General features: G+C 41.6%; 1 protein-coding gene across 4 annotated transcripts; it reads right to left on the bottom strand.

The window, feature by feature from the left end:
• Positions 1–25,442: 25,442 nt before the first annotated feature.
• LOC141110780 (uncharacterized) lies at positions 25,443–46,358 on the bottom strand. 4 transcript variants are annotated; one of them, XM_073602387.1, is made up of 5 exons: positions 46,263–46,326; positions 45,100–45,141; positions 43,354–43,415; positions 34,539–34,686; positions 25,443–26,047 (listed from the first exon to the last, which is right to left on the bottom strand). In XM_073602387.1, the coding sequence occupies exons 3-5, from the start codon at positions 43,394–43,396 to the stop codon at positions 25,522–25,524; spliced, it is 717 nt and encodes a 238-aa protein (XP_073458488.1). In that variant the 5' UTR covers positions 43,397–43,415; positions 45,100–45,141; positions 46,263–46,326; the 3' UTR covers positions 25,443–25,521. The 4 variants fall into 4 exon arrangements, with proteins under 4 accessions (XP_073458488.1, XP_073458489.1, XP_073458487.1 ...); XM_073602388.1 differs by having other exon boundaries at positions 46,258–46,280; XM_073602386.1 differs by lacking the exon at positions 45,100–45,141 and having other exon boundaries at positions 46,263–46,358.
• Between the last annotated feature and the right edge of the window lie 25,731 nt (positions 46,359–72,089).

Here is a 72,089-nt window from a genome sequence, read left to right as displayed (position 1 = left end):
CCATCAATAAAAAGTGCATATAGTGCCAAATATATATACAATTGTGCATAAAAATATATATTAAAAGTGACTGCAAACATAAAAAAGCATGCAATACTTCATATATCGTGCAGCATGCAAAACATCAAAGAAACGCAAACTGCGTTTAAATGGCCTTGATACAAAGTTTTTATATAAGTGTCCCAAAAATGCAACTAAAAAGTGTTTCCGTGTCCATAAATCTCCATAGATGTCCAGGTAATCCAATGTGCCGAATTCCAGTGCTTACAAAATAATTATGTGCCACAGTGCCCCCCCACAGTGGTTGCGCTCACCTTAGAGCGTGTGACACAGCTTTTACCTTGTGTCAAAACACGCTATGTAGCCACCCCCTGGGCTATGTGCGAACGCTAAATCGATCTCCACTCTGGGTCAGTTAGGCTCCATAGACATTAATCATAAAAACAAGAAGAGACTATATAGTGTAATTCCACTTTAAAAACGTTTATTCCAACGAGACAACTTTCCCACAAAGGGGTACTCACATATCATGGGTGCTGTTGTACACCAAACAATAAAAAAGCTCCAAAGGGTATATTGTGTGGTCTGCTGCGGGGTATGTGCTTCTCCCGGCTCAGCTGTTCGCTATTCCGCTGTACGCTGCTCACTCCGTCCTGGCCCCTCCCCTACGCGTGTTCGACACAGGGAGTCACGTGTCTTCATCAGGGGGATATAATTGGACGGGCGCTCTATCTCTTAAATACTCTCCCGGCGGCCATTTTCCCTAAGATCTCAGACTACTAGTCAGCAGGCTACATTACTCTATCTAATATGTGACGCTAGAAACAGCTCAAACGAAGGACATGGTATCTAATAGACCATCCACCGCAAATAGGATTTTAACCTAGCTCAATCCAGGACGGAGCTTGGGAAAGTAGCATACCGCACAGCATCCCAATAATGCAAATAAATACAAAAAAATACATATATAATATATATAATAGATGGTCACTTCGAAATATCATAATCTTAACCCACTAAAATCGTATGTTTATTGAATATATGTTAAAAAAATATTTTTATCTTAAAACCATATACCAGGGAACATTTTATTATCTGATTAAAAAAAAACTATATATATAGATATATACTTATATTGGGGGAAGACTCTCAAAATAGTGATCATCATAAGATAAAAAATATTAAATCGAAAAAATATATGTATAAAAAATATATGTGTAAAAAATGAAGAAATATATAAAAATCTATATATGAGAAAAATAAAAAAATATATAAAAATATATAAAATATATATATGCGAAAGAAGTTTAAACCCCCAATAATATTAGTAATACATTGCACAGCAAAACAAAATATATATAGATAAAGAAAAAGTATTTTTAAATTTTAATTAAACCCAGGTTTATAGTAACTAGGCAAATATAGACGAAGCAAGTAAGAACCCTTAATGGCCTTGTGGATAATTTGATCCCAAGGGGATATATACGCTAATTCAAAAAAATCAAATATATCAAGTATACAGAGATATTAGCATTATTAAAGATTATTATTAAAAATTACTAAGAAAACATGTGAGATCAAACTCCTTGTTCAATCCACCCGGTGATAAAGAACCAAGTTGGTATATCCACCAGGATTCTCGTTTGCTAATATCTCTTACATAATTTGAACCCCTCCAATTACGTTTGGGTGCTTCCAATCCCCAAAATTTCATACCCTCCGTACTCTGGTTATGCTTTATTTTAAAATGTATTGAGAGGTGGTGTTTATCATATCCCTTTCGTATGTTTCGCACATGCTCCTCCATACGATCTTTTAGGGCCCTGGTGGTACGACCAACATAAATAAGATTACATGGGCATTTAATAGCATATACCACCCCTATTGTTTCGCAGGATATGAAATCTTCTATAACATGCAGTTGGTCCCTTAGGGGGTTATAGAATTCCTTGACTCTCTTGGTATTGAATGGAACCCTGATACAACTGTAGCACCTCCCACAACCGAAAAAACCTTTTAGGTCCCAGAACATTTTTGGTTTCGGTCTGGGTGGTTCCACTACATTGTGTACCAACCTATCCCGCAAAGATGGCGCCCTTTTGTAAACAATTTTGGGTTTATTAGATAAAAGATCTTTCAAATGAGCATCTTGTTTGAGCACACTCCAATATTTTTTTTAAATTTTCTCTACCTCCCTAATTTGTAAACAATAATCCAGCACTATACAGGTTCCATCGAACTCATCATTGTCCGCATCAGCATTTTTGTCCTTCAATAGGTCCTCCCTCTTAAGACCTCTTACCACACCTTTTTCTCTCTCTAAAAACTCTTTATGGTATCCCTTATCTAAAAACATTTCTTCTAGCTTGTTAGACTGAACCTCAAAATCGCTTTCACGGGTGCAGTTTCTGCGCATCCTCACAAATTGGCCTCTAGGGATATTATCAAGCCAGGGCTTGTGATGGCAGCTTGTGGTCGGGATATAGGAGTTCCTATCTGTGGCCTTGAAAAAGGACCTAGTGATCATGCCCTCTGCTGTATTGAGTATCTCCAAATCAAGGAAGTGTATACGGTCTTTATTTATATCCCACGTCAGAGAAATATTGCGATCATTCTCATTCATGGATTCCAACAAAGACATCAATAATTCCATACTCCCTTTCCATAAGATTAGCAGATCATCAATAAATCTCCTATACAGCAATATATCCCTAAACTGCTCAACCCGTACTGTCTCCTCCTCCCACTTTGCCATGTAGAGGTTCGCCACACTTGGGGCGAATTTAGCGCCCATGGCGACTCCTTTCACTTGCAGATAAAACTTCTCATTATACCAAAAGAAATTGTGGTGTAAACAGAAATCTAAACATTTTAAAATAAATCCACTAAGGCCCTTATCGAACCCTTCCTCTTTGTCCAAAGCCCACTCCACGGCCTCCAGGGCCCCATCATGGTCAATATTGGTATATAATGATGATACATCACCAGTAACCATGATTACGTTTCTCTCCTTAACATGTTCTCTCAATAATTGGAGGGTGTGCTTCGTGTCTTTGAGGTAAGCCTGCGTTTTCCTCACCAGGGGTTGTAAGTGGAGATCTATGTATTCCCCCAGTCGGGATGTCAAAGACTCAATTCCACTTATAATAGGCCTTCCAGGGGGGTTCGAGCTGTCCTTGTGAATTTTCGGTAAGTAGTAAATTACAGGAATCCTGCTAACCGTAGGAACCAGATATTTAGCTTCTTGCTTATTCAAGAATTTATTATCTATCCCATGTTTAATGATGAGGTCTAATTCTTTCTTAAAGGTTTTCGAAGGGTCGGCCCTCAATATTTGATATGTGCTGTTGTCACTCAATATCCTGTTCATTTCATCCTTATATTGCTGCAATGACAACACCACAATGCCCCCTCCTTTATCCGCTGGTCGTATTACTATGTCATTTCTCTTCTCTAATAAACTTAAACCTCTTTTAAAATCTCTGTGCTCATATGCCCTTTTAATCGGTAACTGCTCAAGCTCTGTCGTGACTAATTTTTTAAAAAGATCCACATACTTGTTGTTAGCCACATGCGGGTTAAAAACTGAGTTATTCCGCAAATTAGTGAATTTGTTATTTGTAGCCATTTTTTCAACCGGGTTCAAAGCATAATACTTTTTAATATTCAATTTTCTAATGAATTTTTGCACCCCCACGTAGGTTTCAAATTTGTTAAGCCCTTTCTTTGGTGCGAATTTAATTCCCTTATCAAGGGTCAAAATTTCTTCCTTTGAAAGGTCCTTGCCACTCAGATTATAAATCCCCTCACCTAGTCTTCCAGCCTTCTTTTTTTGCTGCTGTATCCTTCGTCCGGCTCTTCCTCCTCTCTTCCTGGGTTTCTTATTTCTCGGTTGTGTCCATCCCTGTCCTTCCCTAAAAAAGGCTCATTCAAATATTGCTGTCCAGCATCCTCCAGCGGCTGATAGCTATTATACACAGGTACTCCATACTGGTCCTGTGTGGGCCTATCATACCTCGTTCTTTGTGGTTTCGGGGAATAATATGGTTCGCCCCTTTGGGGATCATCTCTGTGTTGGGGAGGTGGCCCCTGATATTCATGCTGATCTTGCTGCATCCTTCTCATGGGTTGTTGGTAGGGTGTATGCGGTTGCTTATCATCGTGTCGGTGAGGTGGATGCCTTCCATTGGATGGTCCCCTCTCCTGTTGGTGATTCTGTCGCTCCTGTGGGCGTGTCGCTCTTGTATCTTCGTTTTGGTTAACAGTGGCCCCGGTTTGTGGATTAATCATATTATTGTTTTCCAGCGTGGATTGCCAACGATATACTCGTTTATTCTGGTAATCCTCCAGATCTCGTAAATATTTCTTTCTTTTCCCATTTTTGTTCTCCAAATCTTTCTTTTGCATATTTTTCTGTAGATCTCCCATCAATTTATTATATTCGGAAGTCTCTCTAAAAGGATAAATCTTATCTCTAATTTCCTTAATTTGTTTTTCCAATAATATAAGCTTACGCTGTTTCCTCTTAATCAGAAACTCCATGACCTCTCTCCCTTTACCCTCAAAGAAGGTATACCACTCTTCCACATCCTCCTCTCCTAATAGGCCATCATTAATCGGGACATCCCATCGGAGTTCCCTAGGGATCAGATTATCTTTTAGATATTTATCCATGGTAGATTTATCCCACCAAACATTGCTTTTTTTGTCCATACAGTGACCTAATTTTTTAAATAACTGTGCAATATCATCGTCCTTGGTTTTTTTGTCAGAGAATAGATCCTCCAGATCCACTTCCCTATTCTCAAAAAAAGCAAAAGGATCCATAGGCTACCAACAAGTGTATGACGTGAAGAACAGAGACAAAGAAAAAAATCTTGCGAGCCACAATGTTCCTATGCTTAATAAACCAGCAGCAACAAGTAGTTATATACCACAGGTATATCAAAGAAGAATAACCAGCAGCAAACGCAGTTCAGATAAGGGATACCATAAAGAGTTTTTAGAGAGAGAAAAAGGTGTGGTAAGAGGTCTTAAGAGGGAGGACCTATTGAAGGACAAAAATGCTGATGCGGACAATGATGAGTTCGATGGAACCTGTATAGTGCTGGATTATTGTTTACAAAGTAGGGAGGTAGAGAAAATTTAAAAAAAATATTGGAGTGTGCTCAAACAAGATGCTCATTTGAAAGATCTTTTATCTAATAAACCCAAAATTGTTTACAAAAGGGCGCCATCTTTGCGGGATAGGTTGGTACACAATGTAGTGGAACCACCCAGACCGAAACCAAAAATGTTCTGGGACCTAAAAGGTTTTTTCGGTTGTGGGAGGTGCTACAGTTGTATCAGGGTTCCATTCAATACCAAGAGAGTCAAGGAATTCTATAACCCCCTAAGGGACCAACTGCATGTTATAGAAGATTTCATATCCTGCGAAACAATAGGGGTGGTATATGCTATTAAATGCCCATGTAATCTTATTTATGTTGGTCGTACCACCAGGGCCCTAAAAGATCGTATGGAGGAGCATGTGCGAAACATACGAAAGGGATATGATAAACACCACCTCTCAATACATTTTAAAATAAAGCATAACCAGAGTACGGAGGGTATGAAATTTTGGGGATTGGAAGCACCCAAACGTAATTGGAGGGGTTCAAATTATGTAAGAGATATTAGCAAACGAGAATCCTGGTGGATATACCAACTTGGTTCTTTATCACCGGGTGGATTGAACAAGGAGTTTGATCTCACATGTTTTCTTAGTAATTTTTAATAATAATCTTTAATAATGCTAATATCTCTGTATACTTGATATATTTGATTTTTTTGAATTAGCGTATATATCCCCTTGGGATCAAATTATCCACAAGGCCATTAAGGGTTCTTACTTGCTTCGTCTATATTTGCCTAGTTACTATAAACCTGGGTTTAATTAAAATTTAAAAATACTTTTTCTTTATCTATATATATTTTGTTTTGCTGTGCAATGTATTACTAATATTATTGGGGGTTTAAACTTCTTTCGCATATATATATTTTATATATTTTTATATATTTTTTTATTTTTCTCATATATAGATTTTTATATATTTCTTCATTTTTTACACATATATTTTTTATACATATATTTTTTCGATTTAATATTTTTTATCTTATGATGATCACTATTTTGAGAGTCTTCCCCCAATATAAGTATATATCTATATATATAGTTTTTTTTAATCAGATAATAAAATGTTCCCTGGTATATGGTTTTAAGATAAAAATATTTTTTTAACATATATTCAATAAACATACGATTTTAGTGGGTTAAGATTATGATATTTCGAAGTGACCATCTATTATATATATTATATATGTATTTTTTTGTATTTATTTGCATTATTGGGATGCTGTGCGGTATGCTACTTTCCCAAGCTCCGTCCTGGATTGAGCTAGGTTAAAATCCTATTTGCGGTGGATGGTCTATTAGATACCATGTCCTTCGTTTGAGCTGTTTCTAGCGTCACATATTAGATAGAGTAATGTAGCCTGCTGACTAGTAGTCTGAGATCTTAGGGAAAATGGCCGCCGGGAGAGTATTTAAGAGATAGAGCGCCCGTCCAATTATATCCCCCTGATGAAGACACGTGACTCCCTGTGTCGAACACGCGTAGGGGAGGGGCCAGGACGGAGCGAGCAGCGTACAGCGGAATAGCGAACAGCTGAGCCGGGAGAAGCACATACCCCGCAGCAGACCACACAATATACCCTTTGGAGCTTTTTTATTGTTTGGTGTACAACAGCACCCATGATATGTGAGTACCCCTTTGTGGGAAAGTTGTCTCGTTGGAATAAACGTTTTTAAAGTGGAATTACACTATATAGTCTCTTCTTGTTTTTATGATTAATGTCTATGGAGCCTAACTGACCCAGAGTGGAGATCGATTTAGCGTTCGCACATAGCCCAGGGGGTGGCTACATAGAGTGTTTTGACACAAGGTAAAAGCTGTGTCACACGCTCTAAGGTGAGCGCAACCACTGTGGGGGGGCACTGTGGCACATAATTATTTTGTAAGCACTGGAATTCGGCACATTGGATTACCTGGACATCTATGGAGATTTATGGACACGGAAACACTTTTTAGTTGCATTTTTGGGACACTTATATAAAAACTTTGTATCAAGGCCATTTAAACGCAGTTTGCGTTTCTTTGATGTTTTGCATGCTGCACGATATATGAAGTATTGCATGCTTTTTTATGTTTGCAGTCACTTTTAATATATATTTTTATGCACAATTGTATATATATTTGGCACTATATGCACTTTTTATTGATGGTCCACAGGTTTATACATATGTACATTGCACAGGAGTGATACCATTTTTCCACAGGAGTATTTTGTTATTTTTTAGTTATATTTAAATTACTATTTTTTAGCACAGTTATGCATAATGGATGTGAATAGTGAGATTTTTAAAAATATATTTTTTTAGGATATTTCTCTGTATGACATTTAATCAAGCGCAACGCAATTTCTTTTATATTATGGTTTGTGCACGGTTATGAGTACGTGAACTGCGTTTGCTGCTGGTTATTCTTCTTTGATATACCTGTGGTATATAACTACTTGTTGCTGCTGGTTTATTAAGCATAGGAACATTGTGGCTCGCAAGATTTTTTTCTTTGTCTCTGTTCTTCACGTCATACACTTGTTGGTAGCCTATGGATCCTTTTGCTTTTTTTGAGAATAGGGAAGTGGATCTGGAGGATCTATTCTCTGACAAAAAAACCAAGGACGATGATATTGCACAGTTATTTAAAAAATTAGGTCACTGTATGGACAAAAAAAGCAATGTTTGGTGGGATAAATCTACCATGGATAAATATCTAAAAGATAATCTGATCCCTAGGGAACTCCGATGGGATGTCCCGATTAATGATGGCCTATTAGGAGAGGAGGATGTGGAAGAGTGGTATACCTTCTTTGAGGGTAAAGGGAGAGAGGTCATGGAGTTTCTGATTAAGAGGAAACAGCGTAAGCTTATATTATTGGAAAAACAAATTAAGGAAATTAGAGATAAGATTTATCCTTTTAGAGAGACTTCCGAATATAATAAATTGATGGGAGATCTACAGAAAAATATGCAAAAGAAAGATTTGGAGAACAAAAATGGGAAAAGAAAGAAATATTTACGAGATCTGGAGGATTACCAGAATAAACGAGTATATCGTTGGCAATCCACGCTGGAAAACAATAATATGATTAATCCACAAACCGGGGCCACTGTTAACCAAAACGAAGATACAAGAGCGACACGCCCACAGGAGCGACAGAATCACCAACAGGAGAGGGGACCATCCAATGGAAGGCATCCACCTCACCGACACGATGATAAGCAACCGCATACACCCTACCAACAACCCATGAGAAGGATGCAGCAAGATCAGCATGAATATCAGGGGCCACCTATGAATAGAGGTAATAACCCATATCAAGGCCCCCCCCCCAACCAAGGGAATTGGGGCTATAGGGCACCTTATCATCAAACCTATGGATATAGGACATACCAAGGTGGTAATCAATATGGGAGAGGTTACCAATCCAATTATATACCCAGAGGAGGTGGACAGCAAAGGGAGCAACCCCCTTATGGACCACAACCATATAGAAATCAGGGGTATCAACAAGGGACACCATATAGGGGTGGTCGGCGACAACCCTATGGGGGCCCTCCACCACCCCAATTCCGGAACCAAGGATATCCCCCCCAACACAGAGATGATCCCCAAAGGGGCGAACCATATTATTCCCCGAAACCACAAAGAACGAGGTATGATAGGCCCACACAGGACCAGTATGGAGTACCTGTGTATAATAGCTATCAGCCGCTGGAGGATGCTGGACAGCAATATTTGAATGTGAGCCTTTTTTAGGGAAGGACAGGGATGGACACAACCGAGAAATAAGAAACCCAGGAAGAGAGGAGGAAGAGCCGGACGAAGGATACAGCAGCAAAAAAAGAAGGCTGGAAGACTAGGTGAGGGGATTTATAATCTGAGTGGCAAGGACCTTTCAAAGGAAGAAATTTTGACCCTTGATAAGGGAATTAAATTCGCACCAAAGAAAGGGCTTAACAAATTTGAAACCTACGTGGGGGTGCAAAAATTCATTAGAAAATTGAATATTAAAAAGTATTATGCTTTGAACCCGGTTGAAAAAATGGCTACAAATAACAAATTCACTAATTTGCGGAATAACTCCGTTTTTAACCCGCATGTGGCTAACAACAAGTATGTGGATCTTTTTAAAAAATTAGTCACGACAGAGCTTGAGCAGTTACCGATTAAAAGGGCATATGAGCACAGAGATTTTAAAAGAGGTTTAAGTTTATTAGAGAAGAGAAATGACATAGTAATACGACCAGCGGATAAAGGAGGGGGCATTGTGGTGTTGTCATTGCAGCAATATAAGGATGAAATGAACAGGATATTGAGTGACAACAGCACATATCAAATATTGAGGGCCGACCCTTCGAAAACCTTTAAGAAAGAATTAGACCTCATCATTAAACATGGGATAGATAATAAATTCTTGAATAAGCAAGAAGCTAAATATCTGGTTCCTACGGTTAGCAGGATTCCTGTAATTTACTACTTACCGAAAATTCACAAGGACAGCTCGAACCCCCCTGGAAGGCCTATTATAAGTGGAATTGAGTCTTTGACATCCCGACTGGGGGAATACATAGATCTCCACTTACAACCCCTGGTGAGGAAAACGCAGGCTTACCTCAAAGACACGAAGCACACCCTCCAATTATTGAGAGAACATGTTAAGGAGAGAAACGTAATCATGGTTACTGGTGATGTATCATCATTATATACCAATATTGACCATGATGGGGCCCTGGAGGCCGTGGAGTGGGCTTTGGACAAAGAGGAAGGGTTCGATAAGGGCCTTAGTGGATTTATTTTAAAATGTTTAGATTTCTGTTTACACCACAATTTCTTTTGGTATAATGAGAAGTTTTATCTGCAAGTGAAAGGAGTCGCCATGGGCGCTAAATTCGCCCCAAGTGTGGTGAACCTCTACATGGCAAAGTGGGAGGAGGAGACAGTACGGGTTGAGCAGTTTAGGGATATATTGCTGTATAGGAGATTTATTGATGATCTGCTAATCTTATGGAAAGGGAGTATGGAATTATTGATGTCTTTGTTGGAATCCATGAATGAGAATGATCGCAATATTTCTCTGACGTGGGATATAAATAAAGACCGTATACACTTCCTTGATTTGGAGATACTCAATACAGCAGAGGGCATGATCACTAGGTCCTTTTTCAAGGCCACAGATAGGAACTCCTATATCCCGACCACAAGCTGCCATCACAAGCCCTGGCTTGATAATATCCCTAGAGGCCAATTTGTGAGGATGCGCAGAAACTGCACCCGTGAAAGCGATTTTGAGGTTCAGTCTAACAAGCTAGAAGAAATGTTTTTAGATAAGGGATACCATAAAGAGTTTTTAGAGAGAGAAAAAGGTGTGGTAAGAGGTCTTAAGAGGGAGGACCTATTGAAGGACAAAAATGCTGATGCGGACAATGATGAGTTCGATGGAACCTGTATAGTGCTGGATTATTGTTTACAAAGTAGGGAGGTAGAGAAAATTTTAAAAAAATATTGGAGTGTGCTCAAACAAGATGCTCATTTGAAAGATCTTTTATCTAATAAACCCAAAATTGTTTACAAAAGGGCGCCATCTTTGCGGGATAGGTTGGTACACAATGTAGTGGAACCACCCAGACCGAAACCAAAAATGTTCTGGGACCTAAAAGGTTTTTTCGGTTGTGGGAGGTGCTACAGTTGTATCAGGGTTCCATTCAATACCAAGAGAGTCAAGGAATTCTATAACCCCCTAAGGGACCAACTGCATGTTATAGAAGATTTCATATCCTGCGAAACAATAGGGGTGGTATATGCTATTAAATGCCCATGTAATCTTATTTATGTTGGTCGTACCACCAGGGCCCTAAAAGATCGTATGGAGGAGCATGTGCGAAACATACGAAAGGGATATGATAAACACCACCTCTCAATACATTTTAAAATAAAGCATAACCAGAGTACGGAGGGTATGAAATTTTGGGGATTGGAAGCACCCAAACGTAATTGGAGGGGTTCAAATTATGTAAGAGATATTAGCAAACGAGAATCCTGGTGGATATACCAACTTGGTTCTTTATCACCGGGTGGATTGAACAAGGAGTTTGATCTCACATGTTTTCTTAGTAATTTTTAATAATAATCTTTAATAATGCTAATATCTCTGTATACTTGATATATTTGATTTTTTTGAATTAGCGTATATATCCCCTTGGGATCAAATTATCCACAAGGCCATTAAGGGTTCTTACTTGCTTCGTCTATATTTGCCTAGTTACTATAAACCTGGGTTTAATTAAAATTTAAAAATACTTTTTCTTTATCTATATATATTTTGTTTTGCTGTGCAATGTATTACTAATATTATTGGGGGTTTAAACTTCTTTCGCATATATATATTTTATATATTTTTATATATTTTTTTATTTTTCTCATATATAGATTTTTATATATTTCTTCATTTTTTACACATATATTTTTTATACATATATTTTTTCGATTTAATATTTTTTATCTTATGATGATCACTATTTTGAGAGTCTTCCCCCAATATAAGTATATATCTATATATATAGTTTTTTTTTAATCAGATAATAAAATGTTCCCTGGTATATGGTTTTAAGATAAAAATATTTTTTTAACATATATTCAATAAACATACGATTTTAGTGGGTTAAGATTATGATATTTCGAAGTGACCATCTATTATATATATTATATATGTATTTTTTTGTATTTATTTGCATTATTGGGATGCTGTGCGGTATGCTACTTTCCCAAGCTCCGTCCTGGATTGAGCTAGGTTAAAATCCTATTTGCGGTGGATGGTCTATTAGATACCATGTCCTTCGTTTGAGCTGTTTCTAGCGTCACATATTAGATAGAGTAATGTAGCCTGCTGACTAGTAGTCTGAGATCTTAGGGAAAATGGCCGCCGGGAGAGTATTTAAGAGATAGAGCGCCCGTCCAATTATATCCCCCTGATGAAGACACGTGACTCCCTGTGTCGAACACGCGTAGGGGAGGGGCCAGGACGGAGCGAGCAGCGTACAGCGGAATAGCGAACAGCTGAGCCGGGAGAAGCACATACCCCGCAGCAGACCACACAATATACCCTTTGGAGCTTTTTTATTGTTTGGTGTACAACAGCACCCATGATATGTGAGTACCCCTTTGTGGGAAAGTTGTCTCGTTGGAATAAACGTTTTTAAAGTGGAATTACACTATATAGTCTCTTCTTGTTTTTATGATTAATGTCTATGGAGCCTAACTGACCCAGAGTGGAGATCGATTTAGCGTTCGCACATAGCCCAGGGGGTGGCTACATAGCGTGTTTTGACACAAGGTAAAAGCTGTGTCACACGCTCTAAGGTGAGCGCAACCACTGTGGGGGGGCACTGTGGCACATAATTATTTTGTAAGCACTGGAATTCGGCACATTGGATTACCTGGACATCTATGGAGATTTATGGACACGGAAACACTTTTTAGTTGCATTTTTGGGACACTTATATAAAAACTTTGTATCAAGGCCATTTAAACGCAGTTTGCGTTTCTTTGATGTTTTGCATGCTGCACGATATATGAAGTATTGCATGCTTTTTTATGTTTGCAGTCACTTTTAATATATATTTTTATGCACAATTGTATATATATTTGGCACTATATGCACTTTTTATTGATGGTCCACAGGTTTATACATATGTACATTGCACAGGAGTGATACCATTTTTCCACAGGAGTATTTTGTTATTTTTTAGTTATATTTAAATTACTATTTTTTAGCACAGTTATGCATAATGGATGTGAATAGTGAGATTTTTAAAAATATATTTTTTTAGGATATTTCTCTGTATGACATTTAATCAAGCGCAACGCAATTTCTTTTATAATAGGTAGTGACAGGTACTCTTTTTTGAAAAAATTGGGGTCTATTAGACCCTAGATCTCTCCTCTGCCCTCAAAGCATCTGACCACACCAAGATCGGTGTGATAAAATGCTTCCCCACTTTCCCAATGGCGCTATTTACATCCGGCGAAATCTAAGTCATAAAATGCTCGTAGCTTCCGGTTTCTTAGGCCATGGAGATGTTTGGAGCCACTCTGGTCTCTGATCAGCTCTATGGTCAGCTGGCTGAATCACCGGCTGCATTCTCAGGTTCCCTGTTGAGACAGGAGAGCCAGAGAAAAACACGGAAGACGGTGGGGGGGGGCATTCCCTCCCACGGCTTGTAAAAGCAGTCTAGAGGCTAATTAGCCGCTAGGATTGCTTTTCATGAAAGCCAACCGCTGGCTGAAAAGAATGATACCAAGATGATACCTAAACCTGCAGGCATCATTCTGGTATAACCACTCAAAGTCGTGAATGGCGTACCTGAAGACAAAAAAATGGTTAACAATAAAGCACAGTAAACGGTAAAGTATAAAAAATTGCATACCTGAAAAGCAAACATGATAAAACATAATAACAATAAAACATTGCAACAATTTTTTTTTTATTTTATATATATTTTTTTTTTTTTTTACACTTTTTTTGTAACTAACTTTTATAACTGCAACCGGTTCCAGGTTCGGGTCTCTCAAAATGCGATGGCATCTTGGGAGACCCTGTGAAAGTGTGCCTAGTCTGTGCAATGCTGTACCCTACACTAATACTCAACTAGTGCATGGCAGCGTTCAAAATATTCACCAATGCAAAAACCAGGATTGTCAGGACAGGAGGGACAATAATAGCGGGTGTCACGCCTATATCCGTGCTTGCTGCAGACACAACATCTTTTTTGGGGGGTTCGTTGGGTAGGGGTACTCGGGAGGACATAAAGAAAATGCCTCTCATGCAGCCGACTGCACTTGGTTGGGGATGTGAATGGGGGAAGTACGGGCGCTGCAGAAGTGGTGGGTTCCCAATTAGGATTGGCGAATGCAGCAGGAAGGGCATTATGGGCACGACGGGCCTGTGTTTGTCTTTTTGGTGGCAGCGGGACACTACTTGTGCTTGCCACCTCACCAGCTTGAACTGCACTTATGGGACTCGCCACGTCACCAAGTGTTACTGCAGTGCTGGTTTGACTACGACCGGGGTGTACTAGGCCACTGGTGCTTGCCAGTTCACCAAAACGCTACAAAAAAAACTGTTAGCGATCGCAGGGATCAGGCCTGACTCTGCGAATGCTGCAGTTATGCGTTTAGTGTTTTGTAAGTGACAGTGATCGATCGATACTGCACTTTGGTGGGCTGGGCTGGGCCGGGCGGAGGGGCAAAACGCAGGTGCTAGCAGGTATCTGGGCTGATCCCACTAACACTGCGTTTTTGGGAACCCTAAACTGCTGAGGGTGCTAGTATAGATCTGATCAGATATTGATCCGATCAGATACTATACCACTAAGGGAGGCGTATGCTGCGTGCGTGGGTGTTAGCGGTACTGGCGCTAATCTGACGCTGCCTGGGGCGACGCATATCACCGCCGGGCGATCAGGGGGCTAAACCTTTATTCGGTAATAAACGGCGGGTGCCCTGACACTATAAAAAATAAACGCGCTAACCAGCATCACCCGTAACGGTTATACGGTGATCAGTGGTGAAAGGGTTAACTAGGGGGCCATCAAGGGGTTAAAACATTTATTAGGTAGTATATGGGGGTCCCTGACGCTATAAAACGCTGACGGCGAACCTAAATATTTACGTCCCTAACTAGCGTCACCAGCGACACTAATACAGCGATCAGAAAAATGATCGCTTAGTGACCCTGGTGACGGGGGGTGATCAAGGGGTTAAAACTTTATTAGGGGGGGTTAGGGGGGTATCCTAGACCTACAGGGGGCTAACACTAACTGACCTAACACTGTAACTGTCACAAACTGACACCAATGCAGTAATCAGAAAAAAAAACAAAAACTGCTTGGTGTCAGTTTGTGACGGGGGGGTGATTGGGGGGGGATCGGGGGGCGATCGGGGGGGGGATCGGGGTGTTTTGTGTGCCTGGCATGTTCTACTGTGTGTGTTTGTGTTTTACACTCACATAGATGTCTTCTCTCCTCGGCGCCGGAACGGAAAATACCGAGCCGAGGAGAGATGACATCACTTCCTTTGCTGCTGTTTAGCATACAGCAGCAAAGGAAGATTCTCATTGGCCGGCGGCGATCGCGAGGGGGGGGCCACGAACGGATGGCCTCCCCCTCACCTCCGATCGCCGGGGGACAAAACAGGACCGCCTCGGGCACCGGGGGGGGTCCGATCGGACCCCCCACCCGCGGGAGGCAAATCACGTATATGTACGTGATTTTGCCTGCCCGTGCCGCCTTGCCGACGTACATCGGCGTGAGGCGGTCCTTAAGTGGTTAAAAGACAAAAATATATGGCCCCCTTATCAGATTCCTCACCCCCTCTGATGATAAAATTGTATGGGGGGGAGGGTTTGAGGTGATTTTGGGGGCCAAAAAAAGCCTCCAGCACTCTGCCTGAATTTAAGGACACACATAACATTTGGACACATTTTAGGGGGCGGGGGAGGGTTACAAATGAATTTAAGGACACACATAACATTTGGACACATTTTGGGGGAGGGGGAGGTTTATAAATTAATTTAAGGACACACATAACATTTGGACACATTTTAGGAGGGGGGGGGTTCATAAATGAATTTAAGGACACAGATAACATTTGGACACATTTTAGGGGGTGTTTTGGGGAAAGCAGTACAATGGAGCTGACAATATACATTGTTAAAGGACTAGGCTATAGGCGTATATGGGCCCAGGATAGCATGCTGGGGGGTTAGTGCAGGCAAATATGCATGTAGACCAAAAAAGGAGCATTAAAAGCTTCCAGCATGCATGAGGATAAAGGGGACATTCACAGCACATTCCAATCATGGTTATTAGGGAATGATGAAATAAATACAATGCATTAGCAAACATTAAATACATATAATGTGATGTTAAAGGAGAAAACTTACCTTAATATAGTCTTTCTGCAGGACCTGAATGATGGCAGAACAGGTCCTGGGGGGAGATGCCTGTTGAGAACTTGAGGTCCTGCAGGCTTCTCCCAGTCGCCAAGTACCGCAACGTGGCGACTAGCCTCTGCTCCAGAGTGATGGTTTGCCTCATGCAGGTATCCTGCCTGCTGATATAAGGGGTCAGCAAAGCCAACAGACGGTGAAAAACTGGGTCCGTCATCCTGAGATAATTCCTGAAATCATCAGGATTATTCTCACGGATCTCACGAAGCAAAAAGTGGTATTTGGTGGACTTTTGTCAGACTTCGCTTTGATCGTGTGTAGGCAAGACCGCTTGAATGGAATTCCGTTGGAGTAACCTTCGGAGTTTATTCCGATGGCAAAACCGGTCGTGTGTACAGGGCATTAGGTGTCCGATTTGTCCACCACAATGTCACAGTCCCACTAAAATCACTGATTGCCAGGATAACTAGTAAAAAAAAAACTAAACAAATAAAAATCCCATAAAAATATCCCATATTTTGTAGACACTATAACTTTTGCACAAACCAATCAATATATGCTTATTGGGATTTTTTACCAAAAATATGTAGTAGAATACATTTTGGACTAAATTGATGAAGAAATTCCATTTTTTTAATTTTTTTATTAGGTGTGTTTTATAGCAGAAAGTAAAAAATATTGGGTTTTTTTTTCAAAATTGTCGCTTTTTTTTTGTTTATAGCGCCAAAAATAAGAGGGTATCAAATTCTACCAAAAGAAAGCTCTATTTGTTGGAAAAAAAGAACATCAGTTTTAATTGGGTACAGCGTCGCATGACCACACAATTGACAGTTGAAGTAACGCAGTGCCATCTCATAAAAAATTGCCTGGTCATTAAGGGTATAAAACATTCCCGGGCTGAATGAAGTGGTTAATATAGAATATTAATATTGAAGAATAAAACAATATTTTCTACTTTCTGTTATAAAACATATCAAATTAAAAAAAATCTAATTTCTTCATAAATTTAGGCCAAAATACATTCAGCTACATGTCTTTGGTAAAGATAAAAAACTGTAATGGCAGTGATCAGCAACTGATAGTAAGACTGTGATAGTGTGGTGGGCAATCTGGTGCTTAACCGCATACTAAGCGGCATGGCTTTTGCTCTGGGCGGGCATCATATGACGTTCATCCATTTAAACAGGGCATGCGCGCAATCGTGTGCGCACAGACCTGTACATTCGATGGCAGCGTGTCACAGAGACACCGCTCGCCACCGAGGGGGGTCAACAGCCATTGGGCATGGCTGTTTACCACATGATTGGCCGTGATGAAGTCACTGCCGATCACAGATGGTACCGTCCCACTTTACATAGCGCATGAGCACGATTGCGAGCGCGCTACACATGCACGTCGGTGGCAGCGTGTTCCCGGGAACACTGCTCGTCACCGGCGCTGGTAAACAGCCATTGGCCGGCGGCTGTTTACCACGTGATCTGCTGTGATCCTTTCACAGCCGATCACTAAATATAAACATGCAGCGGAAACTAGATGTTACCGGGTTCTTCTCCTCACACACCGATCGTGTGTGAGAAGGAGAATGCAGTAACACCGCTTACAGTGTACACCAACAGACACTGGTTGCCTCCCCCCCAAAAAAAAGGACCTGTCACCACCCATCAAAGTACCTATCACTGTCCATCTGAGTAGCTGTCACAGTTCATCTGAGTACCCGAGTACCTTTCACAGTCCATCTGAGTACCTGAGTACCTGTCACAGTTCATCTGAGTACCCGAGTACCTGTCACAGTTCATCTGAGTACCCAAGTACCTGGTACAGGTACCCAGGTACTCGGGTACTCAGATGGACTGTGACAGGTACTTGGGTACTCAGATGAACTATGACAGGTACTCAGGTACTCAGATGGACTGTGACAGGTACTTGGGTACTCAGATGAACTATGACAGGTACTCAGGTACTCAGATGGACTGTGACAGGTACTCGGGTACTCAGATGAACTGTGACAGGTACTCGGGTACTCAGATGAACTGTCACAGTCCATATGAGTACCAGAGTACCTGAGTACCTGTCACAGTTCATCTGAGTACCCAAGTACCTTTCACAGTCCATCTGAGTACCTGAGTACCTGTCACAGTTCATCTGAGTACCCGAGTACCTGGTACAGGTACTCAGGTACTCGGATGGACTGTGACAGGTACTTGGGTACTCAGATGATCTATGACAGGTACTCAGGTACTCATATGGACTGTGACAGGTACTCAGGTACTCAGGTACTCAGATGAACTGTCACAGGTACTCGGGTACTCAGATGAACTGTCACAGTCCATATGAGTACCAGAGTACCTGAGTACCTGTAACAGTTCATCTGAGTACCCAAGTACCTTTCACAGTCCATCTGAGTACCCGAGTACCTGTCACAGTTCATCTGAGTACCTGAGTACCTGTCACAGTTCATCTGAGTACCCGAGTACCTGAGTACCTGTCACTCTCCATCTGAGTATCTGCCACAGTTCACCTGCGTACCCGAGTACCTTTAACAGTCCATCTGAGTACCTGAGTACCTGTCACAGTTCATCCGAGTACCTGTCACAGTTCATCTGAGTACCCGAGTACCTGAGTACCTGTCACAGTCCATATGAGTACCAGAGTACCTAAGTACCTGTCACAGTTCATCTGAGTACCCGAGTACCTTTCACAGTCCATCTGAGTACCTGAGTACTTGTCACAGTTCATCTGAGTACCCGAGTACCTGAGTACCTGTCAGTCCATATGAGTACCAGAGTACCTGAGTACCTGTCACAGTTCATCTGAGTACCCTAGTACCTTTCACAGTCCATCTGAGTACCTGAGTACCTGTCACAGTCCATATGAGTACCAGAGTACCTGAGTACCTGTCACAGTCCATCTGAGTACCTGAGCACCTGTCACAGTTCATCTGAGTACCCGAGTACCTGTCACAGTCCATCTGAGTACCTGTCACAGTTCATCTGAGTACCTGAGTACCTGTCACAGTTCATCTGAGTACCTGAGTACCTGTCACAGTCCATATGAGTACCAGCGTACCTGAGTACCTGTCACAGTCCATCTAAGTACCTGAGTACCTGTCATAGTTCATCTGAGTACCCAAGTACCTGTCACAGTCCATCTGAGTACCCGAGTACCTGAGTACCTGTCACAGTCCATATGAGTACCTGAATACCTGTCACAGTGCATATGAGTACCAGAGTACCTGAGTACCTGTCACAGTCCATCTGAGTACCTGAGTACCTGTCACAGTTCATCTTAGTACTCGAGTACCTGTCACAGTTCATCTGAGTACCTGAGTACCTGTGTACTTGTCACAGTTCATCTGAGTACCCGAGTACCTGTCACAGTCCATCTGAGTACCTTTCACAGTCCATCTGAGTACCTGAGTACTTGTCACAGTTCATCTGAGTACCCGAGTACCTGAGTACCTGTCAGTCCATATGAGTACCAGAGTACCTGAGTACCTGTCACAGTTCATCTGAGTACCCTAGTACCTTTCACAGTCCATCTGAGTACCTGAGTACCTGTCACAGTCCATATGAGTACCAGAGTACCTGAGTACCTGTCACAGTCCATCTGAGTACCTGAGCACCTGTCACAGTTCATCTGAGTACCCGAGTACCTGTCACAGTCCATCTGAGTACCTGAGTACCTGTCACAGTTCATCTGAGTACCCGAGTACCTGTCACAGTTCATCTGAGTACCTGAGTACCTGAGTACCTGTCACAGTCCATATGAGTACCAGAGTACCTGAGTACCTGTCACAGTCCATCTAAGTACCTGAGTACCTGTCATAGTTCATCTGAGTACCCAAGTACCTGTCACAGTCCATCTGAGTACCCGAGTACCTGAGTATCTGTCACAGTCCATATGAGTACCTGAATACCTGTCACAGTGCATATGAGTACCAGAGTACCTGAGTACCTGTCACAGTCCATCTGAGTACCTGAATACCTGTCACAGTTCATCTTAGTACTCGAGTACCTGTCACAGTTCATCTGAGTACCTGAGTACCTGTGTACTTGTCACAGTTCATCTGAGTACCCGATTACCTGTCACAGTCCATCTGAGTACCTGTCACAGTTCATATGAGTACCGAGTGCGTGAGTACCTGTCACCGCCCTTCAGAGTACCCGAATACCAGTCACCAGCCCATCAGAGTACCCAAGTACCTATCTGTAGCCCATCTAAGTACCCGAGTACCTTTCTGTAGCCCATCGGAGTACCCGAGTACCTGTCACCAGGCCATCAGAGTACCCGAGTACCTGTCACCAGCCCATCAGAGTAACCAAGTACCTGTCACCAGCCCATTAGAGTACCTTAGTACCTGTCACCAGCCCATCAGAGTACCCGAGTACCTGTCACAGTTCATCTGATTACCCGAGTACCTGTCACAGTCCATCTGAGTACCTGAGTACCTGTCACAGTTCATCTGAGTACCCGAGTACCTGTCACAGTTCATCTGAGTACCTGAGTACCTGTCACAGTCCATATGAGTACCAGAGTACCTGAGTACCTGTCACAGTCCATCTAAGTACCTGAGTACCTGTCATAGTTCATCTGAGTACCCAAGTACCTGTCACAGTCCATCTGAGTACCCGAGTACCTGTCACAGTCCATATGAGTACCTGAGTACCTGTCACAGTGCATATGAGTACCAGAGTACCTGAGTACCTGTCACAGTCCATCTGAGTACCTGAGTACCTGTCACAGTTCATCTTAGTACTCGAGTACCTGTCACAGTTCATCTGAGTACCTGTGTACTTGTCACAGTTCATCTGAGTACCCGAGTACCTGTCACAGTCCATCTAAGTACCTGAGTACCTGTCATAGTTCATCTGAGTACCCAAGTACCTGTCACAGTCCATCTGAGTACCCGAGTACCTGAGTACCTGTCACAGTCCATATGAGTACCCAAGTACCTGTCACAGTCCATCTGAGTACCCGAGTACCTGAGTACCTGTCACAGTCCATCTGAGTACCTGAGTACCTGTCACAGTTCATCTTAGTACTCGAGTACCTGTCACAGTTCATCTGAGTACCTGTGTACTTCTCACAGTTCATCTGAGTACCCGAGTACCTGTCACAGTCCATCTAAGTACCTGAGTACCTGTCATAGTTCATCTGAGTACCCAAGTACCTGTCACAGTCCATCTGAGTACCCGAGTACCTGAGTACCTGTCACAGTCCATATGAGTACCCAAGTACCTGTCACAGTCCATCTGAGTACCCGAGTACCTGAGTACCTGTCACAGTCCATCTGAGTACCTGAGTACCTGTCACAGTTCATCTTAGTACTCAAGTACCTGTCACAGTTCATCTGAGTACCTGTGTACTTCTCACAGTTCATCTGAGTACCCGAGTACCTGTCACAGTCCATCTGAGTACCTGTCACAGTTCATATGAGTACCGAGTGCGTGAGTACCTGTCACCGCCCTTCAGAGTACCCGAATACCAGTCACCAGCCCATCAGAGTACCCAAGTACCTATCTGTAGCCCATCTAAGTACCCGAGTACCTTTCTGTAGCCCATCAAAGTACCCGAGTACCTGTCACCAGCCCATTAGAGTAACCGAGTACCTGTCACCAGCCCATTAGAGTAACTGAGTACCTGTCACCAGCCCATCAGAGTACCCGAGTACCTGTCTGCAGCTCATCAAGTTACCTGAGTACCTGTCTCCAGCCCATCAGAGTACCCGAGTACCTATCTGCAGCCCATGCCTCATAGAATATAAGTTGGGGTGTTTGCTTTCCAAAATGGGGTTATTTTGTGGGATATTCCACTGTCCTGGTGCTCAAGGACCTTCAAAAGTGTGATAGGTAGGAATGAAATGAGATGTGTAATTTATGCTCCTAGAACGCCTGAAGGTACTACTTCATTGTTGGGCCTCTGTATGTGGCCAGGCTGTATCAAAGTCTCACACATGTGGTATCGCCATACTTGGGAAGAGTAGCAGAATGTATTTTGGGGTGTAATTTTTGCTATATACATGCTATTATGTTAGAAATATCTTATAAATTGACAACTTTGTGTAAAAAAAAATGCGTTTTCATTTTTGTTTCCACATTTTCCAAAAACGTCTGGAAAAAAATTAACCGTTCAAAGGACCCATTATGCCTCATAGATTATACATTGGGGTGTTTGCTTTCCGAAATGGGGTCATTTTTTGGGCAATTCAGTTGTCCTGGTGCTCCAGGGCCTTCAAAAGTGTAATAGGTGGTTGAGAAATGAGATGTGTCATTTATGCTCGTAGAACGCCTGAAGGTGCTACTTCAATGTTGGACCTTTGTATGTGGCCAGGCTGTGTAAAAGTCTCACACATGTGGTATCGCCATACTCTGGAAGAGTAGCAGAATGTATTTTGGGGTGTAATTTGTTGTATGCATATGCTGTGTGTGAGAAATAACCTGATAATATGACAATTTTGTTAAAAAAAAAAAATCTTAATTTTACAAAGAATTGTGGGAAAAAATTACAACCTAAAAAAAAACTCACCATGCTACTTACTTAATACCTTGGAATGTCTACTTTCTAAAAAGGGGTAATTGTACTTTCCTGACTTGTTAGTGTCTCAAGAAATGAGATTCACCTAATATACTAAAGTGCTATTTGCTGGGTGTTTGGTGTGCTCCTGTACCTTTAAGAAGGGGTGGGCTCACCTTCAGTCCACCTGCCCTCATTTATCCATCAGAATGCATGTACCTCCACTGTGGGGACACTCATATTTTAGTGTTAGGACCACAGATACCAGGATGCCGTGGCTCACGCATGCGTTTGCAAATGCGTGCGGACTAAACCCCTGTTTTTAACTCATACTGTTAGACAGGTTTATTTGGTTGTCTGTGAGCTGGTGGTAAGTAGGCTTTGTTTTTTTTCCTGGGCATTCCCCAGACTTTTGTTGTTACCTGTTTTAGCCCTCCAATGTCACTTACTGGGATAGCCAGCTATAGATGAGGGTGGTGGCAAGTTTTTTGTTATGACATTGGTGTTTATATTGGTCCAGCAACGCACCAACACCTTTGCAGCCATTGTGCTACTTACTGGGTGTTTGGTGTGCTCCTGTACCTTTAAGAAGGGGTGGGCTCCCCTTCAGTCCACCTGCCCGCATTTATCCATCAGAATGTATGTGCCTCCACTGTGGGGACACTCATATTTTAGTGTTAGGAGCACAGATATCAGGGTGCCGTGACGTGGCTCTGTGGCTCACGCATGCGTTTGCAAATGCGTGCGGACTAAACCCCTGTTTTTAACGCATACTGTTAGACAGGTTTATTCGGTTGTCTGCAAGCTGGTCGTAAGTAGGCTTTGGTTATTCCTGGGCATTCCCCAGGCTTTTGTTGTTACCTAATATACTGAAGGCCTGATCAGATATGAGCAATTTTCAAAGATTGGCACCATAGTTTGTAGACTCTATAACTTTCACAAAGACCAAATAATATACACTAATTAGTGTTATTTTTACCAAAGATATGTAGCAGTATAAATTTTGGCCAAAATGTATGAAGAAAAATTACTAATTAGCAAAATTTTATGACAGAAACAAAGAAAAAGGCATTTTTTTCACAAATTTTACGTTCTTTTTTTATTTATAGCACAAAAATAAAAAACCCACTAGTGACTAAATACTAACAAAAGAAAGCTCTATTTGTGTGAAAAAAAAGGACACGCATTTCATATGGATACAGTGTTGCATGACTGAGTAATTGTCAAAGTGTGAGAGCGCTGAAAGCTGAAAATTGGTTTCGGCAGGAAGGGGGTGTAAGTGCCTTGTATTGAGGTGGTTAAAGACCCTCACTGAGGAGGTACACTAATGACACTAATACAGTGATCAGATATAATACTGTACACTGTCACTGTACTAATAATAGTGGCTGGGAAGGGGTTAACATCAAGGGACAATTAAAGGGTTAACTGTGTGCCTAATGAGTGTAATGTGTGCTGCTTTTACTTACAGATCTGGCTGCTTTCTCCCAAGAAACAGCCAGATCGCTGTTCTATGTACAAAGCCCTGTGTGTGAACACAGAACTCTGTATTGTGATTGGACACAGCCAATCAGCAATTTTCACCCAAATCATTGGCAGAAACCTGCTGATTAGCTTGTGCTGTGTCTAAGCGCAGCACGGGTTGGTAGGGGGCACGTGTGCACACCCCCCAAAAAAAACAAGACAGGTGGAAATGTACAGGTATATGCTGCAGACATGATGCTTTGCTTTGTGACTGTGGCAAGAATTCTATCCCCAGTTGTGTTTGGTGGGCACAACCCATTCAAATAAAAGGGTCTACACTGCAACTTCTCCACACTTGTGTGCAATGCGCATGGTTGTGGTGGGGATGATGCAGCATTTAGGGTGGTCAAACAGGTGGTAAGAAGGCGACATATTGCCTTCTCACCGCCTGTCAAATGCCTTTAAAAAGCAATCCGTGTGTGTATTGCTTTTCAGAGGAGCACTCAATATTTTCAATCAGAGAGAGAGACATATGCAACTGTCAAGGTGGAGGGGGGAGGTGTTTGGACAGTGGACTCTACTGTGTGTGTGTCCTCCAATTTTCTGCCTGCTGCACACCTTCCACCATACTTCCAGCACAGTGCTAGGTGTGTGTCTGTGTGTCCTCATCAGGGGGTGGAGTATGGGGCGGGCTGCAGGCGCAGGCACAGCAAGGATTGGCTGGATCACAAGGAGGCAGAAAAAATCACGGGCTTCATCAGAACCCTGCGCTGTTCACTATGAGTAATAGGATCAACACAACCACAGACAACACAGTGCACTGTTCAGTGCACCTGCTCCCAGCCAAAGACTCCCGGCTGGGAGGCGAGTGGAGACAGAGCTGGCAATGAAAGAGGCGACACTGATGGCTCAGCTTGGAGATGTGCACCCACTCCAAGCCATGGACTCCTGGCTGGGTGGCGGGGCAAAGCTGAGCCACGCGCTGACAATGAGCAGAGCCGGTGACCATGACAGGTCGGAGATGGAAAGCAGAAGATACCACCGGGCCAGTGCCCACTCATTCAGCCCCACTACTAACTAAATTAGAGTGGTAGTACTGGTGTGCAGTACAGTAATGTTACCAAGCCACCTGACCTCAGTACTGCCAGCAGCATCCCCCAAGGTCAGAGCTGGCCCAGGTATATTTCTGTGCTTTCTGCTTTTTCAAAGAGACAGAACAGAAAAGAAATGTGAAGAAATGTGCATGCATTGCTGACATGTACTGCATATTTTTTTTTTTTTTTACCTATAACAACATCACTAAAAATAACGATTCAGTCTGAATTAAACAAGAAGTAAAAGAATTTAAGAAGTCGGCCTGTAAAACATACTTTTTATTAGGACTGATAGAGCTAAGGAAAACATATTTTGTTCTTTGGTCTCCTGAACAAATATCTAGGCTTGGGTAGAGATTTTGTTAAGAATTTCAAACATTTTCTTAAAATTGTCTTCATTGTATGTCCCCATTTGCTTCACTGAAAATTGATATAGTTGGCGTTGTTCTTCAGTTAACTGCTTATAATCAGATTCATCCTTCTCTGCTGCTTTCAGTTCTTGCTGGATTTGCTCTACAAAGGGCCTAATCTTGGCATGCATATCCTCCTTAAAAGAGTTGAATTTGTCAGCATGATCTGAAAATAAAGTTTTCATATCTGTAAGAAATTGTAACTGAATTTTCATGATCTCTGTATTGGCCTTCGTAGCATAAGGTAGAATTTCATCTTTCAAAGACACTACGTATTGTATAACATTGTTGACATATTCCTGTATAAAGGGTATGGCCTTTGTCTTGTATGTTGGGTAATGTTCATGAATTTCCTTATCCACTTCTTTACAGGTTTCCACAATGGTGTCACCAACTACAAATAACACGTTGTATATATCAAAAAATATTGTTTGAGCTCTCTTCTGCAAGTGGTCTCTGTAAGACAAAATCATATTGGGGGTATTAATATTTTTTTGTATCAAACAGGGTGCATTTTTAAAAGATCAGCAAAGGAATTTATTTTCAGGTAATCACACATCTGTTTCACTAATCATTTTTCAAAAAAGTTTTAAAACTTGCCAAAAGGCAAGGTAGGAAAAAAAAAACAATTGCCCCATTGTGAGGAAATCACAAACTTGTTTTATTTTCCTATATTACCTATTCTGCAAAAATATTTGGAATATTTCTATTATAATAGAATGATGGATTTGAGGTGTTGACATAAACTTACACTTTTACTTGGTGTATTTTAAAAATGATGTTCTACTAACAAAATTTACCCAAAAATTTGGTTATGTTATGGTCTGTAACAGGCAAGCGAATCCTCTGCTCAGCTGTCTCCTATGAAAGGAGACAGAGGGGTACATGCAACTGGATGTTACTGATAGACGTTGTCCCTATAATGGAAAGGACCCAAGCCAATCATCTGTATTTGTCAGCAGTGTACATTCTGGGCCCGAGCAACATACAAGCGCTCAGAATAGACAACAAATATTGGTCTTTCCTGCTAGAAATATTCAAATATCAACTGTTTGTGGCTGCGTTGGGGTTTTCAGCATCAAACTCTCAAGTACACAATGTGCTAGAGTACCTGCAGAAGGGCCTTGATATGGGACTCAGTCACAGTACATTTAAAAGGACCATGTGTTGGCTATCTCAGCCTTCTCAAGAACCCTACGGGCATCTGACGAGTTGGTGGTGCAATTCTCAAGGTGGTAATGAGACTGAGACTGCCAAGAGAACTCTTTCCAGAGCAGAATCTTCTTCTGATCTTGGACTTTCTCTCCTTCAAAAGGTTTTCTCTTAATGCGAGAGTGTCAGTCTGGCATTTTACACTAAAGACTGCCATTCTAGTGGAAATCACCTTGGCAAGGAGGGTATGCTTCTGGTTATTCTTCCACTTCCATTAAAAGGCCAGGCTGTCTAGCAAAAGTGCCAATTACAGGGGTTTGGACAAACCATATAACACTACTGTGGGGAGTGTTTACAACAGCAGCCATTACTCATGGTTTAAACCTATATATATATATATATATATATATATATATATATATATTTATTTTTAGAGAAAAAAAGCAAGAGCCCATTTACATCATTGTGGTGCGTTTAATGTGCATTAATGCTCATTATGTTGCATGTTAATGTGCATTGCATTAGGGCAACTCATTCATTTGAATATGTTACGTACCACACAAAAAATGCACCAAAATAGTGCATTTAGCATGTTTGGCAGTGCGCAACACGCTAATGTGTTGGGCTGTGCAGCAATGCACGCCTGACAGCAAGGTGCATCAGGCGCACCAACATATGTAGCATGTGTTGTAGTAATGCATGCGGTAAGGTTCACATTACTGCAACACACCAAATGAATCATGCCTGAAAGTATTAGCTAGAATTATGCCCCGTACACACGGTCGGACTTTGTTCGGACATTCCGACAACAAAATCGTAGGATTTTTTCCGACGGATGTTGGCTCAAACTTGTCTTGCATACACACGGTCACACAAAGTTGTCGGAAAATCCGATCGTTCTAAATGCGGTGACGTAAAACACGTACGTCGGAACTATAAACGGGGCAGTGGCCAATAGCTTTCATCTCTTTATTTATTCTGAGCATGCGTGGCACTTTGTCCGTCGGATTTGTGTACACTCGATCGGAATTTCCGACAACGGATTTTGTTGTCGGAAAATTTTATAGCCTGCTCTCAAACTTTGTGTGTCGGAAAATCCGATGGAAAATGTCCGATGGAGCCCACACACGGTCGGAATTTCCGACAACACGCTCCGATCGGACATTTTCCATCGGAAAATCCGACCGTGTGTACGGGGCATAATACTTAAAATTCATTCAAAACTACCTGATCACAGGGGACAACAAGGTTGTAGGATTTCACTGGAGAAAGGATAGCACTGTCACCCTGTTAAAGGGAGTGGAAAAATAACAGATCTACTGGCAAGATCAACAAGTAATAAATCTATGTTACATGGAGAACTTTCTGTATATTCTGAATAAATAGTTGTGCAGCTTAAATGTATAATTATAATTAATTGATATAACATGTATGGTTTCACAGTATCATTTGTAAATACAGTAAAACCTTGGATTGCGAGCGTAATTCCAGAAAAATGCTTGTAATCCAAAGCACTTGTATATCAAAACAAATTTTCCCATAAGAAACAATGGAAACTCAAATGATTCCTTCCACAATCATTTATTCATAGGTCCTTCAGTTTATAGTCCATATAAAAAGATTATAGCAATGTGACCAGGTTGTGCAACCATAAAATGTCCATCCACAAATGGAAGCCTCCAAAAGGTGATTAGAAGCTAAATCCAGCAGGAGCTACAGAGTATTAAAAAGGAGAGAGGCGCCTCTAAGTGTAGCAATATGTTGCTAAATGTTGTACCTTTGTTAAATGTATCCATATTGCTACACTTAGAGGCACCTCTCTTCTCTCTTATACTCAGTTGTGACATGATGCTACTTGTATATCAAGACATCGCTTGTATATCAAGTCAAGATTTATTTAAAAATGTTGCTTGTCTTGCAAAACACTCTCAAACCAAGTTACTCTCAAACCAAAGTTTCACTGTACTGTATGATATTGATGCGTCTATGTATCTGGACAGCAGGTGACAGGCCGAGACACAGCACGGCTGTTAGAGGACATAGGACATCCACCCAGGATAACAAAACTCCCGTTCGGTTGTTTTTTTACAATAGACACCAAAAAAGAGGGCACACCGACCTAGTGCATTACCATAACTCAAATTTTATTTTATATATATATATATATATATACATTATCTCACAAAAGTGCGTACACCCCTCACATTTTTGTAAATATTTTATTCTATCTTTTCATGTGACAACACTGAAGAAATGACACTTTGCTACAATGTAAAGTAGTGAATGTACAGCTTGTATAACTGTGTAAATTTGTTGTCCCCTCAAAATAACTCAACACACAGCCATTAATGTCTAACCTGCTGGCAACAAAAGTGAGTACACCCCTAAGTGAAAATGTCCAAATTGGGCCCAATTAGCCATTTTCCCTCCCCGGTGTCATGTCACTCGTTAGTGTTACAAGGTCTCAGGTGTGAATGGGGGGCAGGTGTGTTAAATTTGGTGTTATCACTCGCTCTCATACTGGTCACTGGAAGTTCAACATGGCACCTCATGGCAAAGAACTCTCTGAGGATCTGAAAAAAAAAATTGCTGCTCTACATAAAGATGGCCTAGGCTATAAGAAGATTGCCAAGACCCTTAAACTGAGCTGTACCACGGTGGCCAAGACTATACGGCGGTTTAACAGAACAGGTTCCACTCAGAACAGGACTTGCCATGGTCAACCAAAAAAGTTGAGTGCACGTGCTCAGTATCATACCAAGAGGTTGTCTTTGGGAAATAGATGTATGAGTGCTGCCAGGATTGCTGCAAACGTTGAAGGGGTGAGGGGTCAGCCTGTCAGTGCTCAGACCATATGCCACACACTGCATTAAATTGGTCTGCATGGCTGTTGTCCCAGAAGGAAGTCTTTTCTAAAGATGATGCACAAGAAAGCCTGCAAACAGTTTGCTGAAGAAAGCAGACTAAGGACATGGATTACTGGAACCATGTCCTGTGGTCTGATGAGACCAAGATAAACTTATTTGGTTCAGATGGTGTCAAGCGTGTGTCGCGGGAACCAGGTGAGGAGTACAAAGACAAGTGTTTCTTGCCTACAGTCAAGCATGGTGGTGGGAATGTCATGGTTTGGGGCTGCATGAGTGCTGCCGGCACTGGGGAGCTACAGTTCATTGAGGGAACCATGAATGCCAACATGTACTGTGACATACTGAAGCAGAGCATGATTCCCTCCCTTCAGAGACTGGGCCGCAGAGCAGTATTCCAACATGATAACTACCCCAAGCACAACTCCAAGACGACCACTGCCTTGCTAAAGAATCTGAGGGTAAAGGTGATGGACTGGCCAAACATGTCTCCAGACCTAAACCCTATTGAGCATCTGTGGGCCATCCTCAGATGGAAGGTGGAGGAGCACAAGGTCTCTAACATCCACCAGCTCCGTGATGTCGTCATGGAGGAGTGGAAGAGGACTCCAGTGGCAACCTGTGAAGCTCTGGTGAACTCCATGCCCAAGAGGGTTAAGGCAGTGCTGGAAAATAATCGTGGTCACATAAAATATTGACACTTTGGGCCCAATTTGGACATTTTCACTTAGGGGTGTACTAACTTTTGCTGCCAGCGGTTTAGACAATAATGGCTGTGTGTTGAGTTATTTTGAGGGGACAGCAAATATACACTATTATACAAGCTGTACACTCACTACTTTACATTGTAACAAAGTGTCATTTCTTCAGTGTTGTCACAAGAAAAGATAGAAGAAAATATTTACAAAAATGTGAGGGGTGTACTCACTTTTGTGAGATACTGTATATGTATATATATAAATATATTATAAGTAGAAAAACAAATGGGTACTCACAAACACGTGTTTTACAGAAGCATATCTAAAAGATACAGACAAGACCACTTCCGCCACTGGCGGCTCTGAAGAAGAGGGCCTGGCCCTCGAAACGCATTAGCCATTAATTGACATTTAGAGGTCTTCCCCTGCCATCAGCAGAGTATGGTGGATTGGAGGCGGTCTCGTCTGTATCTTTTAGATATGCTAATGTAAAACCCGTGTTTGTGAGTATCCATTTGTTTTCCTACTTTTTAAAAAATATTTGAGTTATGGGAATGCACTAGGTCGGTGCTCCTTCTTTTTTGTTGTTTTGTAGTTTGCAAAAGGATACCAACAGTCCTACAGAAGGCAGCAAGACAACTGCGTTTGCAAGATCAGCTGAGAGGAGAGCCCATCTCACCTCTAAGCACCACACCTGAGTGCAGGTTATGTTTTGAATTTCGTTTTTTTACAATGGCCAGGCAGGAAGTGGTTAAATTAAAATGATGATTAACTTAGTTTGTAAGCTTCCTGGGAGTAGGGACTGATGTGAATTTAAATTATTTAAGGCGCTGCGTACATTGTCAGTGCATGTAATAAATAATATATAAAACAAATTATCTCTCTTCCTGTTTTACCTTCAGGACAGGAAATGAGGGGAGAGCTCTATATTGCAATGCAGATGGCAAAAAAGAAAACTGTCCGGGGTTTGCCTATTCTAATCCAAACTATTATATTTGCAAAAGTATCTCTATTTTTAACTAAAATTCTTATGTTTTGTTTTTTTTTTTACTTTAGCCTTTACCTTTTTTGTTAGCTAAACATATTTTCTCACAAGAGTTTCAGCTCATTCGCATTTGGGTTGCACCAACACCGGTACTGGTATCAGTGCTGATACCAGGCATTTACACGTACAAGAATCAGTACTCGTGAAAATGTACCAATACTTAAATCCGATACCTTCCGGCTCAGTTGTCAGCAGGCTTAGAGGAGCAGGAGGACATAGGATGACAGCATGGTCCTCATAGTTGTGGGGCCAACAGTGCTGAGTGTTGGGAGTGCTGTGCTTCTTCATCACTTGGTCTCATCCAGATGGTAATATGGTAATATTACACAGCACACGGAGGCCCCACCCCTCCCCCACCCCCGCTCCTCCTCATCTTGATCTCCCTAAATGCTGGAAATAGGTATTGGTAATTGGTGTGGGAAAGTACTTACAAAAAAAGTATTGGTACTCATTGCTAAAAAAAAGTGGTATCGGTGCATCCCTAATTTAAAAAGTATCTCCACTTTTGTTGAGAAATAACATTCCCCTCTGGGTGATCTGTGTATATTACAAGGATTCTTGGGCAGGGCTCTACTGAGGAAAGTGGCAGGGTCTGCATCCCTTTAGGCACGATTTCCCTTTGAGAGTATCTCACCAAAAATGTAATTTTTGTTGCAGGGGATGCTCAAAATCTGATTTGTGACTTAGTGCAGACTTCTGCTAAAATCAGTAAGCCAATCACACAAGCAGGAAATTAGTTTCTGGGGGGTGTTCTGTATACCATCTGTGTACAGAATACCTCAAGGTAACCATATTGCATTTCATTTTACAGAAAATTACAGCACTGCAGATTGAAAAGGAAAGGTAATTTTTAATAAAATTCAAATACAACATGAATTGTGTCGCAATTTTATATTCTATATTATTTTTTTTAATTTGCTTTTTTTCCCATGAAAGTGGAGTTACCGTTTACCTCTTCTAAACTGAAATTCACTATTTAAAGAATGTATTCTTTCAGTGAAACATATTGTCAGAAACAACATGGATTTGTCCAAGACATCTGGGACATCTATTCATTTTAGTAAATTTGACTCTTCTAAGCTTTAATTCACCCTTTAGAGAGCTTTAGGCTCCGTTCACATCTTGGTGTATCGGGTGACAATTGCGGTAAAATCACGCAAACAGAATCGCGGGACGTCTGTCGCCCAAAAGAGGCTCTCATACTTCTTTTGGGCGACAGGCATCCAGCGATTCTGTTTGTGCGATTCTACCACGATTGTCGCCTGAAAATCGCGCCACATTTGGGGTGCTATTGAAAGTGACAGGGAACGCATGGGCAACCTGCGATTTGCCGCTACTTCAAATCGCGGCGATTCCGCCCACGATTCGGAATGCAGAGATGTAAACGGAGCCTAATTGTTTAGTAAAAATGTATAGTCCTGAAAAGAAAAAGGAAAGACATGAAAAAAAGTGACTTTGACTAATGTGTAGCACAGCAAGCCTTCTCAAAACAGAGAGTATATACATTCATCACTTCTATCACAATCTGAAAATACAAGCTTTATTCCTTATTTTAGGATAGTGGACAGAGTCCCTTTAAGGCCTCTTTCATACGGGTGCCTCTGTTTGACGGATTCCGCTAATTCCTGCTGATCAGGCGGATGACAGGTCCGTCTCTGCTCACTGTGCAGAGCGAAGACGGACAGAGTCCTGCTCTCCTCTATGGGGAAATCGGATGAAAATTAACCGCCTGTCCGTTTTCATCCGATCCCATCTGATCTGCCAGACAGATGGAAAATAGGACCACTACCTGTCTGGATTTGCCGGAGAGGATCAGATCGGATAGAGGCAGATGTCAGTGGACGTGTCACCGCTGACATCCCCCGCTCCATAGGGGTGAATACATGGTCCGATCAGGTCCACCTAAAAAACTGACAGGTGGAACTGATCGGACAGCCAGTGTGAAAGGGGCCTAAATCTCCCTGATTGGGTTTTGTATTTTCTTGTTGAATCAGAGTAACATAAAAGTAGCTGAATACTGTACTACTAAAACACCAAAAAATATATATATATAACTGCGCTGTCTCAGTTTGCATTAGGGATATAAAAATCACCTCCTATTACTGTATATCTGGCATACACTGATCTGTTGTTTGTGATGATACAAATCAACTGTAAAAAAAAACTTGTACAATAAAATGAAAATAAACCACACAATGTTTCATAAAACAAACATGCCTTGTAAAGTGCAATGTGCAAAAAACTAATAAATCATCCTAAATGATCCAGGGTTATTTGCACACAAACAAAATCAGGTTTGTACATATCATATACACAAATTCATTAGTGACAATATATAAATAAATAATAAATATGAATAGACAAAATCAATATAGTGACAGTCCAAGTTCTGTCCATCTCGGTGCAATAAAGTGCTCTTGCGCTATTCACTGTGGATTATCTCAATAAAATTTCACTTCACTTCCACCTTAGTGCTTGTTGAGACAGACAGACTGCTTACCAGAACATATGATCCCCCAAGGGGAACAAAAGCGCTTAGAAAGTATCCTCTCTAAGAAGAGCAACAGCTCACTCCCAAGAAGGTTCCCAGGTGTCCTGATAAGATCAACTTTCCAGCTCCAGCAGATGTATATATGTCAAAAGCAAAGATGAGAACTCACAGTGCATTACTGTTAAACCTTTTATTTATAAAGAATTGGCTAACACCTGATTACAACTTTCCCCTTACCGTGCCATAATGGCAACAGAGCCATCTAGTGGCAGGCAAGCTAACTGCACTTGCCAATTCATAAAATGCAAAAGCAGTGTACAGTAAACATTGCGATGTTCACGCTCCATGAGTGGGTTCTTAGGTGTCCGAAAGGAACCACCTCAAACATTATAGAAATATCAAAATATACCACTTCAAAATTACCCAGTGCCCCAGCTTCTCCTCACTTCCTTAGAAAAAGAAAGTCAATTTTTTTCCTGATAAAACCATGGCTGTCGCTTATGACTTTAATCTGATCTATAGAACAGATTTCTCTAGAGTTTTTTCCACTGTTGCCAAATAATGGAGGGGAAATATGAGGGTAGATATTGACCTTAACAACTTCATACACAAAAAAAAAAATGGAATATACATTTCCTGTAAAAAAAAATATACATTTTGACCAGGTTTAGAAAGTAGCGGAATAGATTGATCTTACATCTTTTCAGAATCTGTTGATTCAAGCATTCCTACTAACTCTGCTCCCATCACATAGAAACCAGTAATCACACGTTTCAGACTCTCTTGAGCACCAGGTCTTACAGGTTCATTATTTTTTTCCTGAATAATGGAGTGACCCTGAGTCCCTGCAAGACAGAAAAAAAACCTGTTAATAAACTGTGAAAACGATCTGTGAAAACTTCTGTATGGATGTCAGCGCTGGAGTAATGGAACCAAAATTTGGATATTGGTCAATATATTTAGGAATATATAGTATTCCCTTCTAGCAGTATATAGGATTCCCTTCTGACAGCCTAATACTCAATGGAGGGGCAATGGCAGTTGACTCAGCTATGGTCTTGGGCTTTTATGATACGACAGTGGGAACCCATCCAATTATAGTGTCCCAGGAATTTTTATGATATCTTCCCATGTTTAGCTCCAACTTGCTGTTGGAAAAACTCACAATAAATAAATGGGGTAAAAATGACCACAAATCATTTGTGAATTAAAGTGTATCTGAAGCCAAAACTTCTAACCCTTTTTTTTTTTTGCTTTTGGACAGAGTAGGGAAAGTTTAGCAACCCTTTCAGATTTTTATTGCTGTCTGAGTCCTCACGGAGGAGAATGACTCTCTCTATTTGCCTTAATGGTCATTGGGACTGAAAGTGAGGGAAAATCCAAAATGTTGGGTTGTTCCCATAACATGAATAGAGAACCAAGTCTACCAACACATGTATTGCTGTGGCAACCCTAATTCTTCACAGATTTCCTATCACTTCCTGTTGTGTTTACAGGACAGGGTGTGAAGGCAAATCTCCCCAGTGGGACACAGGTGGCAACAACAAAAAAATCCTCTCCTTTCTTACTCTACCCAAAATTAATATACATTGATAGTATATACAATATCTCACAAAAGTGAGTACACCCCTCGCATTTTTGTAAATATTTTATTATATCTTTTCATGTGAAAACACTGAAGAAATAACACTTTGCTACAATGTAAAGTAGTAGTGTACAGTTTGTAGAACAGTGTAAATTTGCTGTCCCCACAAAATAACTCAACACACCCAATCTGGACCCCATGTCAATATTTTGTGTGGCCCCATTATTTTCCAGCACTGCCTTAACCCTCTTAGGCATGGAGTTCACCAGAGCTTCACAGGTTGCCACTAGAGTCCTCTTCCACTCCTTCATGACGAGGATGCCCCACAGATGCTCAGTAGGGTTTAGGTCTGGAGACATGCTTGGCCAGTCAATCACTTTTACCCTCAGCTTCTTTAGCAAGGCAGTGGTCGTCTTGGAGGTGTGTTTGGGGTCATTATCATGTTGGAACACTGCCCTGCGTCCCAGTCTCCGAAGGGAGGGGATCATGCTCTGCTTCAGTATGTCACAGTACATGTTGGCATTCATGGTTTCCTCAATGAAATGTAGCTCCCCACTGCCAGCAGCACTCATGCAGCCCCTGACCATGATACTCCCACCACCATGCTTGACTGTAGGCAAGACACATTTGTCTTTGTACTCCTCACCTGGTTTCTGCCACACACACTTGACACAATCTGAACCAAATAAGTTTATCTGGGTCTCATCAGACCACAGGACATGGTTCCAGTAATCCATGTCCTTAGTCTGCTTGTCTTCAACAAGGGCTTTCTTGTGCATCATCTTTAGAGGCTTCCTTCTGGGATGACAGCCATGCAGACAAATTTGATGCAGTGTGCGGCGTATGGTCTGAGCACTGACAGGCTGACCCCCCACCCCTTCAACCTCTGCAGCAATGCTGGCAGCACTCATACATCTATTTCCCAAAGACAACCACTGGATATGATGCTGAGCATGTGCACACAACTTCTTTGGTCGACCATGATGAGGCCTGTTCTGAGTGGAATGCACCAAATTTAACACACCTGCTCCCCATTCACACCTGAGACCTTGTAACACTAACACATGACACCGGGGAGGGAAAATGGCTAATTGGGCCAAATTTGGACATTTTCACTTAGGGGTGTACACACTTTTGTTGACGGCGGTTTAGACATTAATGGTTGCGTGTTGAGTTATTTTGAGGGGACAGCAAATTTACACTGTTATACAAACTGTACACTCACTACTTTACATTGTAGCAAAGTATAATTTCTTCAGTGTTGTCACATGAAAAGATATAATAAAATATTTACAAAAATGTGAGGGGTGTACTCACTTTTGTGAGATACTGTACATTTATAGTATATACAGTATCTCACAAAACAGTATACATTTGGTTTATATATATATATATATATATATATATATATATATATATATATATATATAGTGAAAGTAAAGACTACATGTAAATATGCTTAAAACCACTGCCTCTTCCTCCTCCTATCTATGCTGTATAGTGATAGTAAAAAAAAGATCTATGTAAATACTTTATGTCAATCTGTTCAACCTGAGCATGTGTGAGTATTTGAGACTACTTTTATGGGTTTTTTTTAACTTCTCTACTAGCGTTGCACCAATACTAAGCATTTGCATGAGTACTCGTACTCGTGCAAATGTTCCAATACTAAAGCTGATGCCTTCAAGTCCGCAGACTGTAACCACCACCTTTATAGAGGGAGACGCAGGAGGATGTCACGCAAGGGCACAACTATGTGAGACGTGACACCTGGATTGCAGAAGCTCTTGCAAGTGCTCTACTGCTACACCAACAGGGCAGAGGCAGGTGAGCTGGGGGTTATGTGTAAAAAAATAAATGCATCCAAGGGCACTTATTGATTTTATGTTTTATGACACTAAAAATACATATCGATAATTGGTATCAGCGAGAAAAAGTACCAGTACTCTGCTGACACCACCAGTTGTGGAAGGAAGTTTCACATCCTTACCACCCTAATAGTAAAGAACCCCCTACACAGTTTAAGATTAAACTACTTCTCATCCAATTTCATTGTGTGGCCACATGTCTTTTTTAGAGACCTGAGATTAAAAAGATTCCTCCCAATGCTAGAGTCACCTTTCATTTGGTTTATCTTGCTGTACAATGTACATGAAAGGACCAAGGTAATATTTTTATAATTTTTCCACAGCTGTGATCAGAATAAAAGAAGAAAACTACAGAAAGAAATGGGTAGTTGCTAAGAGCTTCCAATCCGCTTGATTCCTTAAAGTGGTATGAAACCCAAAAACAAACATTTATTATATTGCAGCTTACCAATTCTTAGATTTGATGGTTGCATTAGTTTTCTTTTTTAGGCTGTCTTTTTTCTATTTTTACCTGGTGATCTGGCCAGTAAGTATGTTGTTTTTCAAAAGAACAAGCTTTCTTCCAGATCAAATTCAGTTAGAGGGATGAGACAAACCATTTAAAACTTAAAGGTGTGCTTTCAATGATCGGTTTTATTAATTTATGTAAACTTTCATGCCAAAAAAAAACTGTTTGTTGTAACTGCTTATAGAGTAGTAGCTGGAGCTTGCCTTCAATTTGTTAGTTTATCTAAATCTGCTAATTAGGTTTGCACCGATTCTGTGTTGCCAACCTAACAGATTGAAATTTACTGACACAACACCCAAAATTTACTGGCACAGGCAAGTTTTTACTGGCATTTGCAAAAGTTACAAAGCTACAGTTTTAAGCGCACATTTCAGTATTTAGGCTACAAACAAGTACAATATGCAATTAGCAAAGTGATTTATGGTACATATTAAGGCAAAAAAAAAAATATTTCTTATTTTATTTACAGTAGTGAATACAATAGATTTACTTGTAAGTAGCTCAGGGACAGGACTCAGGAGGACAAGAAATTAGAATGGGCAGGCACACACACATGAAATTGACTCTCACAGTGACACTGACAGCAGTGTGCAGCAGCACAGGTGATGATGACACCTCACCAACATTACACGTCCTCTTCTGAGTCACAGTGACAGTCTCTCTTCATGCCAGATGATCTCTTCAGTCCACTCCAGTCTAAAGAGCACTGTCAGTCCCACTCCAAGCTTGTCTTGCTGAGTCTGACACAGGGTTCCGGTCGCTCGGCTCCCTTGCACTATGATATCACACAAAATGCTCAGGCACTACTTCCACAACACTCTCCACCCGCCAGCACTGCCCGAACAGGTGAACACACTGTAGAAGGCACTCAAATGGTCTTGGCCAGGCTAAGCATCACAGCCATATTTTTTACTGGCAACATTTTCCTGTCACTGGCATTTACTGGCAGGAGAAAAGTGCCCATTTTAACTGGCTGACAGTAAAAATACTGACGGTTGGCAACACTGCACCGTTACCAGTATTGGTGCCGATACTAAGCATCTGCGTGGGAATCGGTACTCATACAAATGCACCGATACCTGAAACCAATATTTCAGGCTCGGTTCTTTCAGCTGTCAGTGGGATTACACCACTGACAGCTGAAATGTAAAAAAAAAAAAAAAAAAATCTGTCAATTATCGGTTGTTAAGGAGCAGGGCTGCCGCATCCTTAACAACCGATGACTCATTTAGCGGTCAGTGGGGTTTGCAGCAAATGGATCTGTCATTAAAAAAAATAAAAATAAAAAAAATAAAGCAGCCAGGCAATGTTTATCAACAATATTGCTCAGCTACTGAAACACTAAGATAGAAAGAAACTTTGTTTCTTTTTGTATCTTTCTGTTTCTTCATCTACATGTCAAAGGGATGAACTTCGATCTGCAGATGAAGTCAGTTTAAAGAAGCTGTCAGGTAAAAAACCTTTTTTTGGTGTTTTTTTATTAGATGTTCCTCTGTTTAACACCTTATTAACCCTCAATTTACTCTAATCAGCCTTAATTAACTCCTTATTCTCCTCCATTTCATTATTATTTTCCTGCTGATTTTTTTGTTCACTTTTATATTTTAAAGTGTTAATCATTAAAAAAAAATTTGTTTGCTTTGTTTGTTAATATGTTTACACATTTCACATTGAAAAAAAGCACAAAATGTAAAAAATATATATATATTTATTTAATTTGTAAATAACTTTCCAACGCTTTGTACCATTGCTGACAGCTGAAGTGTAAACAAAACAGTTGTGGTGGGTATCAGTAATTGGTAATGGCGAGTACAAAAAAAACGTAACGGTACTCGTACAAGTTGTGAAAAAATGGTATTGATGCATCCCTACTGCTATCACATCTAACACCCTCTCACCAAGACTGACAATGCTGCTGTCTGCTGTTCCCCCTGTGCTCCTAATACAGGAGGTGTGTTACTGGCCAGATCATCGCTGAAAACAGAGAGAAAAAAGAAAACGAATGCAGCTACCACATCTAATGATTGGTAAACTGCAATTTAGTAAACTTTTATCTAACACTCAAACCATCTGCCCCCTGGATCCTGCTCCTTCGTAAATACTACGCACAGACTCTGACTCGATTCTACACTCTCTAACTCACATTTTCAACCTCTCCCTCTCTTGTGGCTTCAAACTCTCTAAAACATGTGCTAGTCATCCCCATACTTAAAAAGCCCTCACTGAACCCCACCAATCTTAACAACCTACGTCCTATCTCCTTACTCGCCTTCTCCTCCAAACTTCTTGAAAGACTGGTCTACAACCAGTAGACCAGTGTAGGGAGGAGCCAGTGACGCCGACGTCATTACGTTTTTCTCCGTGATTGATGGGACATACACAGTAGGCAGGCGGAGGTTCGTGGAAACGCCGCGATCGTGATGCTTGGTCATACGCTGCTCTTTTGATGGAATTTTCTTGTAAGTGCAATCTTTTGGCTCATTAAAATTTTACTGTTTTGCAATTTTACGCTATGGGAGCCTTTTCTTGATTTTTTGTCTTTTGAGTTCTACATACTGGAAAGATCGGCATAGGTTGTGGGTGACCTGGTAATTTCCCAAATGCCTGGTGGGACCACTGTTATGGTGGTCATCTTGAGCTGGTAAGGAGCCTCATACCTCACTTGGGTGCAAGTCACTGTGGATGCTGGATTCACCTGTGTCACATCTCTTCAGAATTTATTTTGATCATCTACCCACTTCACTTATGGACTTTTTTTTTGGTATAATTTTTGGGATCACATTTTTTTATGCTTTAAATTATTTAATTTTTTTTCACATATGACATATGTTGTGACATTTGTCTCTATTTTCTATAGGAGACCTGTTGTGTTTCTCTTAATACATTGTGTGGTGGATTAATCACTCTTGTATGATTTTTAGCACATTTTATTAATTCATTTAGTTTTAGCGCTGCACATATTTTTTATTGTTTGGTCTACAACCGACTGAGCAACCATCTGACCATGAACAAACTTCTTGATCCTCTTCAGTCCGGATTTCGCCCTCAACACTCCACGGAAACTGCTCTCCTTAAACTCTCAAATGACTTACTAACGGCTAAAACCAACGGACACTATTCTGTACTACTTCTCCTGGATCTCTCTGCTGTTCTGTTCTTGGACCTCTCCTTTTCTCAATCTACACCACCTCTCTGGGTCAGTTGATTGCCTCCCATGGCTTTTAATATCATCTCTACAATGATGACACCCAAATCTATCTCTCCACCCCCCAGCTCTCGCCATCTGTCTCCTCACGCATCACAAACTTACTAGCAGACATATCAGCCTGGATGTCACATCACTTCCTCAAACTCAACCTATCCAAAACCGAGCTCATTATATTTCCTCCCCCAGGTGCCACTTCCCCTGATTTCTCTATCAATAACAACGACTCAACTATTAACTTGTCCCCCCACGCCAAGGTCCTAGGTGTAATCCTGGACCCTGAACTAACCTTTTGGCCCCACATCCTATTGCTATCCAAAATTTGCCGCCTCAACCTCTGCAACATCTCCAAGATACGCCCCTTCCTAACCAATGTCACCACAAAGCTCCTAATCCACTCTCTGGTCATCTCACGCCTCGACTACTGCAACTCCCTCCTCATTGGCTTCCCTCTAAATAGGCTATCCCCACTTCAGTCCATCATGAATGCTGCTGTCAGGCTCATCCACCTCACAAACCACTCAGCGTCTGCTATACCCCTCTGCCAATACCTCCATTGGCTGCCATTCAGCCAACGAATTAAATTCAAGATACTAACTATAACTTACAAAGCCATCCACAACCTGGCCCCCAGCTACATCACTAACCTAGTCTCAAAATAACAACCTAATCATTCTCTTCACTCCTCCTAAGACCTCCTGCTTTCAAACTCCCTTGTCACCTCATCCCATGCTCGCCTTCAGGACTTCTACAGAGCCTCTCCCATCCTCTGGAATCCCTGAAAACTCATCTCTTCAGAGAAGCCTATCTGGCCCACACCTAACAACTGTACATTTATTTTCTCCATCAGCACATCCCCCACAGTTATTACCTCTTGTATCTCTTTACCTCCCCTTTTAGATTGTAAGCGCAAAGGAGCAGGGCCCTCTGATTCCTACTGCATTAGAGTGTATTGTTTTTGTACTGTCTACCCTCAAGTTGTAAAGTGATGCGTAAACTGTTGGCGCTATATAAATCCTGTATAATAATAATATAATAATAATGTATTGCATTTGGGTTTAATACCGCTTCAAGCATCTCTTCTCCATGGAGAATAAGTTTAGCGTTTGTAGTCATTCCTCACTACTGAGGTCCTCCAGCCCCCTTATTAGCTTTGTTGCCCCTTCTGGATGCTCTCCAGTTCAAACACATCTTTCCTGGGGATTGGTGACCAGCATATTGAAGAGGTTAAATGGCTCCTGTCTAAATTTGGCACTAGTATGTACTCCATGTATGTGAGATAGGGACTTAGTTTGTAAGCTTCTTAAAGTGATTGTAAAGGCTCAAGCTTGCTTAGGCATATCAAAACACAAAAAAAACACAAGAAAAAAATCAACACACATTAGTGCTCACTGCTACAAATTGCTCTACTTTAAAGATTTGTAGCATTTGAAGTCATAATGGTAAGTGCAGTGCAACTGCCACTAACACGAAATGTTGCACAAATTAAATTTCTCAAAATGAGATTGCAATTCCATAAAGAATAACTATGATTGCCTTGGCAAGAAATGGCTTGTAAAAAAAAAAAAATAGGTGGTGATTACTACTGCAAAATCACCAGTGTGACATGGTCCTTAAGGTGGCAACACTCAATCATTGCAACATATCTATGAATATTGGATCATTGGACTATTCTTCGGATATATATATCAAACAGTTTCTCCTTTCCTCAGGATGAATACATTGTATGGGATATCAATCCAGTGCACAGGACACTGGAAGACCAAACGTTCCTTTGGAAAATGTACTTAGACTGAAAAAAAACGAATGTAGTCACCAAATCTAAGCACTGGTAAAAATAAAATATATTCATGTTTTGTTCTTGGGTAGATGAATTTAAAAAAAGGGGGCTTAGTTAGTAGAAGGTAATGCATGCAGAGGGGAAGAAATCACTATAATGACTTTCCAATCAATGTTGTTCACGGTACCAATGTTCATTGCTAGCGCTTCCTGGCAGAGCATACCTGTGCATGGCACTATCTAATGATGAATGGCCTCACTGGTTTGAGTACTAGATGTATAGGTGCAGAAGGAATTCTTGGCAGAAGATGATGCTCGATATGTCAACAATCTGTATGTTGGCATATCAAAGTGTAGCCCATTGTGGGAGCACTTTTTGAGGTGACAACCCTGATGTTGCATATAAGGCATGGGAAAACATCATTAACATATTTATAATTTAAGTCTCTCATTTATTTTTGCACATACTCTAAGCCTGCACACAGAAAAGAGTTGGAATACTTGATCTTGCCAATTTAACCAGAGCACCAGAGTACTTAGGATTCAAAGATTTAGGGAACTACATACCAATAAGGAAGAACAGCAGCAGAGATGAAACCAGGGATTTCATGCTGGAAAGGTCTTTAAAGCTGTAACAAAAAAAAGAACAGAAGAAATGACTAGAAAGGAAAAAAAATCCTTTTCAACATTCAGATAAAAGTAGTTCTGATAAAAACAATATAAAGTAAACAATTGCCAAAATGGTTTTCATTTATTTCAAATATAACTGAAGGCAAAACTTTATTTTTTTTCAGTTTTGGATAGTGATAGGGATTTGAACACCTGTCAGGCTTTATTATTGTCTGAGTCTCATTAGGGAGATTCATCATCTCTATATGTTTTGTTTACCATTATAACCAGGAGGGAAATGAAAAGGAAAACTCATATTTTGGGTTGTCACCAGAACAAGAATAGAGGGGGAATCTTCCAATAGGGCACTCGTTCTGGTAACCGTGACAATTAGGGATGCCCTCCCTATGGAGGGATCTCCTTTGACTTCCTGTTTTGGCTATGGGACAGGAAGTGAAGAGAAATTTTCCCCAAAGGAACACAGATGGCATAAAATACCCTCTTTTACTCTATCCAAAACAGAAAGAAATATTTTTTTTTACTTAAATAAGTAAACCTGTGTACTGCGTAGAGGAAATAAAAAACATAAATCTGTTTTGCACATTTTAAATTTAAAACACAGTTTAAATACCAGAACTCAACTTTGCTGAGCTAACTGAAAACGTTCTCCTTTTTTTTCCCTGCAAGTCTTCCCTTTAAAAAATAGGGGTTTCAGTTTTTGAGTCAGGGGTGACATTTTGAGGTTTTCATTTCTTTTGTGTTTTTTATTTATTTTTATTTGATATTAATATGGCTTTTTTTAAGTTGTGCTCAACGCAGAACTGTCACTTTTTACTGACCATATGTTCTGACCATAAATTTCAGATATCGATATGTTATGCATAGTTACATTGGTAACTTTTGGCATGGACCGATGTAACTGTGTATATGACATACATGGCTTATACTGCTGGAAGTTGGAACTCACTGAGGTAGACATCACTACTCCAGTGAGTTTCATTTCCTTCTGGGTCCTGTGCTAAGTGGCCAGCCTGATGGCTTGCGAACACAGGAGGTCAGAATGGGTTCCATTCAGAGAATGCATTGCCTTCTGAATGAACACAAAGCATTCTCTGATTGGATGAGGTGGAGAGCAGGATGTCACTGCCCCACCTCTCCATGTGCAAAGCATTCTCAAAACGGTACCAGCCTGATGGCTTGCAAACACAGGAGGTCAGAATGGGTTTCATTCAGAGAATGCATTGCTTTCTGAATGAACACAAAGCATTCTCTGATTGGATGAGGTGGAGAGCATGATGTCACCCCCCCCCCACCTCTCCATGTGCAAAGCATTCTCTAAACGGTACCCATGCTGATCAGTTAACTTCCTTTGTTTGCAGGGGTCTCAAACTGGTGGCCCTCCAGCTGTTGCAAAACTACAAGTCCCATGAGGCATTGCAAGGCTGATAGTTACAAACATGACTCCCACAGGCAGAGGCATGATGGGACTTGTAGTTTTGCAACAGCTGGAGGGCCGCCAGTTTGAGACCCCTGGTTTACAGAGCACAAGAACAGCCAAGCAGAACCTGGAAGCAAGTGGAGATCATTGAAGTAACTGCATCTACTCCATTGATTTCCAGCTTCCAGCAGCATTGGCCAGGTATGTCATATACTGTGCATAGTTACATTGGTCAAAGCTGGAAAAAACGTAAAACATGCCAATACCTGGAACTTTTCTGTAGGTTGTATTTTGTTTGAAGCACACAACTGCATTGTTTGAAAGAAAACAAACTGTGAGAACATTATTCATCCAAACCACATAACATTAAATTACTCACACTGACTGCAACCCCTTTCTCCATAGATAAATTAAAAGTTAGACATATACTTGTAAGGCCTATTATAGCATTAATAATGTCTTGCTGCTTGCCAATTTTATACTGCTGTGTCATTAGAGGTCTCTTACTACTTAATGAGAGCTTGAAAGAAATAGATAGTTTTTTACATGAGAAAGAGCAAGGACAGCATGAGCAAACTACTGGCCAATTTCTATCTGCCAGTCAAAGCAGGCCTATTACTAATATTTGATAAAAAAAAGCTGCTAAAGACACCTGATTTTTTTTTTTTTTTTTTGATGAAACGAATCAGATTGTGGGACTGCTGCTATAGGTAAGCCAAGCTAATTGTAAAAGAAAAATATGCCAAATATGCACTGCCAGTGTATGCTGTCACTGAGACTGTCCATGAAAATCATATTTTTCCATAACCCCATGCATAGCTTAAGGGCATCTCAAAACATGTCATTTCAATTATTTGTATATTTCTAATGTTGCCTCTCTGTATGATACTTTTGGTTTTTGTTCTACACGTTTCCCATGGCAGTGTTTTTGACAGTAGCTTGCCTAGTAGCCCTAAAAATTACCAGAATTTAACAACCAGAATGACCATTATAGACTTCACTGGAATTTGCTTCTAAGTTCAGGTTCGCCAATTTTTGAATCAAAACTGGGCAGATCTACTCATCCCTAGTTTTAACCAAGTAACTAACCAAAACTTAAAAAAAAAAGGTTTTGGCTTTAAATGCACTATAAGTCTATACTATTTTAACATTTCAGCTGGAGATTTAGCTTATTACAAGTGCTTTAAATCTAATATCCTCAATTGCAAAAAATGTAATATCCTCAAAGTGTAAGATGTCCAGTAAATGAGTGCAGAGTGTGAATGAATAAGTATGGTGGGTTCTCAGAGAAATCAATGGATAACCCAAAAGGTGTGGCAAATAATTTGAAACATAATTAGTTGCACTTTATAAAGATTCCCCCAAGACATTTTACAAATGTCTTTAAAATATGAGATAAGTACATTAACAGGAAAAGCATATACCTTACCAGTCAACCAACGTCTGATTCTTTTAATGAGCAAGCACGCTTTGCTTGCTCGATCTTTTATATGCTGAGCCTGAGAGCCCCCTGTGAACTCCAGTCAGATAAGCAGCCAGGAACATTGGCAGTACAATCAGCAAACAAGCGGGGTCACCTAAAATACAAAGCAGCAGAAAAATCTACTAGTAACCGATTAATGTTATGTGTTCATAATATTTTGCATATAGCTTATCAACCATTAAAATATTTGGAAAACATAATCAAATTCAGCTTAAAACAATATATGATATATATATGAAGTTGGCTTATAGTATGTTCCAAAAACCTTGAATTCTGCTTGCAAATCAAACACTGAGGATGTCGACAGAGTACAAACTCAGTGTCATCCTGATATACTAAGAACAACCCTTGGCAGACCTAACTATCCACGTTAATGGAAAACTTCAAACATTTTATGAGCACGAAAAAACAAAGAAAATTATATTTTGTGTAGGCTGGTTTATTTGCGCTAGATAACTTTCTAATGGTAGTCAGAGATTATTTCAGAGATGGCATTCAAATGAACCAGTCCATCATTAAAAATTGTTTAAAGTAAAAGGCCTGTCTAAAGCCTCATACACACGATCGGACTTTGTACAAACTTTTTCGTGGATTTCTGTACAAAGGGCGTTGGCCGTTAACTTGTTAAGCATACACACGGCAGGACTTTTTAGGCAACGAACACGAATGTAGTGACGTTTCAATGTACTGACAACACTTCAAACGAGGACATTCAATTCTCCGGCGCCACCCTTTGGTCAACTTCTGTATTGTTGTGTGATCTTTTGCATTGGTTCTGAGCATGCGTGTTTGTACTTTGTACTAAAGTCAGATGGTTTTGATCAGACTTGCCGACGTCAGACTTTTGTTGCCGCCAAGTTTATCTGATGCCAAGTTTGTCCGATGAAAACCGAAAAAGTCTGTCCGATGGAGCGTACAGACGGTCGGATGTTGCCTTAAAACAGCTAATTTGCATGTTGTCAAAAAGTCCGATCGTGTGTATGGGCCTTAAGAGTAAGGCCAGCCATACATGTAGAGATTTCTCCTGTTTAGCCCCACGGGATGAATGTGCGAAATAAGTCCATTCCTCGATCCCCACTAAAGAGCATGGATGGAGGAATATGCACTGCTGATTATTGTATTCAAAGAGCTACAGTTGTTTGTTTGGCCATCAGTTTTCCACCCAACTTTGTACATTTTTAAATCAAATTTGTTGATCCAGGTGGTGCCAATGGGACCACCCACAGCTAGAATTTCCATTGTTTTAACAAGAATCAGACAAGATTCAAGTAATGTATGGCTGGCATAAAAAAAAGGATACCTGGTATTACTATTGCAAGCCAGAAAACCCTCCTTTTTGTGCCTCCCTAAAACTAGTGTCACTTTGCTTCTGTGGGCCTGACTTCCTTGATTTCAGAGCTAAGCCCAACCAATTGCTTATCTTATCTAATGGGGGCTTTTCATTATACAGCGGAATAAGAACAGGTGGAACTTCGCCCTGAATCAGGGAAGTCAGATCCTCAGTAACAAAGTAAAATTAGTTTCACAGAGGCACAAAGAGAATGTTTTTATCTCCTGGAAAGATTACAGCTGACATCTTTTGTGTCTGCTTTAAGATAAAAAACCTTTTGTGTGAAGCACCCCCTAATTACTTACCTGAGCCCCATCTCTCTCCAGCAATGTCCACAAGTGTCTAAGCAGTCCGGGACACTCCTCCTGATTGGCTGAGACACAACAGTGGCGCCATTGGCTCCCTTGGCTGTCAGTCAAAGTATGTCAGCCAATCAGGGGAGAGAGGGGGCAGGGCTGGGGAGGGGCTCCATGTCTGAATATACACACAGAGCTGTGACTCGGCAGGGAGGAGGGGGAGGGGGAGCGAAGGAAAGGCAAGGGGGGGTAAGAGGGAACGGGCCCAGGGAGAATAGTCAAAGAGACCTAGAAGTTCCTCCAATGAGTTTCACAACATAATAATTATGGAGTAGGGGGTTCCGGGACCCCAGAGGCATCTACCCAAGAGGACCAGATCTTATCGAATTTACCTGGACATTGCCTACTTTCATATGTCAATCTATACAGGGGAAGTACCATGTTCACCAACCTTTTCCATGACTCCAAAGTAGGAGGCTCCGCCTTTTTCCATACCATTAAGATTTCACACCTAGCATAATATAATGCAAAGGTAAGACACAGTTTACTATATCTGTCTCCCTCAAGATCTTCCAAATGACTAAGCAATAGTATCTGAGGGTCGACCGGTACACTAAACCCCGTGACATTGCTCAGTGTGGAGGCTACTGCTGACCAAAAGGGTTTAAGTTTGGGACAGGACCAGACCATGTTCCAAAACGTGCCCACCTCCTGCCTGCATCTCTGACTATTGGGATCCCTTTGATCGTAAATGCGCGCCAGTCTCTGTGGGGTGAAGTAGGCTCTGTGTAGGAACTTAAATTGTATGAACCTATCTTTCGCCGCGATCATGGAAGGAATGTAGGAGAGTAAGCACTCCTTCCATTCCTCTTCATCTAGGGAAGGGATATCAACTCTCCATTTTTCCCATGTCTTAGTTAGTTTGGTGTCATACTCTACTGTGAGGTATAGATATAATGTTGAAAGTGACTTCCCCATCACACTAGAAATCAGGAGTCGTTCAATGGAATCTGGTTCCAAAATAAGGGGTGCAGGGAGCTGAGCTTCAAAGGCATGCTTTAGCTGGCAGTATCTAAATTGGAAGGAGGATGGGATAGCATATGATTGCCTCAGGGCCTGGAAAGTCTTAAGCCTACCATCCTGAACTATATGTTTTAGTGTGAGAATACCCTTTTTTGCCCAGATAGAGGGGTCTGGTATACTGTGAAGGTGAGGGAGCATGGGATTGCCCCATAGGGGCATATGAGGTGAGATATGATTAGGTTTCCCATATATCCTCTTAGCCTCCTGCCAGACCCTTACGGTGGTTCGCATCGGAGTTGTCATGGAAGGACTAGCCCGAAGTCCACGGAACGGAAGATTGCTCAGGGCTGCAAAAGAACCCAAAATGGCTGCTTCGAGAGTGACAGCGGGATTCTGTGCGGGCTGGGAGAACCACCACCGAATCGTAACCAGAACAGCTGCCCAGTAATAAATTTGGAAGTTCGGTAGTGCCAGTGCCCCCCCTGATAGTGGGAGATATAGGATCTGCTTGGCCACCCTGGGTGGCCTCCCAGCCCACACAAAGTGTATCAGCAGACTCTCCAACCTTCGGAAGAAGGCCTTAGGAATATGTATGGGTGTGTTGCGGAAAAAGTATAAATATTTGGGAAGGTAAATCATTTTTAGCAGATTTACTCTGCCAACCGGGGTCAATGGGAGGGTACGCCAAGAAGCACACTTGGCCGTTAGCTGTGTCATAAGTGGTCGCAGATTGTTGTCCATATAATCCTGGACTTTACCACTAATTTTAATTCCTAGGTACTTGAAGTCCTCTACCCATTTAAGCTGCGCGTGTAGGACCCTAGGGGTCGACGGATGGAGTGGGAACAATATCGACCTATCCCAGTTGACACGGATCCCCGAATACCCGCCGAATCGGTTGATCTGACCTAGTGCCGTCTGCAAGGAGGACGACGCGTCCGCCAAATAGAGCAGAGCATCGTCCGCGTACAGCGAAATCTTCTCCTCAATTGGGCCCACCTGAAGCCCCCTCACATCGGGGTCAGCCCGCAGCAGTATAGCTAGGGGCTCCATCGCGAGGGCAAATAAGCCCGGGGAGAGGGGACACCCTTGTCTCGTACCCCGAAACAATTCAAACCTCTCTGATAGACAACCGTTGGTGCGTATTCTGGCTGAAGGACTATGATATAGCATGCGGAGCCATTTCGTAAAACCTGGGCCAAACCCAAATCGCGAGAGTACCTCCCATAAGTAGCCCCACTCGATGGAGTCAAAAGCCTTCTCCGCGTCGAGTGAGGCCACCAATCCCCCGAACGTCGCATCTGCCCTGTCTATATGAGTATAAAGACGTCTGATATTAATGTCGGTACCTCTCCCGGGCATAAAGCCTGTTTGATCCCTGTGAATCAGGGCAGTGATGACTAGATTAAGCCTATTGGCCAATACTTTTGCCAGGACTTTTGCATCCACATTCAGGAGGGATATGGGGCGATACGAGGAGCACAAAGTAGGATCTTTCCCTGGCTTGGGGATCACCACTATGATCGCCTCACTCATTGTATCCGGGAGTTTCTCAAGGTGCGTCGATGCAGAGAAGAGGCCCTGAAGCTTATCTACTAGTTCTGCAGCGTAATGTTTGTAAAATTCTACAGGGATACCATCAGGTCCCGGAGTTTTCCCCGTCTGCATTGATTTGAGTGCCTGGAGTATTTCTAAGGATGTAATTGGGGCGTCAAGCTTATCACGATATGTCACCATAAGGGTTGGGATATCAATATTATCTAAGTATGCTACCAGATCCTCCTCCCTGTAATCTGCCCTGGACGTGTAGAGGGATTTGTAGAACTCCGCAAAGCAGCTATTGATCTCTTCCGGTGTGTGGACTATCTGTCCCGAAGGATCCCTGATGTGGGAAATGCTCATCCCTCCCGCCTGTTCCCTGGAGAGCCATGCCAACAAGTGGCCCGCCCGCTCCCCCTGCTCAAAAATCCGCTGGGATTGAGCCAACATTTTTTTCTGGGTAAGAGAGGTACGAAGACGAACCACCTCCGACGTCATATGTTGTAATTGTGAATAGTGTATCGGGTCACGGGTACGAACAAAGAGAACCTCTGCGCTACTCGCCTCCCTCTCAGCCCTTACCAACTTTGCCCTGCACTCCCTACGGACTTTGGCTATGATGGTCTGATAGTGTCCCCTCGTCATGGCCTTGAAGGCATCCCAGACACCCATGGGGTCAGCCGAACCTACATTTACCACCCAGAAGTCAAGCAGCTCTGTTCTGAATTGGGAGTCCACATCCGTGTCTGAAATCCAAAACCTCGAGAGCCTCCATATCTTGTCTACAGGACCCAGTGAAAGGTCCAGTGACAACAACAGGGGAGCGTGGTCAGAGATTCCTCTAGGGAGTATTCGTATATCTGTGACCCGTGGGAGAACCAGACCTCCCGCAAAGACTAAGTCTATTCGGGAGAACGTCCTATGGGAGGCCAAATGGCATGTGTATGCCCTGGTCTGGGGGTGTCTCCACCTCCAGACATCAGTCAGGCCATACGTATCCGCCCACTCAGTCAACCCAGGGTGATGATATCCCGCAGGAGCTAGTCTATCAAGATCCGGATCAGGGACCATATTAAAATCACCCAATATGATATTGTTATCAGATGCAAATTCGGCTATCTTGCCGGTGATTTGGTTGAGCACCAGCAGGGAAGCCGGAGGAGGCAAGTATAAACTCACAATAGTCCATGTCAGAGAGTATATTTTAGCATGGGTGATGACATAATGACCATCAGGGTCCAGGGCCAAATCCAGGAGCCCGAAAGGAAGAGACTTCAGTACCAGGATAGTAACACCCCTGGAAAAACTGGAGTGTGTAGAGTGGTAGTGGTAGCCCACCCATACAGGCAGTGTATTTAAAATATATATATACAGCCTAGTGTATACCCTACATTTAGTGTATATTAGATATTCAGTGTAGAAGATATATTCAGCCAGTGTGGTATATATAATATAGTGTATTGAAGTAATTAGGGGACCTCTGCTCCAAAATGTAAAAATGTAAAAAAAATGGCGTGGGGGTCCCCCCCAAAATCCATACCAGGCCCTTCAGGTCTGGTATGGATTTAAGGGGAACCCTGCACCAAAAGTGCAGTGAGCACTTGGAAGTGAGCAGAGCGCCATTTTGTTGGAGGTGAATAGAGGTACACAGAGGCTGCATCCACTGGGAGGGACACATACAGGAACTTTTATATTTTGTATTATTGAAAGTCTTTATTCTTACCAAAAATAAAGTTAGAAAAATAGTGAACGCTATGACTATCATTCTCTTTTGGGTTCTGTTTGTGAGTAAAAGCTTAGATGACTCAGGATGGCAATGGATTAATATCTAGCGATGAGCCAGCAGTTCGAGTGGAATGTCAGTTCGACTCGAACATCGGATGTTCGTTTGTTCTAAAACGAACTGAACATATGGGGAGTTCGAGGGAAAATCGAGCACCACGGAACACTCCATAATGCACCCATAACACCCCATAATCCACTTCAAGGGACTCATGTATCATGTAATCAAAAACACAGCCGACATAGTGCTCTCTGCTAAAAGAGGACAAATTCTCTTGTTACATGTTCAGAGCGACGTCACAGGCTCGGATCTTCTCCTCTGCACATGTATCAACCTCTGAATGGTCTTCCTGAGCAGATCCTTTTTTAGCGGGGTTTTTAATAAAAGTTTTATAGCAGAGAGCACTATGTTGGCTGTGTTTTTGATTACATGATACATGAGTCCCTTGAAGTGGAGGAACAGCTAAATAATCTCGGAGATCAACTCCCTATCTGTGAGGGACACATTGGGTGGAGTGGAGATTGTGAAAGGGAGAAATTGAACAGCTGAGTCCTGAGAGAAAGAAAAGACGTTTGGGACGTGAAAATAAAGTTCATTTGAGTCTTCCTGACTCATCCTTGAGGTGAGCAGATTAAATAGCTGGTGGTGGTGTGCACAAGCAATAAGACTTATTGAGAAGCACAGTGATATGATAATAACACTGGAACACTACTATCAAGATTGATATTGATTTATTATGAATTTTTTTATGAAATTGAATTTCATTGCATGTTTATATAGCACTAAATATAGCACTGAAATTATCACTGTAGTAGTGCTGCACTGTGTGTATGTGTGTGTCTTTTGGTACACATAAATATAAATATATATATATATATATATATATATATATATATATATATATATTTTTTTTTTTTTTTTTTTTTTAGCCACTTACGGACCGCCCGCCGCAGTTTTATGTCGCTACTTTGAAGAGGAATATCATTGTTATGGCAGCAGCTAGCTGCCATAACCCCGGTATCCTCTTCTTCAGCGGGCGATCCGCTTCAAGATAAAATTGGTCTCTGTGGCGGATTCGACGCAAGATCACTTTTATCGGTTGCGGGAGAGGGCCACCCTATTGATGTCATCTCTCATATTCACTTGTACATTATTCTTGATATATAGGCCCCCTTTTTTATCCTCTCTATCCATGCGATAAAAGGAATACCCATGAATGGTTGCCAGCCAATCATGAGAGCTGTTGAACCAGGTCTCTGAAATTCCCACAAAATCCTCCTCGTTCAACAGTATCTCTAGTTCACCCATGTTGTCCGCCAGGCCCCTGGCATTGGTGAACATGCCACGTAGTTTAGACTGGTCGCATACTGTCTTCTTATTGGGTGTTCCGAGGTTGCAAATAGAACTTGTTACTATACTTACCTCGGGTTTATGTGCTTTAGTCAACCTATTACTTATGCCCTCAATACTACCCTCTGGAATATGTTCCGTGCTGACTATCTCTACCTCTGGACATTCCCCCGTCGCCTAGTTTAAAAACCCTACTCCATCTAGGCCAACTTTTCGACCATCTTTACTCCCAGCAGATCTGCACCCTCCTTATTTTAGGTGCAGTCCGTCCCTTCTATAGAACTGGTGACCGAGTGAGAAGTTGGCCCAGTTCTCCAGGAACCCAAACCCCTCCTTACTGCAATAATAAGTGTAGTGTATATCTACAGTGCATTAGGTGGTGTACTGTTTCTAATACACTTCAGGCGGTTATATATATATACAGTCTAGGCTCCTTGTCCAGAATCACTCTTTCCATAGCCCCATCATCATGTACGGAGTCCCCAGAATTATTCGACCAAAGTGTTGGTAATATTCTGCTGGAGGATGCTCCGATGTTGGTTCACAGGTTGAGGAAGGGAGTAACGTGAGCACTTGGAAGACCCACATCATAGAAAAAGGTGGACTTCTCCTTGCGCCTCATCTGGGATCTCCAACTCTACTATACCTCCAGCCCTCTCAAAAACCTGCACTAAGAGGAATGAAGGTATAGCAATAGGTGTCTCAAGTACATGCAGCCAATCTGCTAGCAGTACACCACCAATTGATTTTAGCAGGCAAATTTCCCTACTCCAGTTGCTGAACCATAAAATAAATACGGTCCGTCCCAGCCATCCACATGGTCAGCGTCTAAATGCTAGCATGGCCGAATTGCTAGCACTGCAACTGCTGCTTTTTCAGCTGGTAGACTCTGCCCCCTTTCGTGAATTTGTGGAATGTGCTGTACCTCAGTGGCAGGTTCCAAAACACCATTTCTTTTCACAGAAGGTCATTCCGGCTCTCTAACGACATGTGAAAGGCAATGTTTTGGCCTCGTTGGACAGGGCCGTCAGCAGTAAGGTTCATATAACTGCTGAAATGGTGGAAAAAACTTGCGCTAATGAGCAAAACACAATGAGTCAGAAGACGTCACGTATGACGAAACATGTAGGGCGTGGCCTCGCAGTGCTTGCCATCACGTGTTCTTGATTCTTTGTTTGCATGCGTTCAGCCTCTGTTTTTATGCCGGCTTTTTAGATGTAACGTTTTTCTCATACTGGAACTTTTTTGCATATATATCTGTGGTTTATTTTAACCAATAAATCCCTAATACTACTACACTATTGGAGTTTTTCCCCTTGTTTTTCTTAAAATATGGATCCTCCCAATCCTGAGTCTCCCTTCTGATGCTGGAGCAGTTGGATTAGTCGGATCAATTTGGAGTCGGTGGTGCACGCTGATAGGACCCGGACATCAACATTCCATCTGTCCCCGCAGAGGGCTATATCTGCAAGCCCATACGACCTTGCCATAGAGGAGGTCCAACGAATGGGGTAAGGGTACATCCATTACTCCTCTTCTGCAATCAATGAGTATTTGGAAATGTTTTTTACAACTTACCACTTTCCTGGTTTTGTGATGTGATACACCAAAGGGACTTTTTTCCTTTTTTTTCCTTTTTTTTCTCTTTTTTCGCTTTATTTTGCTTACCTATTCATGGACTGATTATAGGTGCCTTTTAGATGTGTGACTGTTCAATCCTATTTTCAGAATATTTAATTTTTTTCTGATATATATATATATATATATTGTCACATTTTTTTTATTTTTATTGAGAGATGATTTAATGCACTTTTCATTGCTTTAGTATTTCTGTCTGCTGGGATTCATATATAAATTGTGGCTCCGGGCATTATCCCAATTATATTTTGCTAGCGCACAAATTTTTATTTATATCATATAACTGCTGACTCATGGTCCAGCAGGCATGGGCAGGGATGTTACCTTTCCTTCACGGCGCACTGGGTAACTCTGCTGGAAGCTGGGAAGGATGCAGGACAGGGTTCAGTGTTGTTGGCGCTTGTTCCACCACCACGCCTCCAAAAAGCTAGTGTTGATTCTGCCAAAGTTTTCTCCTCCACCCCTCCTCTTCTTATTCCTCTATGGCCTCTTCTACAGATTTGTCCTCTGAGCCAGCAGTCCCCCGTAAGGGTTTAAGGGCAGTCAGGCTAAAAGATGCCATGCGGTGCTTGAGTTGGTCTGCCTAGGGGACAGCAGCCACACTGGAGCAGAGATTCTGTCAGCTCTGCAGGAGCAGGCTCAGAGCTGGTTGACACCACGCCAGCTACAGCCAGCAATGGTTGTATGAGACAATGGCACCAACCTTCTCTCCACCCTCCGACAGGGACACTTGACCCATGTTCCATGTTTGGCACACGTCCTGGATTTGGTGGTGCAGCAGTTCTTGAGCCAGGCTTACAAGATCTCCTGAGGCAGGCTAGAAAAGTCTGTGGTAATTTTTGCCGGTCATACAATGCCAGTGCTCCGCTGGCTGATATTCAAAGGGAATACAACCTGCCCACCAACCGCCTCATTTGTGACATGCCCACCAGGTGGAACTTAGTGTTGGCAATGCTGCAGCAGCTGCACACACACAGCAGAGGGTCATCAATGAGTACCTGTGCGAGTATGGCACCAGGACAGGGTCAGGGGAGCTTGGCTTCTTTTCACCACGTCAGTGGCTACTGATCAAGGCTGCATGCACTGTCCTGTCACCATTTGAGGAGGCCACAAGGATGGTGAGCAGCGACAATGCATGCATCAGTGACACTGTCTCTCTAGTCTTCCTGCTAGAGCACATGCTTCATGGAATCATGGACAGGGCACTTGAGGCAGAACAGCGGGTGGAAGAGGAGGACTTCTTTTCCTCTCAAGGCCCCCTTTATCCAGATAGCATCCCTGCAGGCCTGCCAAACACACAGGAAGAAGATGAGGAGGAGGCTTGAGTCAGCATTGATGTAGAGGATAACACTCAGCAGCAGTCTTCAAGGGATGGTTTTCAGTCCCCAGAGACCCAAGGAGCCGTACATGGCTGAGAGGAGGTAGTTACGGATAATGTGATCCTTAGTGACCCAGAGGACTCAGAATAGAAACTTACGCTGCATGGCCTCCCTGATTCTGCAAAGCCTGCGAAAGGACCATAGGATTCGTGGTATCAAGTAGAGGGATCATTACTGGCTGGCAAACCTTCTTGATCCATGTTACAAGGGTAAAGTTGCAGAACTCATCCTGCCTTCGCAGAGGGAGCAGAGGATAAAACATTTTCAGGAGGCCTTGAAGAAAGGTTTGTGTAACGCATTTACAGACCCTGGGAGGTTACCATTTCCTGGTGCTGGACAATGTGTTGCTGAGACTTCGTTCAGTCAGAGGAAGAGCAGTGGAGAAGGTGGCCGGCTGACCGATGCCTTTAAACAATTTTTCAGTCCTCAGCGCCAAGGTCTCATCTGTTCAAGCAACGATCGCCTGCTTTTGCATTATATGGTGCAGGAATATCTAGAGGCAAGAGCAGACTTGGAGACCTTTCCAACAGAGCATCCACTGGGTTACTGGGTCTTGAGCATGGACCACTGGCCAGAACTTGCTCAATATGCAATTGAGCTACTGGCCTGTCCTGCATCCAGCATGCTTTCTGAACGCACATTCAGTGCCGATGGAGGGTTTCTAATGGATCAAAGAGTGCGCCTGTCCAAAAACTTCGTTGATAGGCTCACATTTATAAAAATGAATCAGTCTTGGATCAGTAGCTATCAAGCACCTGATGCTGATGTAACTGATTGAATTTGCTATGGATGTGGGATCCCTTGAAGACTGCCTATGCTGAATATCCTATTCCTCCTCAATCTTTGATTATGCTAGCATCCAACAATATTTTTGGTTTAGGGCACCACCACCACCACCCAAGGCCCAATTTTTCTGCCCCTGTTTAACAGGGGCATGTAATTACAATATTTGATATAATATTTCACAGTAGGGCCCGTTCCTGTGCCCAACAAGATTATCTGTGAGGGGTTAGTGTTGTGGCACCACCACCACCCAAGGCCCAATTTTTCTGCCCCTGTTTAACAGGGGCATGTAATTATAGTTTTTGATATAATATTTCAACACAGGGCCCGTTCCTGCGCTAAACAAGAGTAACTGTGAGGGCTTACAGTGTTCTGGCACCACCAAAACCAAAGGCCCAATTTATCTAACAGGGGTATGTAATTGTGTCAATATTTTTGGTTTAGGGCACCACCACCACCACCCAAGGCCCAATTTTTCTGCCCCTGTTTAACAGGGGCATGTGATTACAATTTTTGATATAATATTTCACAGCAGGCCCGTTCCTGCACCCAACAAGAGTATCTGTGAGGGGTTACAGTGTTGTGGCACCACCACCCAAGGCCCAATTTTTCTAACCCTGTTTAACAGGGGCATGTAATTACAATTTTTTATATAATATTTCACAGCAGGGCCCGTTCCTGCGCCCAACAAGAGTAACTGTGAGGGGTTACAGTGTTCTGGCACCACCAACGCCTAAGGCCCAATTTTTCTGCAGAGTATTTAGGGCAGGCCGTATATATACTGCTGTTCAGAGTATATGGTGCCCAGGGGACCCCCACTCCATTTTTTTAAATTTTGGTGCGGGGTTCCCCTTAATATCTATACCAGACCTGAAGGGCCTGGTATGGGTTTTGGGGGAACATCCACGCCATTTTTTTTTTTGGCATGGGGTTCCCCTTAATATTCATACCAGACCCAAATTACCTTGTAATGGACTGGGGGGACACACGCCATTTTTTTCAATGATTTTTATCTATATTGCCGGGATCCGACAATACATTACAGACGCGAGAAGTTTTAGATGACATTTTTTCCTTTAGAAACGTAATTTTGTTGTGGTACTGTTATGAACATGGGAGAGATGTGCTACTTTACAGCCAGACTAAGGAGACCCCCCAGGCACGATGTTTAAAGGAATATTTAATTTTTCTTTGTTTCACTTTAAGCAATATTAAAATCACTGCTCCCGAAAAAACGGCCGTTTTTAAAACTTTTTTTTGCATTGATACATGTCCCCTGGGGCAGGACCCCGGTCCCCATACAATTTAATGGCAATAATTTGCATACGAGCCTTTAAAATGAGCACTTTTGATTCTTCACATTTGCGTCCCATAGACTTTAACGGTGTTCGCATGTTCGCACAAATGTTTTGCCTGTTCGCATGTTCTGCTGCAAACCGAACCTGGGGGTGTTCAGCTCATCCCTATTAATATCCAAATGTCCATACAGACCAGGAAGGAAGCACAAAAAGGAATACAATAACCCTATAATTAAGGAGAAAAGCGTGTTTGACCTGATATATATTAGGTCGACCTTGTAAGGTGAGAGCGGTATAACACTGATGGTTCTATATGAGCACTACAAATACAAGCAACCCTAGAGTATTCACCAGTGGAAAAGACTATACATATTATTTTTATATATATATATATATATATATATATATATATATATATATATGTACATTGCTTACTGCAAAGGAAAAGATTGACAAAAAAAAGAGCACAGTCATAAAATAGACACAGGAGACTGAATAATAATTTTGTACTTTAAATATTTTGTATTATTCGTTTATTGGTATTTATTAGGCGGAAGAAGATATATATACATTTTATGAATTATATAGTTACATAGTTAGTCAGGTTGAAAAAAGACACAAGTCTATCTAGTTAAACCAATAAAATCATACAATCACATATACACAATCCTATACCCACAGTTGATCCAGAGAAAGCCAAAAAACCCAATTTGCTACAGCAGGGGAAAAAATTATTTCCTGATCCCCGAGAGGCAATCGGATTTTCCCTGGATTAACTTTACCTATAAACATTAGTACCCAGTTATATTATGTACATTTAGGAAAGAATCCAGACCGTTTTTAAAGCAATCTACTGAGCAGGCCAGAACCACCTCTGGAGGGAGTCCATTCCACATTTACACAGCTCTTATGTGAAGAAACCTTTCCGTATTTGGAGATCAAATCTCTTTTCCTCTAGACGTAAAGAGTGTCCCCCTGTCCTCTGTGATGATCTTAAAGTGAATAACTTAACAATAAGTTCACTAAATGGACCCCTTATGTATTTGTACATGTTGATCATATCCCCCTTAATCTCCTCTGCTCAAGAGAGAATACATTCAGTTCCTCTAATCTTCCTCATAGCTGAGATCCTCCATGCTTATCAGTTTGGTTGCCCTTCTCTGCACTTTCTCCAGTTCCCCAATATCCTTTTGGAGAAAAGGTGCCCAAAACTGAACTGCATTTTCCAGATGAGGTCTTACTAATAATTTGTACAGGGGCAAAATTCTATCTTTCTTTCTCTCTCTCTCTCTTTCTCGCTCTCTCTCTCTCTCTCTCTCTCTCTCGTCCATACCTCTCTTAATACAAGAAAGGACTTTGCTCACTTTGGAAACTGCAGCTTGGCATTGCATGCTATTATTGAGCTTATGATCTACCAAAACCCCCAGATCCTTCTCCACCATTGATTCCCCCAGTTGTACTCCCCCTAGTAGGTATGATGCATGCATATTCTTGGCCCCCAAGTGCATAACTTTACATTTATCAACATTAAACCTAATTTGCCACATAGTCACCCAATTAAACAGTGCATTGAGGTCGGCTTGTAAGATGGAGACATCCTGTAAGCACGTTTTTCCACTGCATAACTTGGTGTCATCTGCAAAGACAGAAATGGTACTTTTAATCCCAGATCCAATATCATTTATGAAGATAATAAAAAGTAAGGGTCCCAACACTGAACCTTGGGGTACACCACTGATAACCTTAGACCATTCAGAGTAAGAATAATTAGCCACTACTCTCTGAATTCTGTCTTTAGCCAGTTTTCTATCCATTTCCAAACTGATTTTTCCAAGCCTGTAGACTTCACCTTACACATTAGCTGCGTGTGGAAAATTGTGTCAAACGCTTTTGCAAAATCCAAGTATACTACATTCCACAGCCACCCAAGTCCAAGGTTTTACTTACCCCTCATAAAAAGAAATCAGATTTGTTTGACAACTTCTGTCTTTCATGAATCCATGGTGTCTGTTGCATAAAATATTTTTTTCCAGCAAGAACTCTCCTATGTGGTCTTTTATTAAACTCTCCAGTATCTTCCCAACTATAGAAGTTAAACTAACAAGTCTATAGGTACTTGGCAAAGACTTTGATCCTTTTTAATTATAGGCACCACATTGGCCCTATGCCAATCCATTGGTACTATTCCAGTCATCAATGAGTCCCTAAAAATTAGAAACAATGGCTTTGAAATAGGGCATAGGGCCAATGTGGAGCCTGTCAGTGGCGGCTGGTGTTTTTTTTTTTTTTGGGGGGTGGGGGCGGCAAACAATCCACCCCCCGAACAAATGCCACCCCCGGTCCATCGGGTCACGGATGGCATACCAAAAGAGCCCCCCCACACCGATAGGTTGGTCAGCCGGGTCACGGGTGGCATTTAATCCCCCTCAGTCTTTTAGTCAGTCAGGGGCCTCGCACTTACCTCAACTCGTGGCAGCAGATTCTCTCCGGGAGGCTGCTTTATCAGTTCTCCTGCTGTCTCCTCCCTCCTCCTGGCGGCCAATCCAATCAGATCTCCTTTTGGGCAATCGGGTGACGGGTCTCATGACACGCTTCCTGAGGTCAGGAGGAGAATCAGTCTTACAATAGCGAATATTCATTCGCTATTGCCACACAACTGGGTGGACTTCGGACGCAGTGCTCTGCGCCTGGAGACCACCCTTTTTTTGAAGCCTATTAGAGCCTCTGGCTCTAATCACGTGCTTCAAAAAAAAAATTCTGGTTGTAATCCATGCATGGATTGTATGGATAGGGGAGGCGGTGCCCGTGCACCCCTAATGGACAGGCCGCTACTGGTGCCTATATTTAAAAAAGGATCTTTACCAAAAGTCCTTACCAAGTAACTATAGGCCTCGTATATTCAACAAAGTGCTCTGTGTGCAATCCAAAACAAATATGTATTCATTCATACAGCAAAAAGAATATATATATATGTGGGTGGAACTGAACATGGGTGTACGTACTACAAAGGTACACAGAACATGGAAATGCCATCATTTTAGTAAATATGAACTGCTAAATACCTTTTCTCATCAGCAGTATATAGCAGTCTTGTGACTTCTATCAATGCCTGGTTAAAGCTTGTAGGAGAAGTTTTCATTTTCCCACTGTTGTCCTCTGTATGGACAGTGCTCATTGTCCCTGTGCTAATCACATGCACTCTCTCAAGAAAAAAAAACTCTCTAGCAATACACACCAAACTGAGCATGTGCAGCCTGACTCCAGTAACTCTGTCTTATCCTGACATGTTTTGGAGTCAGTGGAAAAAGAGGAGGATCTGGATCAGGATCAAACAGCCTTTTTACACAATGCAGAAGATTACCCCTTAGGTTCCACAGTGAATATAACAAGCATGCTTTACTGCATATACTGCATATGATTTTACTGTTATGGGTTTAGAAACACTTTAAATATATATATGTAGGATTTCTTGGGTCATTTTTGTTGTGCAGGCAATTTTTTATTTTTATGTTCCAGCTCACATGTGATAGTGTGAACACTGTTTTGTGACAGCAGCAATAATAGGTATATGCTATAGCCATTAATATTTCACAGATCAAATTTTTTTTTAAAGGTTTTGAAACCTGTGGGAGACCAGATATAGTGAATGCAGGGTCCTGGGCTAAGTAACACTTTTGCCGTGTACACACGACCGGACTTTTCGACAGTAAAGGTCCGACGGAACGAATCTGCCGGACAATTCGATCGTGTGTGGGCTTCATCGGACCTTTGCTGTTGAAAAATCAGACGGGCTTTAGAATTAGAACATGTTTCAAATCTTTCCGACAGACTTGAGTCCAGACGAAAAATCCGTTCGTCAGTATGCTAGTCCGATGGACAAACAACGACGCAAGGGCAGCTTATATATGTGGAACTGAACATTGGTGTGCGTACTACAAAGACACACAGAACATGGAAATGCAATCATTTTAGTAAATATTAACTGTTAAATACTAGGGCTGGGAGAATTAAAGATTAATTCCTCGATTAATCGTTAATTTTTTTGATCTATCAAAATTATTTTGATCGGTACTCACCTCTCCGCCGGCTTCCGGGTCTTCAGGAAGTTCCGTCGGAGATCCGGTGACGTCACGGACATCGACGTCACCGGACTCCTCCCCCCTTCCACAAGTGCCTCCGTCTGCTAATGAAGGGAAGGGGGGAGGAGTCCGGCGACGTTGATGTCCGTGAAATCATAAATTGAGGAAGACAGATCCTAACGATTTGATTGATCTCACTGGTCAAAGTATTCAGATAAACATTTATGTAAATCCTGGACTTGGCTATGAAAATCAACATGTCTGAGGGCATTTCTGGCTGTAAGTCAGTTTGACGATGGTTATCCAGCAATCAAGAAACATGATGAGGGCACTTTTTTCCAAAGAGCTGACACTTTGTTGTCTCAGCAGGTGATGGATGTCTCTGGCTTTCCATCGGTCCCCCTGATGCACAACGGTGCTATTTAAATAGACTGTAGGGTGACGCCATAGCCCAGCCCCACTGAGAAAGTTCTGAGGAAGTTCTGATTCAACGTAATGCATACGGGGGAGGAGCTACGCATGACTTCAGCTAAAAGTAGTTGGATCTGTATGTGCGTTATAATTAATCAAAATTAGTCGATTAAAAAAAAAAATCGAACACGAAAATTTTAATCAGCAACAGCCCTACTAAATACCTTTTCTCATCAGCAGTATATAGCAATCTTGAGACTTCTATCAATGCCTGGTTAAAGCTTTTAGGAGGAGTTTTTATTTTCCCGCTGTTGTCCTAACAGGCTGCAGCACCCCTGACCCTCTGTATGGACAGTGCTGATCGTCCCTGTGCTAATCTCCTGCACTCTCCCATGAAAAAAATAACTCTTTAGCAATACACACCAAACTGAGCATGTGCAGCCTGACTCCAGTAACTGTCTTATCCGGACACGTTTTGGAGTCAGTGGAAGAAGAGGAGGATCTGTGCATACAGGATCAAACAGCCTTTTTCACAATGCAGAGTATTATCCCTCAGGTTACAGTGAGTATAACAAGCATGCTTTACTGCGTATACAGTATGATTTTACTGTTATGGGTTTAGAAACACTTTAATGGTATATATATAGGATTGCTTTGGTCATTTTTGTTGTGCAGGCAGTTTTTTATTTTTATGTTCCAGCACACAGGTGATAGTGTGAACACTGTTTTGTGACAGCAGTAATAATTGGTATATGTGATAGCCATTAATTTGTACTGAACAGAGATCGGTATGTACTGGAGTATTTTGTATAAATGAGGTAAATAGATGAGCTCTGTGCACTTTCAGTTAAATGTTTGATAGCACAGAACAATAACCTGCACCCAAAAGTTATATAGAATATCTTATATGGTAGGAAATTAATTGGCACATGCTGGCCTTGGAGACATAGGGGGGTTATTTATGAAAGGCAAATCCACTTTGCACTGCAAGTGCACTTGAAAGTACACTGAAAGTGCACTTGGAAGTGCAATCGCTCTAAATCTAAGGGGTAGATCTGAAATGAGTGGAAGCTCTGCTGATTTTATCATCCAATCATGTGCAAGCTAAAATGCTGTCTTTTGTTTTCCTTGCATGTCCCCCTCGGATCTACAGCGACTTTACTTCCAAGTGCACTTTCAGTGCAAAGTGGATTTTCCTTTAGTAAATAACCCCCATAGTATACTATATATACATTATTAAAATGTTCAGCAAATTACAACTTTCTGTGAACTTGGATTCTTACATAGTTACATAGTAGGTGAGGTTGAAAAAAGACACACGTCCATCAAATCCAACCTATGTGTGTGATTATGATTATAATTCTGTTTGATTGTTTTAGAGCTTGAACTTAGGTTTAAGTCTGATAAAATTATTAAAGTTTGGTTTGTCAGCAAACCCAGAAAATCACTTTGGTACAGAGTTTCCAGCTGCTAAAAAAGATAAATCTGCTCTCAAAAATTATTCCTAAATTTTATAACAGCATTTCCCAATCTGTTTCTCATATGTTTCCATGGTGCGGAGTGCTGGCTGAGAACTCTGATGTGAAGGGGGGGGTGAAGACTTTGAAATAAAAGGGGGGAGACCAAGGACTCTGATGTGAAAGGGGTACTCTTATGTGAAGTGGAGGGTTGTGATGTGATGGAAGACCCCATTTTAGACTGAAGTGCCTTGAGATTTTGCATATTTTTAAAGAGTGCTGTGACTAAAAAAAAGAAAGGGTTGCGAAATGCATGTGACAGTGCTTTGTTTTCACATTCTATTCCCTTTATGAATGTTTGTATACTTCTTAAAGTGATAGTAAACCGCAGCCTATTTATTTATTTTTTTAACCTACAAGGTAAAGGCATAATGTGTTAGTTTGCATTGCATACTAGCACATTATGAAATGCTTACCTTAGAACGAAGCCCTCCAGCGGTGAGCTGTCACTGCTGACAGAGCTGTCATCTTCACCCGATCTTCCTTCCCGGTTCGCATCCTCCGGCCTTCTGATTGGCTGCACCACGATGACATCATTCTCGCACATGCGTGCAGGAGTCACAGAGCTCTGAGACGACAGCACGATATGCCATCCTTTCAGAGCGCATGCGTTGGTGACGTTACCGGCTGCATGCAGTGTGAATATCTCCTAAACCGTACAGGTTTTGGAGATATTCACTGTACCTACTGCTAAGCCTTATTATACAGGTGATACTCAAAAAATTTGAATATTGTGCAAAAGTTAATTAACTAATGCAACTTAAAAGGTGAAACTAATATATGAGATAGACTCATTACATGCAAGGCAAGATAGTTCAAGCCGTGATTTGTCATAATTGTGATGATTATGGCTTACTGCTCATGAAAACCCCAAATCCACAATCTCAGAAAATTAGAATATTGCATGCAATCAATAAAACAAGGATTGTACATAGAACAATATCGGACCTCTGAAAAGTATATGCATGCATATGTACTCAGTACTTGGTTTGGGCCCCTTTTGCAGCAATTACTGCCTCAATGCAGCGTGGCATTGAAGCTATCAGCCTGTGGCACTGCTGAGGTGTTATGGAAGACCAGGATGCTTCAATAGTGGTCTTCAGCTCTTCTGCATTGTTCGGTCCCATGTCTCTCATCTTTCTCTTGGCAATGCCCCATAGATTCTCTATGGGGTTCAGGTCAGGTGAGTTTGCTGGCCAATCAAGCACAGTAATCCCATGGTCATTGAACCAGGTTTTGGTGCTTTTGGGAGTGTGGGCAGGTGCTGCTGGAAAATGAAGTCAGCATCCCCATAGAGCTTGTCTGCAGAAGGAAGCATGAACTGCTCCAAAATCTTCTAGTAGATAGCAGCGTTGACCCTGGACTTAATGAAGCACAGTGGACCAACATCAGCAGATGACATGGCTCCCCAAATCAACACAGACTGTGGAAACTTCACACTGGACTTCAAGCATCTTGCAGTGTGTGCCTCTCCATTCTTCCTCCATACTTTGGGTCCTTAGTTTCCAAATGAGATGCAAAATTTGCTCTCATCAGAAAGGAGGACTTTGGACCACTGAGTAACAGACCAGGACTGTTTTTCTTTAGTCCAGGTAATACATTTCTGACATTGTTTGTTGTTCAGGAGTGGCTTCACAAGAGGAATATAACATTTGAAGGATCCGTCTGTGTGTGGTGGCTCTTGATGCACTGACTCCAGCCTCAGTCCACTCCTTGTGAAAGTCCCCAACACTTTTGAATGGGCTTTTCCTGAGAATCCTCTCCAGGCTGCGGTCATCCCTGCTGCTTGTGCACCTTTTTCTTCCACACTTTTCCCTTCCACATAACTTTCTATTAATGTGCTTTGATACAGCACTTTGGGAACATCCAACTTCTTTTGCAATTACCTTTTGAGGCTTTCCCTCCTTATGGAGAGTGTCAATGATGGTTTTCTGCACAACTGTCATGTCAGCAGTCTTTCCCATGTTTGTGATTCCTACTGAACCAGACTGAGAGACCATTTAAAGGCTCAGGAACCCTTTGCAGGTGTTATGGTTTAATTAGCTCATTAGAGTGGGACACATTGAGCCTAGAATATTGCACCTTTTCACAATATTCTAATTTTCTCAGATTGGGGATTTCGGGTTTTCATGAGCTGTAAGCCCTAATCATCACAATTATGACAAATCACGGCTTGAACTATCTTGCTTTGCATGTAATGAGTCTATCTCATATATTAGTTTCACCTTTTAAGTTGCATTAGTGAAATACATTAACTTTTGCACGATATTCTCATTTTTCGAGTATCACCTGTAGGCTTAGCTGTAGGTATAAATTCAAAAACACGGTTTACTTCCACTTTAATCTGTGGTAAGCCAGGAAACAAAACTGTGCTCCAAGTGCTGGAAGCAACAATGAATCAGGCATGGTACAAAAATGAATATTTAGATTTATAGAAATACAGAAGAACACAAGGCTACAAACCCTACAAAGGCTATTTAAGGAAATGAATAGAACTCTCCACAATACTAAAAATACTGGCTTTAGAAATACATTAATGCGTTGAAGTAGATTATCATCTTTTACTCTTTTTTTTATCTTTCATTCTAATGCTTTCACTGGTTAGCTAGAATGTCTTTGTGACAGCTGTCTGGACAATGCTAATCAAAACTTTAGAACTATCTGAAACATGCCCCCTGATTCTGCTTGGATAAATGCCCAGCAGTGGGTGGTAGGAGTATATTTATATTTCAGGGAAGTTGCATATCTTTTTCAGAAAAACATCTGAATTGGTACAGATTGGTGAGTAAATATTAGCAGTGTGTGGGTTTGTGTTTTTTCACTGTTAAATTAACCTTCTTAATACAAACTCAACCACTCTTACCATAAATCATGGTAAAGGCAATGTTTATATGAAGGGATTTTATGAGTTTTAATTAAAAATATACCTGTGCCATATCCAGGGTCCATATAGGATATTGGAACATTCTTGATATGAATTACTATGATGTGTACAAAAATCCAATATTTATAATATTATGGGTTGAGTGGGGGTTGTATTTCTAATATTTTATACTAGTCTACTTAGGCTATAAATTGTTGTAATTTATACATAATTAACGTGGATTAATCTTGAATGGTGTTTTGTTTTTGTTCAGTATTAAGAAATATTATTTTCTTTTTGCTAATATCTATGCCATATGTTATTTTATGCAGTATTTTTTTTTTATAAGGATATGTAAGATCATTTATTACAGGTTTTGTAGCCCAGAGCTCCAAATGTCTTTCTATTTACTTATTTAAAATTAAACTTGTACCTGGGCTGGCAAGCCTTTAATACAGAGTGCAAACAGAAAAATCAGTGCTACTACCCATACAACACATTGATGGCAGAGCTCCTGGGTGCTCGATCCACAGTCGCTGGATGAGTAGAATGATGTAGGGAAGGGTGATCCGCATACCAGTTGTTGCTCTTAAAGAATCTTCATTTCATTGAAAAGCCACAGTGTACAAACGTAGATAAAATCATTTTAATACGGAGTGTAGTGTAAATAGGAGTTCTGGTAAAATTAGGTGAAGCCTAATAAAGCCTGGGCAAATTAGCATATGATTAAGTTGACAAATGACTCACTTTACCAGCTGGTATTTAAAGCAATATCACTCTTGTTTCAGGTCAGCGTTTTATATTTCTTGGTAAATATGAGGAGTTTGATTCTATATCCAGCTCTGCTCTTCATAACAGGTACAGTGGCACACTTCGGTATTTTTATAAAATTGTGGGTACAGTTTAGAAGGCTCTCTCTGACACTCATTTTAATATTTTTGCTTTACTCCAATTATTTCTGAAATTTTTTTTGTATTCCATCACCTTTTTACTCTGCTAAATGGCATCCATATGTTACTATACATGCTTGCATATTAATTGTTTATTTAAAGCTGAATTTAAGGAGGAAAAAATTGCGAGCAGGAAGTCTTTTTTTTTTTTTTTTATTGCAGAGGAGACACACTACATTTTTTCTGCAATAAAGGATTCGTACTTTCCATGTCGCATGTGCAGCTAGGTGTGCAATTCTGGCATATGCCGGGTGCCAGGATGATTTAACTCCTGTGTGCATGCATTACGTTACGTAGCTTAGCCTGACCAGATGGCTGAATATCTTGAACCCAGAAAAAGCCACTGACATTGCAAAGCTGGAGCAGAGGTGAGTATAGTTCTGCTTTAAACAATTATAAGTTTTGGATAGAAGAGGGAATGGAAAGGCAATGGAATATAATGGAATGGATAAAACCCTTGTCAGGAAAGTGTGAGTATATCAAAGTGAGGAAAATGTCGTTCTAGACAGTTGTCTAGAACAAGTGTCGCCATTAAAACATTTCCTACTCATCTCGTTCTTTGATGATAACTCAAACGTTTGGATTTAACATCACAGCAAAGAGTAAATTTCCCTAAAGGGGACACAGGCAGCAAAGATAGTCAAATCTTGACAGAGGTTCTAACCGCTCACCACTGCAAATTATGAAAAAGATTTGGCTTTGGATACAAACTTTTGATACAAGCTGATCTGTGCTTGTGTGGTCAATTTGCATTCTTTAGGGATACCACATGTGTGAGACTTCTTGGGAGCCTATCTGTGTATGGGTGCTGAAAACCAATCACCGCCTTCAGGCTTTCAAAGGGCGTAAGTTGCTTTTTTCACTTCCTCAATACCTATCACAGTTTTGGAGGCCCTGAAATGACAAAAAATAGCACAAAACCCCCCAAATGACAAGGGACGAGGGAAAACAGTTTAGCCCGAGCATACGTTCAGGCTGAACTTTGGTTGTTCGGATGTTTTGCGAACACCGAACAATATGCGGTGTTTGGGGCAAATTCGAAAGCCACCGGAACACCGTTAAAGTCTATGGGACTGTGTTCATTTTAAAGGCTTATATGCAAGTTATTGTCATAAAAAGTGTTTGGGGACCCAGGTCCTGCCCCAGGGGACATGTATAAATGCAAAAAAAAAGTTTTAAAAATGGTCCTTTTTTGGGAGCAGTGATTTTACTAATGCTTAAAGTGAAACAATAAAAGTGAAATATTCCTTTAAATTTCGTACCTGGGGGGTGTCTATCGTATGCCTGTAAAGTGTTTAGTACAATCCCTGCACAAAATGGCATTTCTAAAGGAAAAAAAGTCATTTAAAAGTACTCGCGGCTATGATGAATTGTCTATGGGAGAAATCAAAAGTGCTAATTTTACGTACCTGGATGCCCCCCCCCCGACGCCATTGGGAAGTCCCCGTGCGTCAGAGGGGGCGGGGTCACTCAGTTACGTCACCGCGTGGCCCCGCCCTCAGTTATATAAGAACTGTCACCTGCGAGAACTTGCATATTAACCCTTAAAATTGGCACTTTTGGTTTTTCAAGTTCTTGTGCCATAGACTTTAATGGTGTTTGTGTGTTCAAACAAATCTTTTCCTGTTCGCAAGTTCTGCTGGCAACCGAACAGGGGGGTATTCGGCTCATCTCTATAAAGGCCCCCTTTTTGGAAAGTAGACTCCCCAAGCTATTTGCTGAGAGGCATGCTGAGCCCATGGAATACTTTATTTTTTGCCACAATTTTTTTTTTTTTACACAAAGTTATCACTTAACCACTTCAGCCCCGGAAGGATTTACCCCCTTCCTGACCAGAGCACTTTTTACAATTTGGCACTGCGTCGCTTTAACTGCTAATTGCGCAGTCATGCAATGCTGTACCCAAACGAAATTTGCGTCCTTTTCTTCCCACAAATAGAGCTTTATTTTGATGGTATTTGATCACCTCTGCCGCTTTTATTTTTTGCGCTATAAACGGAAAAAGACCGAAAATTTAAAAAAAAAATGATATTTTCTACTTTTTGTTATAAAAAAAATCCATTAAAATCAATTTTAGTCATACATTTAGGCCAAAATGTATTCGGCCACATGTCTTTGGTAAAAAAAATGTCAATAAGCGTATATTTATTGGTTTGCGCAAAAGTTATAGCGCCTACAAACTAGGGTACATTTTCTGGAATTTACACAGCTTTTAGTTTATGACTGTCATTTCATGAGGTGCTAAAATGGCAGGGCAGTACAAAACCCCCCAAATGACCCCATTTTGGAAAGTAGACACCCCAAGGAAATTGCTGAGAGGCATGTTGAACCCATTGAATATTTTTTTTTTTTTGTCCCAAGTGATTGAAAAATGACAAAAAAAAAAAAAAATTACAAAAAGTTGTCACTAAATGATATATTGCTCACACAGGCCATGGGCATATGTGGAATTGCACCCCAAAATACATTCAGCTGCTTCTTCTGAGTACGGGGATACCAAATGTGTGGGACTTTTTGGGAGCCTAGCCGCGTACGGGCCCCGAAAACCAAGCACCGCCTTCAGGATTTCAAAGGGCATACATTTTTGATTTTACTCCTCACTACCTATCACAGTTTTGAAGGCCATAAAATGCCAGGATGGCACAAACCCCCCCCAAATGACCCCATTTTGGAAAGTAGACACCCCAAGCTATTTGCTGAGAGGCATGTTGAGTCCATGGAATATTTTATATTTGGACACAAGTTGCGGGAAAGTGACAATTTTTTTTTTTTTTTTTTGCACAAAGTTGTCACTAAATGATATATTGCTCAAACATGCCATGGGCATATGTGGAATTACACCCCAAAATACATTCTGCTGCTTCTCCTGAGTACGGGGATACCACATGTGTGGGACTTTTTGGGAGCCTAGCCGCGTACGGGGCCCCGAAAACCAAGCACCGCCTTCAGGATTTCAAAGGGCATACATTTTTGATTTTACTCCCCACTACCTATCACAGTTTTGAAGGCCATAAAATGCCAAGATGGCACAAACCCCGCCCAAATGACCCCATTTTGGAAAGTAGACACCCCAAGCTATTTGCTGAGAGGCATGTTGAGTCCATGGAATATTTTATTTTTTGACACAAGTTGCGGGAAAGTGACAATTTTTTTTTTTTTTTGCACAAAGTTGTCACTAAATGATATATTGCTCACACAGGCCATGGGCTTATGTGGAATTGCACCCCAAAATACATTCTGCTGATTCTCCTGAGTATGGGGATACCACATGTGTGGGACTTTTTGGGAGCCTAGCCGCGTACGGGGCCCCGAAAACCCAGCACCGCCTTCAGGATTTCTAAGGGCGTAAAGTTGTGATTTCACTCCTCACTACCTATCACATTTTTGAAGGCCATAAAATGCCCAGATGGCACAAACCCCCCCCCAAATGACCCCATTTTGGAAAGAAGACACCCCAAGCTATTTGCTGAGAGGCATGATGAGTACATGGAATATTTTATATTTTGACACAAGTTGCGGGAAAGTGACAATTTT

Source organism: Aquarana catesbeiana, linkage group LG10 (assembly GCF_042186555.1).
Source record: "Aquarana catesbeiana isolate 2022-GZ linkage group LG10, ASM4218655v1, whole genome shotgun sequence".
Classification (NCBI taxonomy): domain Eukaryota; kingdom Metazoa; phylum Chordata; class Amphibia; order Anura; family Ranidae; genus Aquarana; species Aquarana catesbeiana.
Note: the sequence above shows the minus strand (reverse complement) of the source record. Positions and strands in the feature narration are given on the sequence as shown.

What these genes read in the sequence shown, in the direction of transcription:
- LOC141110780 (XM_073602386.1), bottom strand. Translation starts at nt 43,396, where the DNA reads ATGAAATCCCTGGTTTCATCTCTGCTGCTGTTCTTCCTTATTG. An exon ending in GCTGCTGTTCTTCCTTATTG is followed by an intron (nt 34,687 to 43,353) that starts GTATGTAGTTCC and finishes TCTGTCTTGCAG; the next exon opens with GGACTCAGGGTCACTCCATT. An exon ending in TCAACAGATTCTGAAAAGAT is followed by an intron (nt 26,048 to 34,538) that starts GTAAGATCAATC and finishes TTTGTCTTACAG; the next exon opens with AGACCACTTGCAGAAGAGAG.